We start from the raw sequence: 72,089 nt of genomic DNA, 5'->3' as shown, positions 1-72,089 counted from the left end.
CAAATTAAAAATAGTGAATATAAGCTTTAATTTACATTTATATCCAAATCAGTTAAACAGTGTAGGAATCAAAAGCATTTTCAAACATAACCCCCTCTTCATTTTTAGTTGCTCAAAAGAAATTGGACAATTAGCTGCCCAACTGTTCCATGGCCAGGTGTATGTTATTCCCTCATTATTTCACTTACAATTAAGCAGGTCGAGAGTTGATATCAAGTGTGGCATTTGCATTTGGACTCTGCGGCTGTTAAAGCTGCAGTAGGTAACCTGTATAAAAATAACTTTTGGTCATATTTGCTAAAACTGTCACTATGTCCTGACATGAGACACAATCTGTGAAGAAAAGATCACGCTTCTCTGGCTCCACCTAGTGCTGCTAATGCCATGTGCAAGAATCCACCATGGCCGAATCAAAACAACCAGTCAGAGCCAGGAGGAGTGTCTGACGTGGTGTCAATCACTGCTCATGCACAGGCTGCGGGTGCACCCTCCTCTCCACATTGGCCATCACCTGACCTCAACCCAATCACGTATGCATTTCGCTTACTAAAGGCAAAACTGAAGGTAAAACTCCCCAAGAACAAACAGGAACTGAAGATACAAGATGTGTGTCCAGTACTTTTGAGTGTCTAAAAATGGAGGGCTATGTATGAACATGGTTGCAATTCCTACACTGTTCATCAGATTTTGACATAAATACCCTCAAATCAAAGTTGAAAGGCTGCTCATATTTACTATATAATTGTCAATATGTTATGGTAGACAGCTAAAATAACAGGAACTTCCTCAATGTCCAAATAATTAGGACCTGACTGTATATGCTGCATTGATATCAAAAGTAGACACTTTTAGGTGGCATAGCCTAAGTAGTGCGGATACAGATGAAGCATTTGAGATTAAGCACAGTTCAAAATGCTTCAAAGTGTAGATAATCCTGTAAGAGGTAATCTCAGCCCTACTTTGGTATGAACTTACCATGTATGACTCCTGGGAAGCCAGTTCTCTTTCCCCACTTTTTCAATGCAGAACTTCTGTGGCCCATTGCTCCCTATTGAACGTCAAAGATTTATTTGTTTAGTTTCCCTGTCTCTTATTCTACAGATACTCTGTTCTCAAGCTGCGGTGCTGGATTGTATAATAATCACATTAATAATATTATTATAATTCTAATATCATTGATAGTATTATTATTAATAATAAATTATATTTGTATAACATTTTTCAGTAACCCAAAACCCACTTTAATCTTGCATTCTTCTTGCAATCCCCTATTTCATGTTCTAAATCTACATTACTTCCCTGCATTCGGAGAGAGAATCTGCAAATGCTTTATATATTTGTTGTGCAATTTCAGTGTAAAATAGTGTAAAATAACTGATCAACTAAACCAAATTTACCCATGAGATCAGCAAACCCGCCAACAGGAAGTCTGCAGGTTCCGGTAACAAACTGCAATAGACGCATCCTCTTTTCATTGTCCATCTCTTTCACAAACTATATGAAGAAAGTGAAAGAGCAAGACAAGAACGGTGAAAATAAACAGAGTAAGAGGCAACAGGCAGCCCAGAAATAAATCAACATGCAGGATCAGCATTAATGTTAGAGATGCCAATGAAGGCAGCTCAACAGCCCAAGACTAGAAGGATAAAACTCCTTCAAATCATACAAACCTTAATTCCAAAAAAGTTGGGACAGTATGTGAGATGGTAATAAAAACAGAAAGCAGAGATTAGTAAATTCTGTTTGGCCTATATTAAAACAGAAAAAAGTACAAAACCACAATATTTGATGATCATGGCCTTATTATTCTTTTGTGCATTTCATAATGCGCCACATATTTTCAGTGGGAGACAGGTCTGGGCTGCGGACAGGCTGTCTAACACGCATATTCTCTGATTACACAGCCATTCTGTTGTAACACAATTAGCATTTCAGCATTAATGACTCAATTCAGACTGCAATACTTGTTCCCACTGTGCAACAGTTCATTTCAAAGGTGCTCAAGCCCAGACAACAGTTTGTCAATGTGGTGATATTCACCACAAAGGCATGGCGGTGTTTAACCTAGTGGCGTCTGAGGGATCAAGGGTCACGGCTGTAGGTTTCAGCCTCAGTTGTGGTTTTCAGCCTTGCCCTTTACACGCAGAGATTTCTTTGGATTTCAGAATCTTTTGATATCATGCACTGCTGAGAGTGAAATACCTAAAATCCTTGCAAATGCTTGTTGATGAACACTGTTCTTAAACTGCTTGATTATTTGCTGGTGCATTTTTTGGCAAAGCGGTGAGCTTTCACCTATCATTGCTCATAAAGGACTAGGCATTTCTTGGATGCTTCTTTCAAAACCAAGTATGACTGTATCACTTGTTTAAGATATTTCTAAAAAAAAACACACATTGGTCCTAGTGTTAAATTGTCCCTGTCCCAGTGCTTTTCTTGTAGCCAACAATTTCAGAATGAACTCATGTTTGCAAAAACTATGAAGTTGATAAGGTAAAACAATAAATACCTCGTCTGAACAGCTTTCATTAAATACAGGTCAAAATGGACTGCTTTTTAATTTGCATTTCACATACTGTCGCAACTTTGTATATTTGGATGTGGCATTTTAAATTCTATATATATAATAAGTTTTATGGATGGGTGAGTTAGATGAAGAGTCGTACTTACAGATGACTCAGACTTACCTGCCAGAACCAGATAATCTGCTTACTGCTGCGAGCATAATGTCTGTAGATGGTGTTCCTCTGCCAGTCTGCAAGATCTATCTCCTGCATCCCACACAGCATCACCTACAGAACACACACAGAGTCCACTCACTATTTCAGAAAAATCCTGGAGGAAAAACGCAGACACTGTGTATATATACAGTGTCACTGCTAGTCCAGGCAATGATAAAGAGTGGTTTTAAAATAAACCTTTCAATAAAGTCCTGAGTTACAAGTTCATAAATAAGCACTGAGCCACGGTGTAATGGCCTGTACCTCCAGCTCTTTGGCATCAAAGTACTGCAGGTATTGCTGGGGCAAAACTTCATTAAAGCCTTCAAAGAAAGCCTGAGTCTGTTCCTCAACTCTCCTGGATAATCTCCACTCTGCCACTAGCCTGGGGAAACACAAAACCAATTTTCTCCCGTTTGTCAAGTCACATTCTGCAGTCAACACTGTCAGGTATATATGAAACAATTAATATTAAAGCAAGTTTACAATTATTCATATGTCTCTACCAAAGAATAGTACAGTATGTCTCATCTTACATGTGAGCCCTTACCTAATATATTCCTCTTTGTTTTCCTCTGTTACAAGAATGTTTCCTCCATCTGGCTTCAGCTCATGTGTGGTGACCTCACCTAAGATCTCTTTATCCACAGAGAAATACATCTCCAGCCCACACTCCTCCAAATTATTCTCCCTGTGGGTAAACATCAACAGTCTCAAAATCAGCAGAAAAAAAACTAAAATCTCCAGCCCACACTGTTATTCTCTCTGTTAGTAAACGTCATCATAAACATCATCAGCAACATTCAATTAGCTGTGAGTAAACGCAATCATCCTCTCTGTGTTCCTATAATCATGTTCATGATTGTGACATCCCCAAACCACATTTCTCCTAATCTATCACCTAGTGAGTAAATGCCATTTTCAATAAAATACTATGTGTCTGGTTCTACATGAGGAGCAATCACTTTCTCAAACCTTTAGTTTATAGATAACTCTTCAACCGTATAATTTGCAACCATCTCTGACAACAACAAGCACATAGGGTAATTATTGTGTATACAGTCTTGTTTTGGGAAAAGAAAACATTTTCTACATTGTCATTCCTGAAAAAAAGTAAGTCCGTCCATACAGAATGTAAAAAGAATGTAAAAGCAATAAAGTACATAGCTATGTGACAGAATGTATTATGTTTAGGCAATGGAACATGAGAGGGAGTGTGTTAACGCGAAATAACATCACAGCTGTGATTTGGTCGTGGATCATCACAGCCGTGATGTTATAGCGATAACAGACGACCTTGAGTGTTCTATCGCTTTTATACAACAGTTAAATAAATAAAGTAAGAAATAAATAAATTGGACCGTGAACGCAGCATTTAATATGTTTTAATGTCAGCAGTTCCTTCCGCCAAATTATAGTTCCTTAAGAAGCAGCTTGTTGCTACGTCACAGTAACAAGCTCCGCTCACTCGCTGCACAGCTGGCACTTCGTTCTCCAGCTCCTTACACCGACTAACTAACAGTTTCAGAATTTAGTGTAGTCTCATCTTCAGAGTCTGACCAAATCGGCTGTCGGTCAAATGTGATCTTAAAAGTTTCCATTTTCTGTTTGTGGCAAAGTAAGAAGTAAAAACGTTCAAATGTCTTGAGCGTCTCCTACAGCTGTCAAACTCAACAGCAATGGCGTCTCAGCGGAGTGATACAGTGTTTGTGAAAAAAACGTGATGTTATGGCGAAATAACAGCACGGTTAGAACGCTTCTCAACCATCAGCTTGCGTGGCCGGAACTAACTGTTGTATAAGTATTGGTACGTAATGCATGTAATTACACTGGAACAGTGCAACAACAAAAATAAGAGTAAAAAAAGAGTAAAAAGAGTAAAAATATCACTGCGTATTCCCTATTCTTATTCCCCCCATGAGTACAACTGGGCATCTTTAGCCATCACATCATGCTAACCATACATTATTACAATGCTGATTGTTGATAGTTATCACTCACTTGATCCAGATGAGGGAGTTATAATACTCTGGGTCAATGGACTCCAGGTCTTTCAGAGCCAACGGCTTGTTAAGGATCCGCTTGTAGAATGGCAGAGAGAAGCCAGTGTCTATGAACTTCCCATGAAACAGAGCCTGAGGTAACATAGACAAACAAAAAGTTATTTCAAATTAAATGAAGCTCATGTAGTATGATAAAACGAGGTTACATTGAATTAACTGTTTTTCTTTTCCACTTTTCACCATTATGATCAGTGTGATGCTAGCCAACAGTGTGAGATGTGGTGAATGGCTACATCCTTCCAGGTGAGCAGGTAAAGTACAACATAATAATAATTAAAGTAAATGAGTGGGGGAAAAAAGGCAAGCCCCAGTCGTGGTCATATATGGAGACATGTTCTATCAATTGGATGCACTGCAACAAAACGTCTGAGCTCTCTTGCTAAATAGCAGCTGTTTGTTACCAGTTAGCTGAATGTGACTGTATATAATGAAGTTGAGTGTGTACCATAGCGATGAACCGTCCAATGAACTTGAAGTACTTAAGGTGGTCCGGGTTGATGGAGGAGGCCGGATTGATCTGCAGACAGTAGTTGTCTTTGCCTGCATACTCGAATAGACAGTACATGGGGTTCAAAACCTCATGAGACAACAGGAAAAACCACTCCCTGTAACACACACACACAAACACAGGCACACATTATTTTTCTCAGCACAACCTAAGTATTGTTCATTTCCTTTCTGCTTATCTTTGCAGATGACCCAGTTATTACAGTAGACCACAACTGGTGCAGCAGCTCCAAGTAGGCCATTGTGCTTCAATATTAAATACAGTAACAGTGCATCTCTGGCTAAATGTTACGCAACTAGGACTCAGACTGAGAAATTTACAGATTTATGACCCAATTAAGAAGGTAAAAGCCACATGAATCTGAATAGAATTTGCATTTTAACGTGTGCATCTGCATTCATTTTCTAAAATCAAGCTTGTATCAGGAAACAGAACACAGACGTTGATAAAGGCAGTTAAAAATGTCAAAATACAAATATTACAAACATCTCAAATTTAATCAAGTTTTTTTAGCTGAATAATAAACATACCTGGCAACACCTCCATAATCTAACCCTTCCTCTCCTGGGAAGATGATCCACAGTCTCCGTCTCAGATCTTGTGGGTGGAAGCTCATGATCTATGAAATAAATGTGTAAGCTTTGAATTAGTAACTGCACTAGCTTTTTAATTAAGAACCCAGAAGCAGAAGGAATCACTAGTCTAATTTTACACCTTATTAAACATTAAAAGCCTCCATACTGACCTGCTGAAAGGAATCCTCAAACAAGGTCTTACGATTGACATGGATCTTGATGTGCTGAGGCATTGATAGTTGCTATGTTGATGAAACAAAAATAAATAACCCATGTGACTACAAAATAATGAATCAGGAATGTCACTTTAATATTATACATAATTTGAACTTCAAGGACATCCATCATCACAATTTCACAGCATACCTGACACCAGAAGCGGAAATAGTGCACCTTGGCTTTGAAGTCTCGGACATAGGTAATCTGAGGGCCATTCTCACTGTGTGTGAAAGAGAAAAACTAAGTTAGAATGAAAGAAATGCACCTAATAGACTAAAGAAATGGAATTGGTTGCTTATTACTGAGTGAAACAATTTTGACACAACTGCTTTAATTAGACATGACAATATACATTCTCACAATAATGAAAAATTATGGAAAAATAAAACACTGTAGAGCTCACAGTGAAGATTTGCCTGTGCGAGGGTCAATGTAGGTGGTCCTTCTCCTATTGTGGTCAACAAAATATGGAATCCCATCCACGGTGAACCTCATCTCCCATCCTTCTGGCAAGGGCTTCTCATTTAACAACCTAAAAATCACACAATGGATTAAAAAGAGCACAAAATGCATTTTAAAATATCTGTAATATGCCATATATACACATACACACACACATGTATAAAACTATAATTATATTATCATATAACATTCTCTGTCCTACTAATAAGGAGAGAAATTCATTTTCTGCCATATGATCCAAATGATCCACTGGTGATTCAGCAGGCTACAGTTAACAGTTTGCAGAAGTTGGAGGGCGTAATGGTATGTTAGTCAGGCCATTCATAGAAGGTTATATGTTTGTTCTAGGTATTTATTTTCACAATGTTGATTCTCACCCTTGCGTGCGAGGATCCTCCCATTGTGTTGACCTTGTAGGATGATGAACAAAGTACATTCTTCCATTACTATCAGTCCGTTTCTCTGTAAGAGAAACACACACACACACACACACACACACACACACACACACACTGAATATATATGTATATCAAACAAGTGCAAACAAACATCACTGCCTGCCAGAGCATGAAAATAACCAATTTATCATTCCATGCTTCATATAATTGAGGCAAGTTTGTGATTTGAGTCAGTGGTGACGGTAATTGGGAATGAATCTGTGCATGTCTTACCCCATCCTTGTGGTAAAGGACCCAGTGGATCAAATTCTTTATTAGCAGTCGGTGCTAGCTGATCCTGGAGCTAAAGTGTTAGAGAGACACAGCCAAAAACAAAAGAATTAAAAACTAACATGAAGAAACTGTTTTTTTATAGTAATGAATAAAGATACCTTAATAGTCTAGCTGCCATTTATGAACCAATGCAGGGTCAGATCTATGGGGTGGTACCCCAATTCTGCAGCCTTTAACATATAACGCAAATTGTATTAAGCACAAAGTGCCTATACTCCCAAAGCTTTTGAGATGGACAAAAACATTGGATAGAAATAAAATAAGTCTATTTTATACGAAGAAATCTCACTCCTTATGTTAATTGTCCTGCATGTGAAATTTTTCTTAGACATACAGCTACAGGCACAAATCAACACACATAGCCCTGAGTGCCACCCCTGCCAAAATCTGCTGCCACCCCAGTTAAAACTAAATGGCAGATGGACTGTAAAGGGTTAAAACATGTTTGTGTGTCCTAACCCCATAGATGAATCTCTGGTTGAACTGGTGCATGGCTCCTTGCAGTTGACTACGCTGGTTCTGCCACTCCTCATAGTTCCTTACAGACTCTGCAGTTGGCCTCTGCCACGTCGTGGTCCGACTAATGTGATCTACATAGTACACCCGGCCCATCGGGTCCAACCGGCGCTCCCAGCTAAAACAAAATCAAACAACAACCTCTAAACAACCATTCATTCAACACAGTACAGTTAGGACCATTGCGTACATGTCAATGTTCAACGCATTTTTCCCCAATTCCTTCCAACCATATTTTATCTTTACTTCCATCTGCTTTGTGTTTGTAACTACAAATAACAACATAGCATGGCTACATTCTAATTATAAGTTCTATTAGAGGAATTACACTACCCAGGAGGCAGAGGTTCTGGTCTCTCCCATGTGGTCCTCTTCTCAATGTGATCCACAAAGTAGATACGACCATTCTGATCCACTCTCTGCTCCCAGCTATAATACACATGCATGCGCGCACACACACACACACACACACACACACACACACACACACACAGAAAAATCAAGTCAGACAATACAGTCAGCACATCCATAAAATTGAGAAATAAAAGACTAATTGGAGTTCATTCTTGAAGAACAAATGCATTCAAGGTTTGTTTCCTGAATGTTTGATCATCTACGAATGATCCATCTACAATCTTAGTGCTACCTTCACCAGAGACAGTAAGAAATAACATCACTGTCAGAAACATGAAAGAAATGTGATTGACATTTCTTGTGTGATGAGCATTGTGTTATGAATTAAAAAGAGGAACCCACCCAGGAGGGAGAGGACCATTGTTGATGGGAGACACTCTGGGTGGAGTGGGACTGACCCTGAGTACCTGACTAGACCCAGAACCTGGACCAGAGTTTGACCCCTGGCTTGCTGGCTCACCATTCACACAAACGTGTGGGGATGTTTCTGGACTAGGACCACCGCTGCCGTGGGTGGGAGTAGAGCCTGTTGAAGAGGCTGAAGAGAAAAGTCGGGGATAAAAACACAATCCAAATAAATGATAATGAAGCACTTGACTCAAAATAAGAATAAAAGGTGTGTGTGTGTGTGTAAAAATAAATCTAAAAATGTGATGCTCTAATTTGAATATTTGAACAAACTTCATTCTATTAGCTTTCATTGACATCTAGCTACGTTCCTTTTTCAGGCTAAATACTCCTTTAAAATTAACACAGATTTTCCTATAATTTATTCTGATAATTGTGGAATACAATGCAAGAAAATAATGCCACCATATGATTTGGAAAATAAATTTTAGTGATCATTTACTATAAAGATCTACACTAAATCAAGAGAGTTTCAATTCAACTTCAATAAATGTTCCGAACTGGCAGAGGTTCAGCCTACCCCTGAAAGCAGGTGCTTACCTGTAGAGGAGGGTGGCCTCTGAGGGGAGGGTGGGGGAGGGCGTTGCGGTCTAGGTGGCCGAGGTGGTCTCAGAACTCCTGCAGAAGGAGAAGGAGACCCTGTACTGCCCACAGCATGGCCATTAGGAAGAGAAGGATCATCAGCAATGTCACTGGATGGAGAGGAATCTCGACTTGATCTGACAAAAACAAAATGTGACATGAAGTTTTAAATGGGTTTTATGTCGGTGTACATTCACTAAAATTTGTCTAATACTTTGTCATACATTGGCTTGCTGCAGAATCCAGAGATCAATATTTGGAAACTTGAAGTTATGGATATGAGCCATAAGTTCCTTATGTGGAATCCTGTATTTTATAGTTTGAAATATACGAACAAATACTGAAACACCAAACTGCAGCTTAGGGGATAAGCATCTTAATCGTAACATTGATAAAATGTCAGATAAAAATATTAAGAAGGGCAAAAAATTTAAATAGCAAACATCTGAAGTTCTTAATACAACATTGAGTTAGAAAAAAAATTCCCCTTCCCCTTCAACAGAAACTTTGTTGTATGGAGAAAAAAAAAGTAGCAGAAGGCTGTCATACCTGCCAGCTGCATCCCCATTCAATCTGGACTCTCCATTTGGAAGAGCATCTGGGATTACAGGAAAAAAGGTGCACCATTAATTTATATAGTACATTGCAAAACCTAAAAATATGATCTGATCTCTGTCCAGTTTTGCAGGCTCTTTTATAATGGTTTCAAGTTAGAATGTTGGTTGTGGAAGACAGTCTTAAATCAAAGTGAAAGGGTAAATTTGGAAACAGCTGATGTTTTGTTAGCAAACAGATGTCTCACTGTGCTTCTGTTCCTCTGAGGCGAAGATTTCAGGATCCACCTGCATTCCATCCAAACACACAGACAAATCCCCCACCACATCACTGCTGTCTCTCTCTGCACTCAGCGGCAGAGTCCGCACCACCTCAAAGACTGAGACAAGGGAAGAGCACCATTAGAGAAAGAGTATGAGACAAAGGAAGATGTACGCTAAAGAAGTCCTCCAAAAATCTACCAACCAGTGGTGAAAGAGAATAAGGCTACATAACTGTACTTTATTAAACTGAAAACAGTACAAAACACAATATTTGATGTTTTATATTATTGGGGGTTTTTTTTTGGTAAATAATATTTCACTCATTCCGAATTTAATGCCTGCAACATGTTCCAAAAAAGTTGGGACACAGGAGCATGTTTGCCACCGTGTTACATCACCTTTCCTTTTAATAACGCTTAAGAATAATGAAGACAGCAATCAATAGTTTTGAAAGCAGATTTTTCCACATTTTTCTGTTATACAAATCTGCAGCTGTGCAATCATACAGGGAGTTCGCTGCCATATTTTTCCCTTCAAAATGCGCAACACATCGTCAGTAGGACAGGTCTAGACTGTAGGCAGGCCAGTCTAGCACCTGCACTCTCTGATTATGCAGCCATGCCGATGGCATACGTGCAGAATGTTGTACGTGCCGTTGACATGTTGAAATGAGCATTAGTCGTTGTTTACAGATGTGCTGGTTACCCATGCTTGGAGAACATGATGTCCATTACTTCCATAAACAATCGGGACAGCTGACTTGTCAGACCACAATATACATTTCCACTGTTATTTTTAGATAAGTTCAAGACCAGAGAAATCGGCAGCATGTCTGGACATCGTTGACGGATGGCTGTCAATGTGCACAGTGCTCTCTTAACTTGCATTTGTGGATCCATTGACAAACAGTGTTTGACAATTTACATTAGCACTCAATCTACTGAAAATCCACCCGTCACCCAGCTTGAAAACTGCATAACAGAAATTAAAACATGGATGAAGCACAACTTACTCATGTTAAACAGTGACAAAACAGAACTTATTCTTATCGGATCCAAATCAACTCTCTCTAAAACTTCCTTTCTCTCTTTCCATCGACAATGTAACTCTGTCCCCTTCCCCTCAGGCACAAAATGTGGGCGTTCTCTTTGACTCAACTCTCTCATTCAGTGCACACATCAACTCTGTAGTTAAAACCTCTTTTTTCCATCTCCATAACATTGCAAAAATTCGATCATCACTCTCTCAGTCTGCTGCAGAAACCCTTATTCATGTATTCATTTCTAGTCGCCTGGACTACTGTAACTCTCTACTTGCTGGTATTAACTCCTCCCATTTATGCAAACTCCAGATGGTACAGAGCTCTGCTGCTTGCCCTCTCAGCCGCACCCGTGCACATCAGCATATTACACCCATCCTGCAACATCTCCACTGGCTTCCTGTAAAATACTGCAAACAATTCAAAATTCTTCTCCCTCACATACAAAGCTCTACATAACCTTGTTCCTTCTTACCTCTCTGATCTACTTATTCCCTACAAACCAACTTGCACTCTCAGGTCTTCCTCTGCTGGTTTATTCACTGTCCCACCTTCCAAACTACATGGGTACGGTGATCGTGCTTTCTCTAGGCTGGCTCCCCGACTCTGGAACTCTCTTCCCTCACATATTCAACAGGCCAATTCTGTCTCCCCTTTAAATCTAAAACATCTCTTTTCTATCGCTTATAACTGTTCTCAATACTAAACCAGCCCTTTGCCAAGTCCTGCTATGTTTTGCTTGTGATGTTATGACTGTGCTTCGTGTTCTCATGTTTGTCTTTACTGTTCCGTATTTCGAAAACCTGTAAGCGTCTGAGTTCTTGAAAAGCGCTATATAAGTATAATGTATTATTATTATACTTATATAGCGCTTTTCAAGAACTCAAAGACGCTTACTATGATATTATGCGGATCGGCAAGCCTCAACCCCCAATTTTAATGTTTACCAAAGATAAAAATGATGTGGTTTATTATTATTTCAACCTCAGATTCCTTGGCCTTTGCTCATATTCTGTGAACATATAAAATAACACATTATTATTATTAATGGTTTGTCACAACTACTTCCAAGCCAATGTGGCGGTATCTAACACAGAAGCACACTAGTTTTTATTGCTGTGCTGTCTGAAGGGTCACCGACATTCAGTTCTAGTTTTCAGCCTTGTCCTTTTCACACACAGATTTATCTGGATCTTTTGATGATATTATGCACTTATAATGATGATATTATGATAATATTATTTGGATTGGCAAGCCTCAACCCCCATTTTCAATGTTTACCAAAAATAAAAATTATGTGATTTATTATTATTTCAACCTCAGATTCCTTGGCCTTTGCTCATTTTTTGTGAACATATAAAATAACACATTTTCAATGACTTCATACTGCACAACCCCTACACATGTATATCATACATGTGGGTGTTGGGGTGAACCCGTGGGGAATAAAAGTGTGGAGGTGCTGTGTCCTTCACTCTGTTCTCCTCCTACATGGCCTGCTGTTAGTGTGTGTGTGTGTGTGAGGGTAGACAACATGGACAGGCTGCTGACTGGCTACAGCTGCTAAAGGAGAACCCTACGCTGGACACTTGTGACATTTTAAACATCTGGTATTTTTACATAAATTGTTATGGCTGTATTGATTTAAAAAACAATTATGAGGTGGGTCCGGGCCTTTCCTGGATGCTCATTGTATCTCCAAGCATGACTGCACCCCCTGTTTAAGAAGTTTAAAAAATTATAAGGTTCCTAGATTTAAATTGCCCTGTCACAACTGTATTTGGAAGGTGTTGAAGGAATCAATAACAGAATGAGTATGTATTTACAAAAAACAATGAAGTTGACAAAACATTACATATCTTGTCTTTGTCAGTGTTTTTTTGTCTGAATACAGGTCAAATGGGATAGCTTCCTGTTTTTATTATTACTATTTATTTCATATCCTGTCCCAACCTTGTATATTTGTGTTGAATCCGACACCATGCAGTATATTTAGAATATCTGAGAAGGACGATAACCTGTGGTGAGACCACTATCTTTCACTTATTCAAATAAGTAATGTCCCTGCTGACCTGGTCTAGGGTCTGGCTTGTACTTCAAGGCTATATTTTTCATAGTGGGTGTTTCAAGGTCATGTGGCCAACACGTGTGGTCCTTCTGAAAAGAGCCTTTGTGTTTAATGCAGTAAGCCAGTTCACCTGCCTTTCTCAGTGGCAATGCAGCGAGCATGTCACATACGCACAGCCCACACACACAAAATATTAATCTGTGGTTTAATGTTCAGTGCAAAGGAGTGTAAAACCCACATGTGAAATGAAACAGAACTTACTCTTCATGTCATTGGACTTGAGGGTCTCACTGACTTCTAAAGTTGCCATTCCCAACAAAATGTCCGCTTTGAGAGTCTGATGACTCCAGACACGAAAAATTAATTTGCTAAAGGGGGTAACAATCCTAGGGGGGATAAAAAGAAAAACAAAAACAGCACCTCAGCACTTGAGAAAACCCTTCAAGTCTGCAGTCACTTTGTATTTTTAAATGGTTCTTTGAAACTTACACTGTGAGTGGCTGCTTCCACTTGGGGCTGTGAGTGTTGGTGCATTTCTCTGTTTTTTTAGATTGGCCATCCACGGCCACCTCCACATACGGACTGGGCCCGAACCAGTTCTTCTTGTTCTCCTTCAGCTTCGCTGACAGGACTGATGAGAAAAGACCATAATGTAAACATATAAACAGAGAGAAAAATGACCTTGAACTGAATGTGGACCAACTGTTAAAGATAAAAATTCAGTAGCAGTAGCTGTTGTGCATCTAGAAATGCTCACCTATGATCTGTAATTGGGCCTTCATTGTGTAGCCATTAAAAGCATGTGCTGGGTCTTAGATGAATCTATGGTAAAGAAATGATGAGGAAAAATAAATAAATAAACACATAAATAAATGAATAATAGTAAATGAGGCAAGTAGAATACACAAGAATGAATGAAAACACATACATACTTAAGATATGACATTAGGCAAGAATTCACAGTTGTTCATAAACATGTTATTTTCCATAAGTGCTATTTTTATCACCGTATCTGAGATCGAATGTATGGAAATGCCTCTTTCATCAAACTCAAGACTAAGGACAGATGAACCTGGTCTTAGATCACCAGTAAGAAATCACCTCTCTGAAGAGTTAAGACATTGTCTTTATTGTTACGTGTGATGCCTGTACTTAAGGCACTAAGAGCTAATTTAGAAACAGGAAAAGTCTAGAGTAATCCCTGCCAGATTAGCCATGATGTAATCCAAAGTCAGAGGTACACTATGGTTTCCTGACCGTACTCTCTCAGTATGACAACAGAAATGGAGAGGACAGCAAATCCTATAGAGACATTAATGCTTTGACTGCATAACATACTGGTTACATACTAAAGATAAATCCAGACAGCAGGTCTGCTTTATTTTCCACACTCATGAATAGTGCATGGACTACATGTGTCATACTGATTTTGCTGTAAAAACAGCAGCTTCCTCACAGTTATGATTACATGAAATCTGTACTTTGTGTTTGGCATCAGGTCTTTTGCTGTTGCCTTTCAAGTGGCACATTTCCATAAGCTTCCATTCATTTTCAATTCAATCTACATTGATATAATCCTCAAGAACAGTGCTTTCTTTACACATAATGGCCGGGGCCTAGCTAATATAGTTCTAAATAGAGAGCACAATGCCTTTTAAACTGATCAGAGGCCACTAACAAAGTAATGCAAGTGACCTTTGTTACTATTTCTAGAGCTTGACGCAAATAATTGCCAACATGGGTGGACAAAAACATAACATTATGATACTTCAAGACATTTTCACAATACACCATAATGCATCACTGTTTAAAAATATACTACAAGAACAATGATTTTTGCTGCCTGGTGTCTGACATATTGTTTTATGTTTGTTTTGTGAGAAAGTTTTGGCTTATAATGTATTTTAATCTATTTATGGTAGAGGGGTACACACAGGGAGCTGAAAGGCAAAACAGTCCCTGAAGAAAACAGTTTTTTCCAGATTTACAGATCATTTTACCATTATAAATGTTACATATAAAACTCAGAAGGCACTGGGGGTTTTGAATAGTAAATAAAATGGCTATATTTGTGTTGTAGACACCGCAGCGCCTGGCTCCTATCACCACCACTGTAAAAAAGCAGTAAGTTTCTCTACAGTGAACCAGTCTTACACCAAACCACTCTGAATGATGGTTTACCTCTCAAGAACTGAAAAATTGGTGGGATTCCCCTTTAAGTGCCATGTTATCCACGTTAATCACACGCAATGTATCTTAATTAACGATAAATATCGTCATTTTGCCCGCTCATTGCCAACAACAACAGACTGTAAAGCCAACAGTTAGAGACTAAATAGAAACCAGCATGTATTTTATGCCATTTATGCCAACTAAGTTAAACCCGCTACTGTCAGCGGAAACCGGGAGACACTGTTACGCAGTCAGTGAACTCAAGATGACAACTTAGCTGGCTAACCAAACTAACACTAAAGGCGGCACAGAGAATATTAACGCACTGTAACAAACATTTGATTTCCAAGCCGGTCAGTTTAACTGTGACCAGTATTAACGCTGGATGTTTTACAGTCTGACAAAACAAAACTAACGCTACCTTGCTGTCACCGGGGCTAACTTACAACGCAGGCTACTCGCGTTTGAATGCTAACTAACGAAGCTGGAGTCAGCTTCTTATTCGCCGGCTTCTTTTCACATTTCCCGTTCCACCTTAAATGGTACAGCAGTTACAGCTGGACCATTAAATTACGACTTCAGCCTCGTACTAGGCTAGCTAGCTAGTTAGCGGTGGTACTGATTGACAAGCTAGCTAACAAGCTCGCTGTGATGTACAGCTTAGCTACCTAACACCGGTTCTGCACACCCACATCCCAACAGGTGGTGCATTTTGTCGATAGAATAAGCAATAGCGGCTAAATAAGAGGGCTAACATTACTTGGCATGCTAATTAAGGAGGAAGTAGCTGGCTAGCTAGCTCTTTCCTCACCACCGCCGTCTCAGTCGTCATTTTCAGAGGCGCCGCTGTCAGACCGGGACCCGTTAGCCGACCAGCTAACCATATTAGCAAAACAAGCAGCTTTTCTGTTTATCACTTTTCGCAATCACATAAAATCTTACCAAATGTTGATCAAGGATCTGTGATACTCAATCTCGCCGATTATGAACTGCAAGCGGGGGAAACACCCACGTTTCCGTTTGGCTGATGTATTTTGCCATCTTTACTCCATAGACCAAAGGTCCTCCGCCGCGGCCTCCATCACTCCGTCATGTGACTCAGTAACAGTGAGGTTGGTGACGGCTCCAAACAAACCACACACACACTCAAGAGCCGAGGATCATCACACTCAGCTTACACCCTGCTGCTCAGTGAAACAGCCTGCAGGATAAAACAAACACACACTCACACACAGATACTACTGCTTTTAATGTGTGACACAGGCTCATGTTGGGCCAGACGTCCAACACCCTCACTTTGGCTTGTGTTCCTTAAACACCACCAGATAGCAGTGTTGTCTTTGTGTGTAGCCTTTAGCATTTTCTCCAAACATAAAATTCCAAATTGCACTGAGTTTAAGACTATAAGCACCTGCATTTCCTTCTTTTCATTTCATTTATTTCATTTCCAGTCAGAACTGACATTAAGTTCTAGTAATTCATTTTACAGTGTCTGGAAAGGGCAGAAAGGTCTGTTTAACAGAAGCATCAACAAATAAATATCATTTTTTCTGTGTTTATTGCCTACACCCTTTGCCTTTATTACAGCTTCCATTTTAGGGAGGCTTGCTTTCAGTTTTCCAGGAAAATCTACAGGGATATTTTTCTAAGCTCAGTCTTAGAAGCTGGTAGCAGTTTATGCGTTTCATGGTCCACATAGTCCTAAATATATTCAGTGATTTTGAGGTCTGGACTTTGGGGTGGCCAGTTCATTGTTCTGAGATCACCAGCAGCTCCCTTGTTTGATTTGTAACTTTTCATCTTTTTGTCTTAATTTCCTTTTCTCTGCCTCTTGACAAATACACATCCTTTCAGACTCATAGAGTTGAGCTGTCTCCTCACAGGTGGACAGAAACACTTGTGGATTTTTTCAGATCTGAAGCAAGAGTGGAGCTTGACTTTCTCCTCTCTCTCAAAGACGAAAGTCCTGTTTATCTGATGATGACAGATTCGGTGGTCTACCAGGCCTTGCATGGTCTCTATATCTTTTATGTGTCGCTATGTCTTTTATATCTATTTTTTTTTGTAACTCCTGTTTTTTTCAGTTATATCCCCATCACCCCTTCCTTGTGCAAGTGCAACTTTTTTTCTTTTACAGTGACATTTAGGCCTATGATGGAGCTCAGTTGTTCTCAGTACTGGTGCTGAAGTACCCTTCCCTGCACAGTTAAATGTTTTGCCTCCTCCGACACGTAACTCAGGGATGGCTTATTAATTTATAATGCATTTATAATAAATGATTCGTTAAATCAAGTGTAATGGAACAGGAAAAACCCACTGAAAGGGGCAGGGCAGGGTTTCTCCAGGGCCAGGATTCAGACGCACTCGTGGAGCCTATGCGTTTATGTTTTTTAATTGGACGCTCTAATGTGATTTAGAGACGCTATATGCGTCCTAATGAGGGCGGTTCGCATCACAGCGTGAATTTCTATTAGACGAGCCGAGCTGCTGGGAGGAGATGCGGTCCAATCAGCGACGAGGGGGGCGGAGCTTCAGGCCCAGGAAAGTTCCTCAGTAGCAGCAGCGGTAGCTGAGAGGAGGGAGCTCACAGCAGCACATACAGCGCTGTACCTCAGTACAACCAGGCTAAATCTGTTTCAGGTAGCGCAGGAAAGGGCGTCGATTCTGCCTAATTAAATTAATATCTGCTTTTCAGTCCGTTCAATAGCCTGGTTGAAGATGTTGGCCTGCACGGAGATGATCACAATGTGTCTCCAGTCGGCGAAGCGAGAGCATCTGCGCTCCAAGCAACAACAGCAGCTGCAGCAGAACCACGGACTTTCCATTTTCCACGATGTGAGTAGTACATGCACATTTGTTTTATTCGAGTATTTTTTACTCTGCCTTTTGCTTATCGTCATTTTCAATATCGGTGATATTGTCAAAAATCATCAGACTTCAGAGTCCTCTGAAAAGGTACCTCCTATTCATGGGCAGGTGTAATTATCCCACAGACTCAATGCTTCGTATGGACCGCACGGATTTAAAGCATAAATGGCACATTTGATAATGGCAAAATCCAGCTGCAGGCATATGTGGTTTAACTTGGGGGAGAGAAAACATAATCAATGAGCAATTAATTTTTAAACCACTTAGGGTGCCATTTCTTTTTTATTGCAAACATTTCATAAAGATGCTTCAGGTTTTCTCTTATTTGATGTAACTCCATATAACAAAAGGAAAGTCTGTGGTGTTGTTTGGTTCTCCCGGTGTTGTTTTAGCAGCAGTGAGTTTGCCTTTAAGACACATCATCTGCCAAAGAAACAGTACAAAATGCAATGTAAGTGACACAGAGCAATGCCCAGCACAGCGTAGGAGGTCCTGATGAATGTCAGATGTTTTTTGGGTTGCATTTGTCATATTTAGCCCAGTACAGTTGATGCAAAGTGTGTGTATATGTGCATGCATGATAGAGTGAGATCATTACACAAAGTGGCTGCATTATTACATTAAATATGAAATATGTTTCCGGTTAAACCTCTTTTGGCCTTAGGATGTATTATGGTACATGGTGGCCATAGCACAGAAGCTCCAGCAGCAGATTGGAGAGAGGTGCAGATGTTCTCTCTGCATGGTTAAATAAGCTCCTATGGAGGGGGTCTGACAACTGCACGGCAGTATGTGTCAACCTAACAGATTTGGGCAGAAGGGATATGCAGGATGAGCACATGAACACCACGTTCACGCACACCCATGCACAAACACTGACATATCTGCTGAAATAGAACAGAAATCCCTTTGTCTCTTTCTTTTTCTGCAGTAAAACCCTTTGTCATACTGGGCTATGCTGTCTTCCCCAATAAGGCTTGTTATGGGCTTATAGAGAAGAGATTGCAGTGAAAGTGAGAAAGATGGAAAAGTCAATATTCTCTGCTCTGTCTTCGGCTGCAGGCCAAGATCCTGCTTTAGGGAAGAGTTGAATTTGTTTGATCTTAATAGCAATTAAATGAAACCTATCTGATGAGTCACGGTGGTTCTCCAGCTGCAGTAGCTATATGCTTCATGTGGCTGGGAGCAGTGGACGATACTGTATACATTTAGTGCCTTTAAGACCCTTTAGAATACACTAGAACCACTATACCTATATCTGTATGTATTATACATGTTGATAATTTATATAAAAACAACATATATTCAAAAAGTAATGTATTCAGAATATGTTTGGAATAGATCTTGATAAGGCACATGAGAAAAAAACTCTGCTGCTGTAATGTTTACTTAAATCACACTGTTCCTCACTTTTACTGGTTGGCCATTTTGTTAATATCATTCTTCTCTTAATATGTAGTCCAAAATTACTTGCAAACAAATCTTGTTCCATTAACTTTCATTCATAGATAAGAATGTTTTGTCTTGCCAGTTTGGAGATATAAGGTTTTGTCCCAACAGTGACAATATGTGACGTTGGAATAATACAATTATTGCATTATGTGGTGGCTAAATGTGTGTGGGTGTGTTATCTTAACCATTTTTAAAGCTCTCCAGTATCTACAGCTACTATTCAATATCTAGTTTATCTAATTTATCTAATCATTAAATTAAATCATGTGATGGAATTTAACAAATCAGTACAAAACCCCATACAGAAAGTCCAAACCTGTGTTCTTTTAACTGTATTCTTTTAGTCAGCATAATAATAACCTTTTCAAACCAAAATATATTATGTTTTAAGGTATTTTGGTTTATTTGCCTTTATTCTAATGTTTTGTAGTGTTTTACAGACATCTGTAGTTTTTACTAATCTGTGAGCTCAGTTAAAAAATGCAAAAAGTTATTTGACTGTTTATGAGTTATCTGGGCAGCCTTGTTGTCTCCCCTGCAACAGCACATGCGGACAAGCTCAGATCATAACAACTAATTTCTTATTTATACTACTATCTTCAGTAGATGGAATTATACATGACGATATTTAATAATGCAGAGAGTCTATCTGCCATCCTCCCCTATCATTCGCTGTACCCCATTTCCGTTACGAACCTCACATTTATGCACCTGCTCCCCAGCAAAGCCCAGCCAAATTAAGATTTCACATGGACTGTCTAATCAGAATTATACACGGAAAATCGATTTCATGTTTCTCCCCGAGTGCCGGGCAACCCATTTGGAGAGAAATGAAGAACACGACCTGCTAATAAAAAAAAAAAAGAATTAAATTAGACAAACAGTTGCTTTTTCCTCAGTAACTGCAGGGCTAAAGCTTTAAGAAGGTGGCGGTGAGAGTTGGTGCTTATTGCTTTCTGTGGAGGATGGAGGTTTTGTTTGTGGGAGTTATTACTTTGAGCGCTCCTGCGCTCTGTGAGGCTGGTAATCATCGGCTCCTTCTGGGTCCATATTTTCAAATCTGTAAAGCTGGTTGACAGTAAGAGAGAACTGGAGAGCTGCTTAAGATCTCACGGCCCTTGTTAGAAGAAGTGCTCATTTAATGGTAATGAAATATTGGCAACTTGGGGGGGGAGAGACTTTTGGATTAACTAATGCTCTTTGTCCTAATAAGCCCCAGTTTATCTGATCCTTTGCTACATGAGTCTCTCTCTCTCTCTATCTCTCTCTCTCTCTCTCTCTCTCTCTCTCTCTCTCTGAGGAAAGGAGTCAGTGGGACCTGGGTCTCCCCACTGTCTCAACACCTGCCAGAGAGCTATCAGAGGCAATATCTCTCTCTAGGAAGCTCACAATGACCTTTAAGACAAATTGGTAATGATGTATTATCCTGCACTTAGCTGCTAACATTCGGTTACTGCCAACTAGAGATGGGATGGTATGAAAATGTCCTATTGTGATAAATGAAAACAGTTGTGACAAAATGATAACATTGGTAACAAAATGGTAACAATTATATTAGTAATTGAGTAATCTACACTTTATTTTGCTGATTAATCGGGTAAAAAAAACAAGTTAAAAAATGCAAATATCTGCAATGTTTAGAAGAATTAGCTTAATACACATTGAAATCATTTCACCCTTTGTATAATATCTCTCATATTTCCAAATCAGCTGCAGTTTACATAAACATGAAATTTTCACCAGATAATTCAGCAGGTTATTACTAAACGTGTTTTCCCTATGCATATGTTAAAGTGTGCTGTTTCCTCCTGCTGTAACTTTTTAAAAAGATATTAATCGTGCATGCTTAGTGGAATTATTACAGTTGGGAATGGTATGAATATCATTGAATTTTACATTTGTTTGCAAAACTTTGGGTGCCCCTGGTCAAATGATGTGTTTTGTTGAAACAAGAACACACTTCCGCTCATATATTTAAAATATATACCAAAAACATAAAAAATGGCACATTTTACACAAACGTTGTGACACATTTTATGTTTTATATAAATATATTATATTTATCATGTTAATTGTGGACTGCTGTCCTGTGCTAGAAGGGTCTTACACACTGTTTTGTTCTGTTCTGCTTGCATTAAAATTACACCAAAGTACAGTATTGTGAACGTTAACCAGACAGAAACTAAATTTCTATAAAGGCAAATTACTGTTTACTTAGTTATTCATGTAGTATGTTATGTATATTGTGATGTCTTATGTTTTATGGTATGTATACAGTTCTTTTAAAGTGGTCTATTGCATTCTGTCTCACTCTACTATGACATGAATTGCATTGAAGTTTTTTGTCAACTATTGGTGCTAAAAAACTAAAAATCAATGTTGTTGCATGATCCTAATACTGGTATACTGATGTAGGTGATAGATGATCACCCAGCACTATATTTTGGCATGCACAGAGACCACCCAGAAAAGGAAGTTAATCGACAACAAGCAGGATCTTTTAGCTTTTTTGAGATTATGTGTGTGGGTCAATTTCCTCCTTATTAGTGGGAGGCAGTAACTCAGTTTTAATAGTCCATTTAAGGTGATGTCTGAAGGCCACAGTGATACACACTGAGGGTTTAGCACAGAGTCTATTTGGATGTAAGGATATCTGAATGGTAAATCTGAGTCATTGCTGCTATATCAGTATCAGTAACCTGAGTCATTGTTGTTTTGTCCATTAGCGTTTAACCAAGCTAATGGATAAAATAGCGCAGTTCTTATGTTTCTGAGTCTGTGTAATTTAGTAGGTGTCTGTGCGTGGCTGTTTCTCGCTTTGCTTGGTGTACTCTGTCCTGGGTCTCTGCAGTTGGCCGATATACAGTCACACACGGAGATGTATTAGCAGGGTACATATAGGATAATCACCCGGCAGCTGAGTCCTGGGCTAGAGGCACCGTCTGTCCTTGAGAGTGTGGCTATCGCTTTCCCCAGCCGTGGGGAGCATCAGAATGTGTGATTGCGTAAGAATGTGTGCGCATGTGTGTAAGACCATGTGTCTTTTGTAGATGCTCGTGTGATTTGGGGTCTTTTGATAAAGGACAGCTGCATTGTTTTGTCTCAAACAAAGAGCTCATTCGGCAAAAATAGAAGTACAAGAGATGGAAAATGTTTTGCCACAGGGTTGGATGCTCTATCACAGTTATGTGATGCAACTCCGTGTTAATAAGGGCTGTCAAAGTTAACATGTTGAAGTTAACAAAGCTAACATGTAAAAGGGGAAATCCACCAATTTTTCAAAATGTCTGCATAATTCAATCACAGAAATATAAACAAAGTCGTTTAGAGTGTTTTAATGCCTTATGCTTCGTTCTACAGATACTTACTGACTTGGATTTCTTTACAGTGGTGATGATAGAAACCACGGGCGGTGATGTCTGTATGGCAAATATAGACATTTTGCTTACTGTCCAAAACCACCAGTGAACCTACACACGCCTCTTGAGATTTTGTATGTAATGTTGAAAATGGTAAAATGGTAGTGCTAAATCATAAAAAGTGTTTTCTTTGAGTTCTGTTTGCTTTTCAACGTGCTGCATGTGCCTCTCCACATAAGTAGATGAAAAAAAGGTTTAAGGTCAAAACACGATTTCCAGACTAGTGTAAAACAATGCATCAGACATCAGGGAGCATATTAATTACCATTTTATGTAGTAACCTCTTAGGGAGCTTTTAGAGCCCTTAAGTGCTGCAGACATCTGGTTCCTATCACAACCACTGTAAAGAATTTTGACGTAAATTTCTCTAAAACCACTTTCAATGACTTTGTTTACAGCTCAATGATAGAATTCGGTGCAGACTGAAGCCCAGTTGTTCACACTTTATGTTGCTATGGTATAATCTGCTATTGTTGTTCAAATACAGCCTTTCAATGGCTTTTAAAGCGATACTATCAGCATCTTCAGCAGACTAAGCTGGACAGTGCTCGCCAGCCCTCAACAGCCCTCGAAAGCCTCACCTATAACAAGAATCCACACTTGTATGAACAGCAGCAAGAGGCTGCAATCATGGAGAAGCTGGAACCGTTAAGTGTGTATGATAAATGATGAAAACATTAATTTGTTGGAGCATGCATTGGAATATTGCCCTCACTGGACGTCTGGTAATGAAAATTGGAAAATCCATGTACAGGAATTGCTTAAAATAAAAAATTATTCTGATGAAGCTTGTTTTGTCCACTCATATAGGCACAAAAAACGCTCTGCTTTTTACATCAAAGTTGTCAAAGTTGACAATAAGACAAATGTGATCAAACTCTATTAACTACACAAGATAATCAGGATAAATTATTCTAATCATTTGACAGCACTATTTATCACTTGACATTTATTAAAACATGCTGGAAAATTGTGTTAAAGGTGCAGATTCTAAACTTTCAACATTGTGTTCATGAGTAGAAGTGGAGATATCACGATTTTAAAAAAAATGTCTGTGCAGTCTTCCTTTGCGTCTTCTGCGTTTTTCAACATTATTATCATTTCCTGACAACAAAACAATCAGAAGAGCACCACAAAGCTTAAAGCAGAATGAATATTAAATGTAAACATAATTTCATAGATAAATATGTAATTATGTAATTGTATGTAGACAGGATAGTCCACAAAGCATATGCACAGTGTGGTCATTGTTCAGCATAAATGTTCCAAGCCATGCTCTGAATTGTGTTCAGGTAGGACTTACTGTGAAAAGCTGACTGTCTGCTTTCTCTTTTTCTCTTTTTCCCCAGATTTTCCGGCGTGCAGACAAAAATGGTAGGTCTGATATATATATATTTTTTTTGTAATAAAAAAAAGCTTTTAATTTCTTAGAATGCGACAGAATTACTTGGACTTCCAAACATTTCAGCTGCGTCGCTTTTAAAGTTTGTTTATTTCACTGTCAGTCACACAGCAGTTTGCAAAAGTTCCCCTGTTGGCCTTGTTCAGATTCAAAAGAATGAAAGGAGGAAAGCAAGAGTGTGCCTTTTTAATCCATAATGGATTTTGGTCCCTTTTCATGTTCTCTCTTGTTCTCTTCTGGTTTGCTTAGCCACCATGAGTGAGCGATTTGCATATTATTTTGCATAGACGGGCTGATTCACAGCTTAAAAGCGTCTCATGGGGTGCGCACAAATATCAGTGCCTACGTTAAACAGTTTGATTAATTAACTAAGTCATTAACCAATAAACAACAGTGTTCAGTGCTGTTTACAGGCATTTAAATATTCTTTTTGGGGGAATTTCAGCAAGAATACAGCAAAGCCATCAGAGATTATCATGATCTAGAAACGACCTACTTTGCTAACGTGCTTTACAAAGACAACAAAGGGAAAGCTGTGTCGTGCATGTGCAAATGGCTGCTTGGGTAATTATAGACACGACAGCGTAGACTAATCGTCATGCATGATACAGTAAATGAGCTGGAAAAATGTTTTGAGAAAACATCCTCCTGTGTAGCTCTTCATCACACCCAGAGCGCAAGAACATTAGACAACTTTTGGTTTTAGCCCTTTAAACACATACCACACACTTAAAAAAGATGGTTCTTTAAGGAGAAAAAGAAAATGAACACTTAAAGAACCATTTGCATGATTAAATGGTTCTTTGCATCATGAAATAGTTCTTCAGATTGATGGAGAATATGCTGTAGATGATGAGAAGGGTTCTATATAGCACCAATAAGGGTTCTCCTATTGCTACGATGTCAAGCTTGTAATGATAGAAGAACCCTTTTTGGTGCTACATAGAGCCCTTTTCAAAAAGGTTCTATAAAGTATCATCTACAGCATACTCTTCATCTATGTGTATAGCTATTTCATAGCGACAAATCACAGCCGTGATGTAATTTCACGATAACACCCTCCCTCTCGTGTTCTATTGCTTAATTAACATCATATTAATAATAATAATACAGAGAGGTAAAAACAACTGAAAACATCAGCGCTGTGTCAAGCTTTCGAAGTGCAGATGTTTTGAAGCACCGCTCCAAAGTGTGGTTCAAGTGCAAATGTCACATGATCATAGATAGACGAGGCTTCAGGACGCATCAGTGAGCCACTGGAACCTGGAGCCTCAACCTGTGATTTACACATTGGCCAAGTCAATCATCTGATCCCAGAGCCCAGAGGACATCACCCACAAATTCCCAGATTGCTTAAAAGTGGTTCAAGCGCAGCCCAGTTTGAGTGTTTTTGTGAGAGGAGAGATAGCCACAGTAAACACAGGGCAGCATCAGTTTCCTGTGAAGGCATTGTATCTGTGCTGGGGAGATGATAAGCAATAAAAGCAGTTGTCTCAGCCTTATCATAGCAGGAACGAAAAATGATGAGCAAAAATTAAATAAAATGAGGAAAAATCATGACAGAGTAGTTCTTTCTGTGTCCCCAACCAAACGTCCAGTTACATAAGCGCAAGCAACGTGACTTAACATGTTTAGCTTTTCAATTGCAACCTTACAATCATAAGCGCTGTCCACCACAAATAGCTTACTAATTGATGATTGTTAATAATTATAATTGTTACCTTTAACAGTTATTGTCATACACCTGAAATAAGGACACTCCTGCTTATTAATTTTTATTCACTTTTATAATTTGTAGTAATTATTAGAAAAAGAAGATGGAAAGAAGAACTGAACTCTATAGTCAGAGCAACTAAGATGAAACAGATGGCCAGTAGATGTCAATAGAAAGATTGGTGTCCGATGTTTCGTAACATTGAACCATAATCATCACAATTGATTCAAACACTTCCGTGTTACATGAGGCTTCGTTTCACTCATCACTACAGGAGTCCAGAACATAGGCATGCAACAGAACAATCAGGGCAAAGAGCTGCTTTGGCAAACCTGAGTTCAGAGTAAGAAGACATAAACATAAGGCTCAGAGCACTTTACAGAGTACAAAGACACAGAGTTTACATTAGGTGGGTGATCTAAATATAACAAAAATATAATATCATGATCAAGATACACGATATCACATTTTTTATGAGATCTCATAAGTTGGAACAGACAAAAAAGAACCAGAAGGGCCTGAAAACTGAGAGTACAATGATCTGTAATCAACATTTCACATCCTGCACCGCACAAAATCCAATGAAACAGGACTAATTATGCTCTGTTTGTGGTGAAACATGCAGTTAGTCAGTGTACTAGATGTACTAAAGATATCCACGATATTGCCAGAAGAGCATGTTGTGACATATTGTGATTTAATAGTAGTTATACAACAGTTAGTTCTGGCCACGCAAGCTGATTGGTTGAGAAGCGTTCTAACCGTGCTGTTATTTCGCCATAACAGCACGTTTTTTCACAAACACTGTGTCACTCCACTGAGACGTTGTTGCCAAGCAATGAGTTTGACAGCTGTAGGAGACGCTCAAGCCATTTGAACGTTTTTACTTCTTACTTTGTGCACAAACAGAAAATGGATACTTTTAAGATCACGTTTGACTGACAGCTGATTTGGTCAGACTCTGAAGATGAGACTACACTAAATTCCCAAACTGTCATCACCACTGAGCAGCTTTTCAGTCGGCAGCTGTGACAGGAGAAGGAGCTGGAGAACGAACTGCTGGCTGTGCAGCAAGTGAGCGGAGTTCGTTGCTCTGACATAGCAACAAGCTGCTTGTTAAGGAACTATAATTTGGCTGAAGGAACTGCTAACATTAAAACATATTAAATGACACGTTCACGGCCTGATTGATTTATTTCTTACTTTATTTATTTAACTGTTGTATTACTATTTCGTGATAACGCACTGCCTCTCGTGTTCTGTTGCTTAATAATCACAGTAACAGTAAATATTGCCGTATTGTCCAGCCCTAGTTTATACAGACAAAGTCACAGGTGAGCCAGAGCAGGTTGCCTGGGAAACGGAAGTAGGTGGAGTGGCTTTTGGTGAAGGGTTATGGGAAACGAAGTCCGTAGAGAATGAGCCATGCGTGACAGCAATATTATGTAACAGTTTTGCAAAGTAAAAAAAAAGTGAAGTAAACAATGTTGAGAATTTATTCTACCAAAAAAGTAGTTCTAGTAGTTCTTAGAGTAAAGTCAAAATTGCTGTACATAGCAACCAGTGGTCAGTGGAATGATGCAGGTGCTGTTATCAGACATAACAACACAGGTAGAACACCTTTCAGATCATCAGTGTGGTCATAACTAACCATTGTATATGAAAAGGTAATTCCAAACTTTTGAATGTTAGTGTCTATACAAATCTAAGACAGTGGTCACCAATCCTACCCAGCGGAGTCTAGTTCCAACCACAATCTTCCAAACCTGCTCCAGCTAATTAACTTAGGAAAGTAGATCTCCAGGGGAGAGTTGGGTGACCAGTGATTTAAGCGTTAAAGTGGCGGTGGGTTGGGGGAGCAGTGGGGTTAAGAGAAAGAGAGAGAGAGGAATGGAACACTCCACTGTCCAAACAAATCAGAAATGAGCGACTGTTGCCGGGGCGACGGCGTCTTCACCGAGGTCATAATCACCGCACCAAAAACAACAATTACCTCTCCACTCCAATCATCCCTCCATCGCAGCAGAGGACGGAGGAGTGCTGAGAGAGGGAGAGAGTGTATGAATCACAGAGTGGAAAAAAAGAGAAAGAAAGAGAGGGAGTCTGAATGCTATTTACTTGATGATTTGAACAAAGTCTACCTTAACACCTTTCGTTGGCTGTGGAAAAATAGCAAATTGCAGATCAGTTAGTGTCTAGGCAACGTGGCTGACACATAAGCTCTCTCAAATCTAACTAGAGCATGGTTGCTAAGTAGAACATGGAGTGCAAAAAGAGAGAGTGATATATGAGAGGGTTTGGCCTGCATCCTCCTCCTGAGACTAGGCCTAGGCTTTAGTTGAGTTTTAGCCCCCCATTGAGAGCTGTATGTGTGGCTGACTTGGGACAAGTTTATTTAAAGACATGATGAAACTAGTTACTGGAAAAAGTCACCAAAAGGAATCGATGGTGTTCAAAGTCTGTCCTACTTCACTTCAATTGAGCTGCTGTCAGATCTGTCAGGTTTTCGCTCTGCTCCCATTTCGAGAGTTTTTGGAGTGTGGAACCCCTAAAGAACTATTCCTGTGATTGAGAGGGATATTGGTTAGCTTGTTGAACGTCCATGGCATTTTGTTTCTTGGACTGTGGCAGAATGACTCAATGTAAAAGACTGCTATCACAGTTTCATGCAAGGTTTATGTTCAGGTTTGTTAAAGCATGGGTGTCCAAACTTTCTATTTTCGAGAGCCAAAATGCAGCCATGGGCCAAAAAGGCAAAACTGTACAAATAAGGAAGGTGGGCAGGTTTCAAGTTTGAGTTTTCAAATGTATATTTTATAACTTAACTCTATATTTTGTTACTAAAATGCTTGAAAAATACAAATTAAAAAGGGAAACTAAGAATGTATCAAATTATAGTATAAAATTATGTTCTCTCATTGAGTGAGTGGGTTAGTGAAGCCTTCTGACAGGCCAAATCAAACCTTCCTACTGTAGGCAGCCCTGCTTTAAAGTGGTTTTTCAGTGACAAATCATATTCACACATTTCTTACCTCAAATTCAATCAAGGTTTGTTAGATGTTTTGCATTAGCCACAGGGCTAAACAGCACTCACTCACACTGTGTGATGTGGGGATGTTAGCTGTGTTCTTCTTCTTGTGGAGTATCAGAGTGATTTAGTAGTTTGAGCATGATAGCCTGCTTTTAGATGCTAGTTGCTAGTCTCTTTTAGATCTTAAGCGAAGTTAAATAAAATAACTAATTTTAGAGCTTAGTGGATTTTAAAGAAGATCGGTATCGGCCGATGCTCGAGGTTTCAGTATTGGAGGCGTTCACAGATGTGTGTCAGCTGAAGTTTTTTAGCCAAAATTATTTAAGTGCCCCTTGAGATTTTGAATGTAACGTATATGGCTGGGACAAATAATTTAAATACTTGAGTGTTTGTTATATTCATTTCTCTATTTAGTATATGGAAGCTTTGTATATGAAACCCTTTGGACCCCACCAGAGCTCTACAACAATCTTGAAGGTTCCTGACAATTTTCAGGGTTAGAGGCTTATTTCACACTGTTTTAATCAGAATATTTTATTACCACCATTAAAACCATGAAAAATGGCAATTATGAAAAAAATTGATATCATATCTTACTTAAAGGCTGAATACAGCCACCCTTCTCAAATCTGTATCACATCAGGGCCAAAAAATCTGGTTTGCACCACTTCAGCCTGGTAATGTGAACATATCCTTAGCTCAGGGTGGTCCAACTGTAGTCCTTAAGGGCCCCAGAGCTGGAGAGTTAAGCATTTTCTCTCATTTAACACACCTGCTTCAACTCCTCAGCTAATTAGCAAGGCCTTCATATATTGAATTGAGAGTTTTAGAAGAGGGGGAGTGGCCCTCTAGGAGCCAAGTTAGGTGTCCCTGTCCGAGCCGATTGATTTCATTTGGGGTAAGAGGAAAATTGTGTAGATGACATTTTTAATATATTGCTTCTGAAGCTCTTTCACAGCATGTCCCGTTCTCTTGTTGGAGATGTTCTGTGTCACCCTGTGGTTTCTTCAGTTATATAACTGAACCGTTCTGCCTGAAAGAAGGTCAGCTTCAGCCTCAGCCCAGCACCGCTGGCCAATCAAATGACAAACAGCGCGTCAAGCACGTCCGACAGCGCCCTGTGCATGTCATCCTCTGCTTCTGCTCAAGGGGCCAGAGCCAAAAATACTGGAGCTTTCAGAGCACAGGAGAGAGGAGAGAGAAGGAGAGATCCACAGGGATGCTGTGGTCTGTAGGGATTTGCTGAGGGAGAGTTAAAGCAGCACTCCAGCCCTTTTCGACCTAATCTCTGTTTGCTGCATCTGTAGCACACAGTCGATTACCATGGACAGCAAATTCCTTGCCAACCTTATTGACTCAAATCACATTTATCAGCACTGGTCCATGGGCCTTTATTCTAATTAATTAGTAATATAACTTTATGTTTTATAAATAATAATTTGATGAACATGTTCTTTAAGTTCAGGGAAACACATCGCAGTTATGGTCATAGGCTAAAAAAATTGGTTGAAAAACATGAACAACTGGAGTATTTCTTTAGGACAATAAAGCATAATAAGATGGAATCATGGTGTGACTGTCTCCCTACGGTTCTTTCATTTCTCCCTCTGTTCTTTTGTCTGCTTTCTCCCTCCCTTTGCCAATGTTCTTTCTGTCTGCTCATGTCTGCTTCAGTTTGCTTGCGTGTTTTTTTTTCCCTTCTTCTCTCTTTCTGAGGCGGGCGGGCAGATTGTGAAGAGGCTTGCGAGTGTCTGCTCAGATGGCGTCTGCTGACTTAATCTGACAGCGCTAATGGCCAAGTTTAGACAGACTCCTCAGTAAACCGAGGATTAGGAAGGAAAAATAAGCCAAAAAGAGGAAGCTCGAGAGATGAAGGATGAAGATTTAGAGAAAATAGAGGAGAGTGAGCTGGGAACGAAGATAGATGGATGCCACAAAGGCACAACAGCGAGAAGCTAGAAACAGGAGGAGCGAATAGAACTGCTCCATGGGCAGATGGGACGGTTGGAAAAACCAGATTTGAGATTCGAGTCTCCATATCTTGCTCTCATTAAAGCCACAGATCAGTAATTAATGCTGTTGGCTTGTAGCTGAGTTGTGTTTTATTCTTTTTTCCTCTTTTTCTGTCGAGTGACTTGAATTGTGTTTGTAAGGACAAGCTGAGATAGAAAAATTTAAATGCTGTTTCTTAATGCTGTGACTAATGGAACACATTAGTTTGAAATGTCAGATCTACTAAGAAACTGCTTGGGTCATTCTAATTTCCCTGAAAAACAGAGGCAGTTGTAGAACTGTTTTCTTTTTCAGTGTTAGCCTTAAACAGGTCCTGAAGCAAAAGAGCAAGTAATAAAACCATCCAAGCACAGGCCAGTATAATATATGATGAGGCTTACTGTAATAACCATTGCAATCTTATGGCTCATAAAACACTGAACGAACAAATAAACTTTATTTAACAAGAAGTGGCTAGTGGGGAAGGAGAGTGACAGCTGTGCTGTGGGTGGACATTGCGGTTCATCCTTACAGATGTACAGTACTTTGATAAAGTCAGAGACCACTCATCATTTATTTAATTTCCCGTCAAAATGGTCATACCAGTTGTTCATTTTTCAGGAGATACTAATGAGGAGATTAGATATAAGATAATACACTTGCATAAGGAAAGAGAGAGTCAAGGAAAAGAAAAGTGAAGAAACAGGCATTTCTAGAGTTCAAAAAAGGATTAAAAGATAAAGAGAAAATGGGACTCCTAACAACCATGCAAGACCTGATAAACCACCATAAACTGTCCCTTTAGATACACAATACTGAAAGCTTTCGTCTTTGAGAGATGAAGAGAAAATCAAGCCACGCTCTTGCTTTAGAAAAGAATATTTGCAAATCAAACAGAGAAGCTACTGGTGTTCTCAGAACAATGGACTGACCACCCCAGAGTCCAGACTTCAGCATCACTGAATGTATTTGGGAATACTAGACTCCTAACTCTCCTCTCACCTTGCAGTGTAAAAGTGAATTGTAAGCCGCTCTGATTGAAACTGTCTACCAAATGCCATAAATATGAACATAAATGTACTTGGATTGCGAAAAGCAGAAAATTTAAATGTCTGACCTTATAGGTGTGGAAAATATCCCTGCAGATTTCTTTAAAAGAATGAAAGCAATAAAGCCGAAGGTTAGACACACTACATACTGAAAAAATACAAAAAAGTTGTTACACAGCTTTTTTAGTCATTTTCTGTTAAATATATGTCGTTTGCCGTGATGCTGAAAAATTAATAACTTGTACTTAATGGCTGTTTTGACAGTACTGATCAATAATTAATGCCTCTGGCTTCTGTTTGAGATGTGTTTTGTTCTTTTTCCCCTTTTTCCTGAGTGACCTGATTTGTTGTTACTGCAACTTAAGGCTTCTTTTCTTTTTCACTTCTTTTATACTTTTGGTTTGTTTGATGATATTGTCATTTTTGATACTAACCTCAAAAGAAGCAGCAATGCTCTAAAGTGGAGCTGTACAATATGGACAAAATACCATATTTCAATTATATTGCTGCGTCTTCCAACTGGGGTATGCCTTTCGATAATCAGTAACAGACCCTGGATTTGATGTATTGTTTACAGTGGGCAGTATGCTCACAGAATGCTGTAGACGTTTCTGTGATTGATCTGGCTTATTTGTATATTGCAGCCCTCTGAGATATCAGTATTATGAAAGGTTATAATGATTAGTAGATGACTGTATAACCCTGCACTAAAAACCATTTTGTCGTGTTGGTGGGACGGCCAGTCTGGCCAGGCATTGGAAAAATAGTGCTACTAAGCCTAGCCTTAACCCTTCCTACTTCTTCAGCATTCCCTATCCTACTGAACTGGTGCATGGCTGGGTGACAGTGACAAAAACAAGGGCAGTACAGAGTGAATTGTGGAAGCAGCCAATACATTCTGTCCTTCCAGCCCCCTTTATGATTCATCCTCCTCTTTGAAAAAAGTGAGAGCAATCAAAGGACCATAAATTGTGAAGAAATACGCTGACCAGAGGCGGGGGCTTCACAGTGTTCCGGAGCAATGTACAGTTGCCTTGTGGTTGCACTGACAATAAGACAGAATAGCACATCAGGCTCAGACTCAATAAGACAGAGCGGCAGAGTAGAGGCGGTCCCTGAGGAATTAAATGTCCTCTTAGGGTCTTCATCAAACACTGTCTCCAGGACAGCAGAGTGCAGAGGGGAGCTCTTAGACAAGGACCAGAACTTTCACTTGGCAGCACGCCTCCACTGTGGAGACCTCTTAGCCCTGACCTCACAGTAATAATGAATGAGAATGCATCCTTATGGGTGATTTGTTTTAGGGATTGTGTGCTTACATTTGTCCTGTTTTCTGCACCTCAGTGCAAGATTTTGACTTAGAACTGTCAAAGGGGTGAGAAAACGTGATATATTACTGAGAAATCAAATTTGTACAAATTTCCCCTTACCCCAAATGTAATCAGTCAGCCAAGATATGCAACTAAGAAGTAATTCAAAGGTGCCCACCATTGAACATTTGCCTCAAACCATGTTGAGTTGTCATACAGGCATCAGACAATGTCAGAACCCATAAACACATCTATTTGCGGTTACTTAAAGGGACACTCTGGCCAAAATAAAACATGTAAGCATCTGTTGTAAACATTCCTACACACATCCTTCAGCAGCAGTAGTCTGCAGAGTGACATTTTCTGGTTCAGAGACCTGGAAAACCCTCTTCTGATGATGTACCTTCAAGGTAGAAAGAATTTTTGATGCCATAATAGTCAATAGCATGAAATTGTCTGGTTCAAAGACTAGAAAGGTGGAAAGAACTTTTTAAAGACTGCTTTATGGTGGATTTTCAGGCACACTGTTTGAAATGCTTTGTTTTCATAGCTGATGAGTGAAGAAGCCAAATAGCAAATGTTACTGCTAAGAAGCCAAATATCTTAATACAGTCATATGCCTGTGGCCTTTAAATCATCATTACAATGGAGAGAATGGATTACATGGATTAGCGACGGAAATAACTTGTCAGACAACAAGCTAAAAGCTAAAGTTAGAAAGGTAGCTGGCTATCTAGATACCTTATCTGTCTCTTGTGTGCGGGATGAGAGTATTATCCGGTATGCTTGCCAATTGCTCTGGCTTTTTGCACTCACCTCTTTTTTCCAAATGACTGTATACTGCACTCCGCAAGTATACTTCAGTTGAGTTGTGTCTTTGATAAAGAACGACTGAGGTTTCAGCAATGCTAGCTTGGTGGTGTTTATTAGCCTATCGATCAGGTTAGCAGTCAGGATTGGTTAACACTAAAGGGATTCACCACGGTTGCTTATTGGAGTGAGACTCATCGATATAATCCTGTGCTACAGAATACTGCATAACACAACAAATAACATATTAAAATCTATTTTAGGCCAGAAAGGCTCTTTGGTTTGGTGAGTGGTTTGAAGCAAGTGCAGCTTACTTGATGCTGACCAAACATCCCTTGGCTGATCAGTTTCTTTTAGGGAAAGAGAAAAAGTTTTTGCTGAACTATTGGAGTAAATGCAAACATCCAAGCAGGCTCCTAGAATTCCCAAGACCACACACACTGCAGAAAACTTTTTAAAGCTTTGTGTCAGTGGTCTCTTCAATTTTTCTAATTTCCTCAGCGATAATACAGACACCCCAGGGTTGTTGTTTTGTGTTCCAGATAAGAGGATTTAGGACCAAGACATATCAGAGATGTTTCGTCTTCCTTTTCCCCTATTAAGTGTGAATTGCCTGCTTTTCCAGTCACTAATCTCCTTAAAGATAGAGGCAGAAGGAGTCTGGAAGTTTTAATAGAACTGAGTGTGTGAGTCTGAGAGGAGGCCGATTAAAGATTCTGATCAGTGATATGTTCTGCAGCGAAGCTGCTTGGGACCAGATGGCTGCCAAATTTGCCCTTGAAACAGCCGAAGAGAGGCAGAGTTTTGGATGTTGTCTTGACATGCTACAATATGTCCCTTGTCATCCTCCTGGGTAATTATGTCTCTGATCATTTGGACAGTGTTTTTTGTCTCCTGGATCGTCTCCAGAGGCACACCTTTGTAATTTGTCCAGGCTTTTTAGATTGGAAATGTAGAATCCCTGCTTAGTTAGATCTTCCTTTAGAATTCCTGCTTATTTAGATCTTCCTTTAGAATTCCTGCTTATTTAGATCTTCCTTTAGAATTCCTGCTTAGTTAGATCTTCCTTTAGAATTCCTGCTTAGTTAGATCTTCCTTTAGAATTCCTGCTTAGTTAGATCTTCCTTTAGAAACCCTGCTTAGTTAGATCTTTCCGCTTGTAGAAACAGCTTACATTTACATTTCTGGGCACTGGAATGTCTTAAGATAGAATGCCCACTAAACCCTGGCAAATATTTAAGAAGGTGAATATTATTTGGTGCAGTGGTTTTCGTCCTGGTCCTAGAGGACCACTGCTCTGCATAATTTAGTACTTTCCCTGTTCTACCGGTTCCCAAATGGCTCCTGGCATGAAATTCAGTTTTTAAATTCACTTTAATTGGTGTAGGACCTTTTATGTTATTGTGGGGGTTGCTTAAACTTAAAATAATTTGTCTCATTCGCTCATCTCATTTATATATATTTAAAAAAAACCTTCCCATTGAATTGTTCTTGGACCAAAAGTGGATTTTATACAGATATCTACAGATATATATATACCAAACTGTGGTACATGCACCCCCAGTCAAATGACATTAGGGTATGTCAAAAAAGTCTGGCATTAATCTTTATTTAATTTCTCTTAGTCAGCTGACACAATTACACAGGTACTTTCCCACTTTGTATTAGAGAAGAAAGTGTTTCACTGCAGCCCCTTCTCAGCGCCGTGTGTTCGGGAGAAACTAGAGTTCATTCAGTTTTTCGTGCACTGCTGTGAGAAGTGAGTGTGAAATGAGTGTCCTTTACTGTTGTTAAGGCCTGTATGATGCTTGTTAGTCATGTACCTGAATTGTTTCCAGTTTCACGGATGTGGTTTAGATGGCGGATTTAGCGAGTTATTAGTTTGTAGCTACTGTGATTAGAGCGTAGCTGTTAGTCGCTGTTAATTTTCCGGCTGCAGACACTCTCACAGATATGTATATTGGTCCTGCAGCCTTTATGATTTCAAAGGAAGAAAGTTTGGTTCTCTCCCACCCTGAGCTCTGACAGGAACTCCAGAATGACCCACCCCTAGAATACAGAAATATCCCTAACATTCTGTATTCATTTTTTAAGTATCATTCATTTTAAGGTAAATATTAATACAATTGTCTGTTGTACACTGTCAGACAAAAGGTGCTGTTTAAATCAGGTTTGTTCACCAAGGTACAAACAATGTAAATATACCCTTAAACAGTAAAAGATGAATTAATTGTATATTTTACAGGTCTGAATGTCTTATATATGCATCATGGCAATATACTTGTGTATGTATGTGACAGAGAGTATGCAGCGGGAAGTGTAATGTCTAAATGGGGTCCAGGGCCGTGGAAAATTTGGGAACCACTGTTCTATGTCATCACTTCAAAGAACCCTTTTACTATTAGACTGTATCATTATATTCTTAAAAAAGGTGCTAGAAAGGGTAATGTGAGCGACGCCGTGGAAGAGCCACTTTCAGTTTAGAGGTTCTTTGAACCTTTAAAAGTTTTGTTTACACTACTGTATCTCATTTACAACTCCATTTCCAAAAAAGTTGGGACACTGTGCAGAATGTAAGTAACAATAGGATGCAATGATGTGCAAATCATGTAAACCATATTTTTAAAGGTAAATACTACAAAAACAACATATAAAATGTTGAAACTGAGAAATTTTATTGTTTTAAATATATGCCCATTTTGAATTTGTTGCCAACAATATGTTCCAATAAAGTTAGGACAGGGGCATTTTTACCACTGTGTTTCATCACCTCTTCTTTTAACAACACTCTGTAAGCGTTTGAGACCTTAGGAGACACTGCTGTAGTTTTGAAAGTGAAATGTTTTCCTGTTCTTGCTTAAACATGTTTCAGCTGCTCAACAGTTTGGGGGCTCATATGTCATATTTTTCATTTAATGATGCGCCAAATGTTTTCAGTGGGTGACAGGTTTGGACTGCAGGAAGGTCAGTTTAGCACCCAGATGCTTTTAATGTGGAGCAGTGCTGTTGTAATACATACAGAATGTGCAGTTTGGCTTACCATGAAAAAGACGTCGTCTGGATGGCAGCGTATGTTATATATCATTCAGCATTAATGGCGCCTTCACAGATGTGCATGTCACCCATACCATGTGCACTAATGCACCGTTATACCGTCATGAATACTGGCTTTTGAACTGTGCACTGATAACAAGCTGAGTTGTCTTTAGCTCGGAGGACAGTGTCCATGATTTCCAAAAAGAATTTCAAATGTTGATTCGTCGGACCACAGGACACTTTTCCACTTCTTTGCAGTTCATTTTAAATGAGCTCAGGCCCAGAGAAGGCAGCAACATTTCTGGATCCTGTTTTGGTTTCTTCTTTGCATTTTAGAGTTTTAACTTGCATTTGTGGATGCAGCGCCAAACTGTTTTCACAGACAGTGGTATCCAGAAGTGTTCCTGAGCCCATGCAGTGATTTCCACTACAGAATCATGTCTGTTTTTAATGCAGTGCTGTCTGAGGGCCCAAAGATCACGGCCAGCAACACTGTTTTTCGGCCTTGTCCCTTGCATACAGAGATTTCTCCAGATTCTCTGAATCTTTTAATGATATTATGTACCGTAGATGATGAAAAGCTCTTTTTCTATTTCATGTTGAGAAACGTTATTCTTAAATTGTTACACTATTTGCCTGTGCAGTCTTTCTCAGAGTGATGAATTCCTCCTCATCTTTACTTCCGAAAGACTCAGCCTCGCTGGGATGCCCTTTTTATACCCAGTCATGTTACTGACCTGTTGCCAATTACCCTCCAGTTGTTTTTTTTTTTAGTATTACACAACTTTACCAGCCTTTTGTTGCTCCTGTCTCAACTTTTTTGCAACATGTTGTTGGCATCAAATTCAAAATGGGCAAATCTTTTTCGAAAAACAGTAAAATTTCTCAGTTTCAACATTTGATATGTTGTCTTTGTACTATTTTCAAAGAAATATAGGGTTTAAATGATCTGCATATCATTGCATTTTGCTTTTATTCACATTTTGCACAGCATCCCAACTTTTTTTGGAAATGGGGTTGTACAAAAATGATTCTTCAAAGCACCATCCACTGAAAGGGCACCTAAAGTGGTTCTCCTATGGCTCAAAGAACCCTTTTAAGCACATTTATTTTTAAGTGTGTAGGTGATGATTTTGAAGTAGAGAAACACTGTGAACGGAAGAACGAATGTGCTACAGATCCTAGCCATAGAACATGAAATAGTCCATGAATTGACTTTTGTGCTATATTCAACTTACAAATGAATGAGAAAAATATAAAATATTACTGTATGACTCACCTTTGGCAAAGAGATTATGAGACTATAGGGACAGTGTGTATTATTTCAGACTAGTTCTCTGTAAAGCAGGCAAAACATTTATATCCCCAGTTGACATTCTCCATATTCATTCATTTTGGTATGCTTAACTGCTGTATATATATTTTTTTCCCTTTTTTTTTTTTTAACATCATCCCACTCATTTGTCGAGCGGGGTTACACAGGCAGACTTTGCTGGGATAAATCGGATTGCCTCCAGTCTGGTTCTGCTCGCTGTATCTCTGACTCAATCTCCGTCTCCCTCAGCAGTCTATCTCTCAGCAGTCTCAGCCTGATTTACGGCCAGAACTTTTCTCAGCTCAAATAAGGCAGTCAACAGGGGCGGCCTGGCGAGCCACTTCATATTTCACCACCGATGAGGTAGCTCAGGTTCTGGCCCAGGAGCACTTCTTCCCTTGACGCCTGAACTTCAATTGATTGTTGCTTCAGAGCCAGCTCCCCCCTGATTCTCCTGATGCTAAAGCTGTGACTCTGCATTGAAAATCCATTTCATGAAGGGCAACAAATGGAATCAAGCTCAAGTCTTTCACGTTGGGTCTCAATGATTGGAGAACCAAATGAAGCTCTTTGGGCAACCAAGGGGCATCTTCAGGAGAGCCAGAAAGTACCCAGGGAGAGAGAAACTCAATGATGCTTGGGGCTGCCGTGATTCAGGTCATGTGTCACCACCAATCTGGGCGAGGAGGATTCAGGCTGGTGATTTGATACTCAAGTTCCTCCCCTGTCCGCGCTCTATTAGGCTCTCTGGCTGCGTGATTGATGACAGAAGTTCTAACACCCGCACAATCAGAGATCCAAGGGCACCGAAGCCAGATGGTACTTCATGTATCAGAAATGATCTATGATACTCATCATCTGAGTGATGAGCGCTCATGTGACTGACTAGCTTTTTGTCTCATGGTGATTTGCGCTAATTTAGATGGCGAATTAGACGTCACACTCCAGAGCGAAAATCACAGAACAGGCTAAGAAAACTTGAATTAGAATTTGTCTTTTAAGACTTGTGATATGAAGTGTTGCTCTTTGAAACAGATTAAGTTAGCAGTGTTTAACAAGAGCATGATTCATTTAGATGTTGTATTTGCCTTAATTCTTATGTGCCTGCATGATTCAACTGTGTTAAACTTTAATAAATGCTACAAATGATAGTTACAAATATGCTACAAATGCATGAATCGTACAGATGCTAGTAAGAGTGTAACTGGTGTATGAACAGTGTGAAACAAGTACAGGTTGGGTTTGGATCAGTACTCATTCATTTTTAAACAGCTTTGCTCGTAACATTTGTATCAATTTTAAAGAAATTTTGGACTTCCTTGTAATCTCAGTTAGACCATTTGTGAAAACATATTGCTTTTTTATCAATATGCTTATTAGGTTTTTACTAGTTGTGAACCATGGCTATTACAGCTAGGCATTCAGTTCCGACCATAAATGTCAAAACAGCGTCAAAAATGTGGAAAAAACACCTTTGCAATCATTAAGCTAATTTCTGCCAGTGCTCCTATGGGATACTAGAAGTATGTTAGCGCTAAGTTAACAGCACATGTACATTTTTTGGTCATTCTGGATTAAACACAGACATTCAAAGCCTTTAAAAGACATATCATGTTTTGTTTAACGGTTGTAACAAACATATGAACATATATTTTTCCTTGTAGCAATTTTACATTAGCTGCCTCTGTTTTGCATTTTAAACAGCTGACTAAATGAATTGGCCAGGTTACTACTCGTATTTCTAGTCAGTGATGTGTGTAGGACTTCCAGAAGGTCTAGACTGACAGTTTTCCTCACAAAATTGGTCCCGTCCACTGGAAATCAAAACGTGATTGATTTGATTGATTGACTGATTCCACTGTCAGTATTTATTATGTTGCTGGTTAATTTGACACGTTAGACTTGACTTCAGCTCCTTAAGGCCTAACCAATGGGAGAGTTAGCTTGGCTGTATCCAGGGGTGGAAATGGCCGGGTTTTACTGGTGGAAAACTAGTTTATTTTATTATTAGGGGCAACATGCATTAAAATGTATTAAGAACAGTCTGGAAAATGGAACAAATCTGGCACTTTGATTATTTAAAGACATCACTTGATTTGTTCATAAGCATAGAGATGTAGACCACTGTCTAAAAATTAAACCAACAACACCATAGAAAAACATTTTTGTTGAAACCACCATTAAATAGTTACATAACACACAGAATTCTAAACAAGCTTTCCATCAAGGCAGAGACAACAAAGCATATCATCAAATGCCTGTCAAACCAACCACTATTCCATCAGAAATACTAAACCACCACTTTCATGGTGTGATCTAGACTGTCAAAAACATTCAGTGTCCTGTTACTTTTAAATGAGATACATTTAGATTTAGACACATTGCTTTCAATGAATGGCTGACAGTAGCAGGCTAGTTGAGAATCAATCGTGACGCTACCTTATATTCGAGTTACGTTAACTAACATTAATTACAATGAACATTTTAAACTGAGCCCACTGACTGAAACTTACAGCAATGAACACACAAATCATTGAATAGCATTAATTACATTGAGTAAGGTACATATCCAAATGAATCCTGCCTGATATTGAAGAAAGTTAGAAAGAAAAACACCACATTTATTACAGATTGTGCAGTTTCTTGTCTGCTTTATGTTCCAAATGCGTGACGTACTGACGGTTGTTACAGTGGAGACTGGGTGGGCGGACCCTGCTGCAGCAGCATGACTTTTTATTGGCTGAACTTGATATGTGATAAACAGACACTTCGTTTCATGCACACACTTTAGATCAGAGTGCAAAAACTAAATGCAGTGTTCACATAAAAATTGTGTTTCTGTGTGTTCTGCACCATTTCCACCCCTGCCTGTAACTACCTAAATCAAACAGGAGAAACAAATCCTAGTTGGATCATTTTCTGTTGGATGTTTTAAGAATTTAACCCTTTTGTTTCCAGCCTTTTTTATTTTATAGAAATCATAAGGTCTACAAGGCTCTGAGGGTTCCACATTGTTTTTTAACCACTATCAAGGTTTCATGTAGAGAACTTGTGGATATAGTATAAAAACCCTCCAACCCACCCACACCACCCTTTCATTCTTACTCAGGCAGCTTATACAATAAGACTGAAAACAAACAAGCAGAATGTAGGTTGGTGTACAGATTAAGGCTGACTACAAATACAGTCACTAGTTGTTACTGAGTGTGTCATATAGATATTATGTCCAGAGTGCTGTGGATTTTAAATGTGACAGAAAACCTTTCTGATAGTTCCTAATCCGATTTTGTTGTTTGCTTTAAATTGAAGAGTGTTTTAGGAGGAATGTAGGAGGATTGTCTTAATAAATCTAAAGTTTTCCCCATTTTTGTTTTGTAATACTGATTCATCACCTAACAAGGTAAGTCTTGGTACTAGGAGTCTATCAACACTGGTGACCTGTGTAATAACATCTAAAGCTGCCTTCCGGTTTCAAAGTCGTGGCAAAACCAAAGTGTTTTGTAACATTGTGTCTAGGACAGTACATTGAGCAATCAGTATTCATTCCATGCAGCCTTTCATGAGTGAAGAATACCTGATAAATGATATTAAACCAGCTTGATGCTGCTGTTCATAGAAGGCCCATGACATAGAAAACTGAACTTTCCTCACTGTTTTGAAATAAAGAGTAGATGTTGCACGTAACCATTGTTAAGTTTCAAGATACTGTTAACTCCCCAGTTCATATAGTCCATATAGTCCACTAAGCTGCAAAAAATGGCCCTTTTTGAACAACTTGTAGCTATGATGGCATGAAAACCAGCACACTTACATACAGGCACAAGCAAAAATTTGGGCTCCAGTGTAAAAGTGACAATTACACATCCTGTACAGAGAACAGACTTCTGCACATTTAAAATGTGGCCTGTGCAAAAGTTATGGTGCATTTTACATTTTATGTTTTTTTTTTTCAAATAAATTAAACTTAAGCAAATAAGTTGTGCACTTAAATCAGCATAAAATGCTATATTTTGGTTTGTTCCATGTAGAGGATGGTTTAACTCATTTTCTTACTCAGACAATGAAACGTAATTTGGGTGTTCAAACTTTTGCATATGACAGTACTCATCTTTTCGGCCTACGGCAGGATAGCCCCACACATTAACGAAGTTCACTGAAGTTATAAAGAGTGTCTAAACAGTTCCTGCTGCATTTTAAATGATAACACAGGGGTGCCAAGTTTTTGGTACATAAACCTACAAAAGCATGAAGTGAAATAAAAAGGTAGAAAAATGCAAGATGGTGCTTTTAAATGTGTTGGCTATATTAAACTAATACCAGACTCTTTCCCTTTCCTCTTTTGTTGTAGATGATGGCAAGCTGTCCTTTGAGGAGTTCAAAGCATACTTTGCTGATGGGATTCTCACAACTGATGAGCTTCAGGAGCTGTTTTACTCCATTGACGGCCGACAGGCAAAGTATGTACCCTCTCGCATTGATTTTACATCTCAGGGCTTTCTGTATAGGCTTCAATACCCAGGCTTTTGGAGGCACCCACCTGGTTCCTCTTAATTGCTGTTCGCAGCGACATGCGGCACGGCTTGCCATTAGAAGCGTGTGCAAAAAAAAATAAATAATAATAAATAAATAAATAAACAGTTGAAAGTGAACATGGAAAAAGATCAAGGCAATGGCAGAGATGAGATGCGTGATTCAAGGAAGAGAAATTTCTTTAGCTAGAGGCCTTGGTGTCGACAGAATAAAGGAGCGACTTCATTTCAAGCTTCACAAAAGCGCTGCACTGCAGGACCGTGTCGGCGCACGGGATCGGGTTTGAATTTTAAAATTTTCACTCTGCATCTCAAAACACTTCACGAGCTCTTTCTAAAAGGCAGCACAATCTGCAATCAGGGAGACCAATCTCTTAGTAATTACTGTATTCAAAAGCCTGCAGTAAATTAGAGTTGCATAGTCCGGGAATAGAGACCTGTTCCATGCACAGCAAGCATCTGAGTCTCTCCACAACAGCAGCCCAACTCCCCCATCCTCATTAAAACATTAATCCAGCCTGTAGATGTGCAGAGGTTGGTGCATTATTCAGGCTGGTTAATGTTCCTCCCCTGCACCAGACTTTTGGGCTGGAACAGCTTTATTCCTCCTTTGCTTCCTGAAATAGAAACATTTGATTACAAATCATTGCCTTTACCTTACGGCCTGACCAATATGAATGTTTTGTGGCCAGTATAATTCAGTGCAGTTAAGCAATTAACACCAATACATAGAGGCAGACACTAGTTAAAATAGTTAGACACTAGTAGTTTTAAATAATGCTATATAGACTAATATGATTACTGTGAATTGTCTTATACGAGTCTAATTTCTTAATTAGAGAAAGAGAGTTAGAAACACCATGAGGTAGTTTCCAACACAGAGTTGCATGAGGTAAATTGTCAAAGTTTACTCAAATAAACTCACAAATTATATAAACAATGTTGCACAGGGTGGCGGAGCTTTTCAGACTTCTTAGCTTTTTTCCTTGGTTTCTGTTAATTAACTATTATGTTTATTATCTTTAAAAGTTAGATTTTTTACATGCTTAAAGTTGCATTTTATATACTTTTTCATTTTAACCATGTTTCGTTTTCAAATTTACCACTGCCTTGTCTCACAAAGCACAACTTAGACGAGGTTCCTAAGTTTCAACTTCACAAAATCTATCAAGTGTAACTGTGTTTAACTCATTTTATGATGCCATTTAATAATTTTCTCTATGAATCCAGGTTTAGATATTCATGGCTAATTATTTTACATGCATGTGCGCATGAAAGCGTGACGCTTAGGACAAACAATCACATGAAACATGAGGAAGAGTCGAGCGGCTTAATTTTCCAAGAATGAAAAAAGTCTTTGTACATGTGCAGAAAGTAAAGCATTGTAATGGTAAAAAGCAGTGCTCTCACCACTGCTACTGTATTTCTTTATATCATTGAGATCTATATAGTATGGTTGTTTCCTCTGTTGAAAAACGCTACATGAGTGATGCCACAAACGTCTCAAAGGATCAAAAAGTATGACCCAAAAAGAGCCAGAGGTGTCCACCTGTGTCAGAAGGCTGTCCCTGATTGGCCAGAAGCTCAGTCCTGATTCGTCCAAGAGCTGTTGGGCATGCAGCATAAGTTGTCATGGTGATGTAGCCTCCTAAAAAGTGATCCACTGTCGTGAGACAGAAAATCCAGGGTGAGATTAAACTAAGCCTAAAGTGAGTTGGCTAAGCAAGATATCCTGCTTGGTGAGACAGACCCCATTTCAGCCTGTGTTGCTGTTATAGGAGTGAGCAAGTGATTGCTGTCAGCTGAGATGGCTGTTGCAGTGGCTGTGTATTTGTGCTTTTAGGCAAGATTTAAGGGTTTTTACTGACACAGATAAATCTGAGGGATGTCAATTATGGATGCACCAATATAGCAAATGTGGGCCAGTGCTGACATCATGTGTTTTCATGTAAACATCTGACGATGCCAATACATAAACATTTCTAAAATGTAGAAATTGATTCATCTGGATTAGAATTACAGAGAAATGAAACATTCATTTCAAATGGGTAACAAATAAAATGCAGACTAAACATTTTGTAATCAAATATAATTTTGAAATATTGATTAAATCTAAACATCTGTCCAGTGCTGATACTCTTTTTTAAATCAAATGTCTGTCGATACTGTCATGATTTCAAAATCATCAAGCATCCCTAACCTCAGTATCCACCAACATTACTGGCCAACAGATATACCCTACTTAACATATCCCATGTGACATACATATGTAAATGGACAAAACTGATAAAGATGTTTCATACCTGAACCTGATCTACATGCACATTTGAGCAATTTAAACTGCCATAACCTTAAATTTGTCTTTGTCACATAGTAAAGACTGGATGATGTTACCCTCTCATCCTCTCTTTACCCTTTCATCCAGGTGTTGTACATTATGAATAGAGGAAGCTTACAGTCGTCCCGCAGGAGCTGTCAGTCAGTGACAAATCCCCGTCACCTTGGCTGATCAAGGTCAAACTGAGGCGCCATTTTGCAGCGTGGTCGTATGCTAGTGTGCCTGTTTGGACACAGCTTGTGTGTGTGCTCTTCAATTACTTAAATCATTAACCAGATCCATTTCTGCTTTTAATTTAGCCCTCTGAGTCTCATATCTATTAAAAGTCCATTGATGCCTCCAGGCAAGTCCGTGCAATTATTTAGCCCAAACTCCAATGCTCCAGATGCATTTTGCTTTCAGCTGAGATTTGATGTGACAGTTCACACACATTAGGGGGATTGGCACAGTTTAGATTGCACCAGAGCATGATTAAAAATCTAAGTGCATTTGCATTATTAGCTTTGTGAACTGGGGTCTGTTTAGATATGCAGATAAATGAATGGAAGTTGCTAAGAAGCCCAGCCTCAAAATATATTTATTTTTCAGTTGTCAGTTCTAATGACTGTCTTTAATAAAGAAAAAAGATATCTATTATGTGATCATTTTCTTGATAGGTTATTATGGAGAAAAAAGATATCTATTATGTGATCATTTTCTTGATAGGTTATTATGGAGGTAATTATAGCTCCCCCCAACCAGAAATGCAACTTGAAGGAACGTGAATTGGGAAATACATTCAGGAATTAATTTTTTAAGGTTCTGCTAACATTTCCAGGAGACCATCTCTTCAGCAATAACAGTTCCTTTTCTAATGATTGAATCTGCTACCCTTCTTTCATTTCTGTTTTTCCTTTCCTTTCTAGCAACCTTGATATAGACAAGCTCTCAGGTGGGTGTGAATAATTCCCTTCTGTTTACCTTGTGAAGCATCTAATTCGTGTTATAGATTACTGTTTCTTGTGATGTTTTGCGATTCAAATAGTCAAGTAGTGACAGATCACCAAACATTATAAAAAGGTTAATAAAAGTTTCATCTTTTTAGTGTTAAAAAGAAGAGGAATAAAACAATATGTTGTGGCCTGGTGAAAGAAAACCTCCAGTTTGAAAATAAATTGGCTTAATCGGCTTCATTCAATTCATTTGGCCATTCATCAATATTGACATCAAGCAGGAGAGGAATAGTCTCATTTGTTTAAGTGCGGTTCTCAGTCAGCCTTTTAATTTGGCCACATTTACCTCCAGAGTTGTTTTGAGTGTGTGTGTGTTATAGTGAGATAGACAAACAGAGAGAGAGAAAGAAAGGGAGAAAGATAGATGGAAAGATTTATTGAAAAAAATCAATCACGTAGCGTCTTCATTTCAGATATGTGGTCATTTCCTTTTTTTCTGCCTTAGCTAAAAACTGCACCTTTTCTGTGCTGATGTATCCATTCCATTCTGTCCCACCTCTCGCTCTCTCTCTTTTGTCCTCTCCTCCTCTTCCTTCCCTTCAGATTACTTTTCTCAGCATCTCGGGGAGTATTTGAACGTCCTCTCAGCTCTAGAGAAGCTCAATGTTGCCATCCTGAAAGCAATGGACAAAACTAAAGAGGTAAGATAACAACAGAAGCCCTCAAAACAGGCATTTGTGCGAATGAAGATGGTTCTCGGAGTGTCGTTAGAATTCAGTGCAAAAATATGCAGCCACTACCACAAAACCAAGGAGCTGTGATTCTGTTGTGAAGAAAGGCAGAACCTCCTCCACAGATGGAAACTTCCATTGGGCTAAAGATACCGGCTGTTTTTGAGCAATAAACATCACTCTGTGTAGATTCAGGCCTGCCTGCTTGCATGAATTAGCATGCTGAAGTGCTGGTGTGCTGCTGCGAGCTGGGTTTTGTTGTTGTGGAGAAGTGGAACATCACTCTAGGTGGAACTGTGGCGTTGAGGTGCAGGCCTGTGCATCTGTAGTGCTTTGTCAGCACATTAGGACGGGCCTCAGGAGGAAAGACTGCAGTTCTGTGTGTGAGTGGAATTTTTGAACTGCTTTCGTTCAATGAGTTTGTTGTTGGCTTAGACAAAGTCCATGTCAAACAGCACGCCTGATGTGGCAGGCTGGATGTGAAAGTGCAGTTGGGGTGATTGTGTACGGAAATATTCTTCAGTGCTGTGGAGTTTAGTCTTTGGGGATTGATCTTAGGAAATATAGCATTAAATGTAAATCTGTGTTAGCATCCAGACTTCATCTAATCCTGTACATCCACCTCTCCATCTGTGCATCCATCCATTTATGCATATTCATCAACCATTTACTTATCTACTTATCTACTCATCTGTCCATTCATTCATGCATCCATCGTTCTTTTACCCACCCATCCATCCATCCATCCATCCATCCATCCATTCATTCATCCATCCATCCATCCATCCATCCATCCATTCATTCATGTATTCACGTAGATTACCCATCTGCTTATTCACCCATCATCAATCCATTATCCGTCTGTCTATTCATCTATCAACCCATCTATCTACAAGATATATGAATGAGTAGGAGGCGGATAAACAGGTGGATAAGAAGATGGATGGATGGATGGATGGATGGATTACCCATCTGCCTATTCACCCATATATATATTTACTAATCAATACATCTATCTGTACATCTGTCCATTTATTAATCTGCTTATCCATTCATTTATGCGGGGGTAAATGGATGGATGGATACACGGATGGATGGATGGATGGATGGATGGATGGATGGGTGGATAAGCAGATGGACAGATGGATGGATTATCCATCCACAAGACAGACGAATGGATGGATAGGTGGAAGGATGGATGGATGGATGGAAGGGTTACCCATCTATTCACTAATCAATCTATCCATCTGCTTATCCATCCATCCACCCATCCATCCATCCATCCGTCCATTCATCTGTGTATCCATTTATACATCTACCCACCCATCTATCCACAAGACGGATGAATGAGTGAGTGGTGAATAGATGGATTCACTTGTCAGTCCCACCACCGATTCATCCGTTTGCCTTTCCATTCACACATCTACACATGATGAATAGATGGACAAATGGATGGATGGATAGATCCATCCTTTCATCCGTCCATCCGTCCGTCTAACCATCTACCACCCACGTACATCTGTCTTTGCGCTGCCTTCTCAATAAGAACCACAAAAGAAATTTATTACACGTTTTCATGGTTTCCATCTTTATGATTGCTGGCAGCTCTTTGTGTGTTCTGTAACTGAGTGTGCTAATCATTGTTTTGACAGTTAGACCTTCAGATCGATGCCTCTGTGAAGATCCAGTACTCATCTCAGACAGAAGGACATCTGGCTATATGCCTGCTTATTACTTAAACCGTAATTTGGGAATTTAAAGATATAAAATTCTGCCGAAATGTTCTGTCTCCTAAGCTACGATGGCACCTGCAGTTATTCACTTGTTGTGCTGCTGCTTACCTTATTGGCAGGTGACCCAGCAGAGACTGATTTTAAATTGCTCATAATTACACTCATTTACATTAGAGTCACGCATGGGCGGATTTTTGCAGGAAAACAAATTATGCTGATATTCATCATCCCCTGCTGCAAATATTTTCCTGCTGCAACAAAATGCTCTTACACTGCTAGAATTTGGCAGAGTAGCAAAATGAAATGGACACAATTAGCCAATGACTGCGAGGTAACTGAGGCACTGCCTGACTTGAAAGAATGAAGAACCAGGACCAGGCTCTTTTATGAGTATTAATGATCAGGTCTGTAACAGCACTACATGGGACATCGAGTGACGTTCTATAAAGGTCATGCATATTTGAAAATGTTGTTTTTAACTGACACACTTGCTTCTTTTCTCAAAACCTGAACACCAAAGATGCGGGGCGAACAAATTATTTACAGAGATGGTGCAAATGGAAATGTGGCCCATATTTGCGGCTGAATAACTCCAGCTGAAGGAAGATGGCGTTTCAAACTGACATGCAGTGGAATTGATGAGTCGTGCATCAGATGTCAGTCAATGAAAGACATCTGAACAGTTTTGGAGAAGAGTTTTGCTGTGGTGTTAGAAATACTCAGATAAAACCAACTTTCTTCACTGACTTCCAACTTCTGGGCCCATGCTTCAATTCCTCACTCTTATAACTGTATAACTTTTATATATGAAATATTAGCTTATAGTAGTTATTTAACAATTGATAAGTGTTCCTGACCCAGATTAAGCCTAATCCTAGACTAAACAGAACATTTAAAGGGCATATCCTCCATTTTTCTTGTAATTTGTTTTTGTCCATGAGGTCCACTTATTATATTTATATGGGTTTATGTACCAAAGCAGTCATAATTAATTTTCACATGACCATGACCAACCTCTAATTATCCCGAGGAATTAACCAGGCTGTTTTTGTGAGTGACTGATGTATGTAAATGAGCTCTGTTCTGATTGGCTGCCCTGTATCAAGCCTCATTTAAAAAGCAGTCCTTTCCTTTAAGCTTGGCGGGAATGGGTGGGAGTAAGCTGATGTTGGCTGAATAGGCAAATAAATGTCAGTGCACTGTTTCATGACATAACCAAAGCAGTGCATTTAAAAAGGGCTGTTTTGCAGCTAAGTTTCCATATGTGGAGTGAATTGTGTTTTGAAACTTTGACAGCATTTACATACTATATCAAACTGTTTTATTTCTAAAAAGCAAGAACATTTGGAGTTGCATAATATGGACACTTTAATGGTGAAACACCAATAGTGAACAGCACTTTAGTCCAAGACTAAATTTAATCCTTGTCCAAAGAACCAGACACTGTTCATATATTGATTTATGTCATGCAAACCTACTAAAATTCTCACACAGTGAGCTGAGCTGGTCGAATGGCTCGGATGTCATGCTTAGTAAAAGCCGTTTTTGGTATAATGTAAATTTAAGTGCCTCCTCAGTATCAGGTTTCAGACACCAGACAAAACAGATTAGCCTCTAAGGAAAAACACTGTCATGCATCAGATCTCATTCAATCAGGTTTAGCCAGGCAGTTTTGAATCTATCACAGCACTGAATTGTAAACTTTGTGTAACATTTGCAATTCTGTTTTTTATTACTAGGTTAATTATATATAATATGTGGTATACTCTGACCACAGCCTTTACTGAACTGTATTTTCTTTTATTCGATAAAGATTAAGTTTTGGCTCACGTGCTATCACTGTGCATGCTCCTCCATCTGCTTTGGAGTTAGGTACCGTCTCAAAATTACCTGAAGAAAAAATATTGCTTGCGTTAGTAATAGTTATAGTGCTTATAATAATAGTATCATTGTACGCACATCAGTGATAAAGCAACACTTTTTCTTCAGGTAATTTTAAATGGTTCCTAACTCTAAAGTGGACACTGGAGCAAGCACAGTAGTAGAGTGGGAGTTGGAGCTTCATCAGTGTCAAATAAAAGGTAACCCCATCCATATCACCACCTGGTTTAACTGTTTACTGTGGTTATTTTCCACACAGTTACCCAAATAATGGGATTCTGTTACCAGAACAGGCCTAACTGCCTCACATTTTAGACACATACTTGTGAGCACATATTTTCACTCTCTGTCACACACACACGTACACGCTCACAGGAAATGTCACTTCATATGGTGTGATCTGACAGCAGTGGGACGGCACTGAACTTCAATACTGACTGATCAAGAAACTTGTTCGGTCTCATTTGTCATGCTGAGGTTGTGCGTCTGATAGATGCTGAAGGACTAAATAAGACTTCATTATAAGATTTTTGCTCAGCGAGATAGCTTCCTGAGAGTGCAGTAGGGGAGTGTGATCGTATCATTTATTAGACACAGGCCCCAGAGGTACTAAGCTCTTGATTGATTACAGGACGATTTCGCCTACAAGAATAAAACTGATAAGATAAAAGGAGACAATTTCCTCAACTGCTGACACAAATGCAAGTATGTTCAACAGAGTTTGGCTAGATTTTGTTTAGTATTAAGCTCTTAATCCTCTACAGTCTCAGGGGTGCTGCAATGTGACATGCGTGTCTTCCCTGCCCACAACACTGTGGCACTGGAAAAGAGAAACAGAAATAGTCCTAATGTGGATTAAGGAAAGGATGTTAGATATTTGCCTTTAGCTTTGTGGATAAATTGCATTATACATCATACTTGCTGTTTGCTTGGTTGCATTTGCATGTAAGAAAGTGAAACTGTAGCGTAAGAATGTGATGTACAAATCCGTTAATTGGACAAGAGCCCAATAGTTGTTGTTCTGGCTCTGAAAAGAATCTCAAATGACTATGAGTGTAGCGTAGGGGCGGAGGCAGGTTGCAAATGCGAAGTAGCTTTAATAGGGACTGTCCAGTGCTCTTAGTCATAGCAGGCAGAGGTCAAAACACAGGTAGGCAAAATAAAAGGCAGATCCATACTCAAAAAGAGAATAGCAGGGGTCAAAAACAGGGAAAACCCAAACACAAAAAACAGGCTCAGAAGCAGGTTAGGAACACAGAGACTTCACAAACCCTCAGTGAAAACTAAGGGGTTTAATTGGCAGTCTTAATGTGCTTGGAATGAGCTGCAGGTGTGTGGAAGAGGAGGACAGTGGGCAAAGCCAGGGAGAGTCCAGGTCAAGTCTTCCCAGAGTGGGGAAGACATGACAGTGAGGACGTCGAACGACTATGAGGGTAGTCCCTTTTTGCAGTCCCCCCTAGTGGCCGTTCCACCGGCGGAATGGAAAATTGACTTTTTGATTAATATAATCAAATAAAATATCTTTCCCCATAACTCTTTTATCAGATTAACTAGGACTCTGTGTGTAACTCTGTGCTCAGCAGCAAGTGGGCAAAACTGATAAGAGATAAATCAGACAGCACCACTGCAGTCTTCTTCATATAAAAAAATAAGTACAACTGGCACAATAAAAAGTAGGTTTTAAACACAATAAAACACTTATAAATGTTGACTTGCTTGCTCCCCTTCAAAGCACCTTCTTCCGTTTTTGTAAATCATACACATTACCATTGAAATACCTTCCATCAATGTTATTAAAGAACAAAAATGCATAGTGCAGAAACCGAGGGACTTCCAAAACAGGCAGAAATGGTCCTGGCATTTAATGAAAAAGGGGGAAAATTGCAGAATGGGGATATTTGCATCTATATTGTGTAATCCTTATAGATATTTCTTTAATTCTGGACATTGTCCATCCTTTTCAAGGACAAACGGACGTAATCTTGTAATCTTAAACAACAAATCCTTTGTCATCAATGACTGCCTGAAGTAACCAAAGACCGTACCAAGCTCTGCCAGGCCTGTAATACAGTCATATTCTGTTATAGCTTATTCTGTGGCTTTTTAGCCTGACTCTGTCTTCAGTAAGTGATATGCATGCTCAGTGGAGCTCAGATTGCGTGATAAACAAATCCAGTCAAATTTAGCCTGTATACTTCACATTTCAGAATACTCCATAGTTGCTTTAGTAGCATGTCACTGTCCTGCTGCAAGGTGAAGTGCTTTTCACTTGGTTTTGAGGCATGTGGTCGGGTCAGATGCTGCTGTTTGCTTTAGAATTCACCCTGCTGTTGGCTTTGGCCGTCAAATCATCAAGAAAATCAAGTGAGTCATTTCCTTGGCAGCCATACATGCCTATTCCATCATGCTTCACAGATGAGATTGTTTGCTTTGGATCACGATGTATTTCTCCACACTTCCCTCGTTCCATCACACTGGTGCAGGTTAATCTATGCCTCATCTGTTTACAAAACTTTGTCCCAGACCTTTGCCAGCCTATTAGGCACACTAGGTTCTCAGTATAACTGTAGCATTTTCTGTTTATGAGCCTTGGTTTGCATCTTGAAATCTTAAAACCACTTAGGGCGTGCTGGTGTATTCCTCTTCTTCTGGTCTTCAGCACATCCATGGCTCTGTCCTCAAGAGTGATCCTGATCTGTTCAGCACTCTTTCTTTAAGATTGTGTTCTCATACTCCTGTAATCTTGTGAGATTTGCTAAATTGTTTGCTTTTGTTCACGTCACCACTTTATTCTTGATTCATAACTGTACAAATGTACAAACTAGTTGACCTTGACTCACATAATGTTTTGCCACCGAGTTTGATTGATTTTATTATGATTTGTCAACCATTTTTCTGATTTTTAATGTCAGTAAGGCTGACTCCTGATTATCTGCTTTACTGGCATTAACACAGATTAGATTAGATTAGATTAGATTTGATTTGATTAGATTAGATTCAGCTTTATTGTCATTGTGCAGAATACAGGTACAGAGCCAATGAAATGCAGTTAGCATCTAACAAGAAGTGCAAAATACAGTATTATTTACACATAAAGTGCAGGAAAGTAAGTCCTCATGCTGAAAGACAAGAGCCATGGATTCAGAAATGATGTCAACTGGAATTAAATCTGGACCTTCTGTAGCTCATTTGCATGAACTAATGATGATACGTTATTCATCTGGCCAAGAATCATCTACGCAGCTAATTGTCCAATTATGTTTGGTCCCCTAAAATCCAGAGACTATGTATTAGTTACACTGGTGACTATACAGTTCACCCAGTATAGATTTATATTTAAATTAAAGCTCAAATTTAAGCTGATATTATGCTTTAGCATCTTATTCATTGTCTCATCTCATATTCAGTGTTCTGGAATACAGGGCAAAACAGTATAATTGTGCCCCTTTCCGACTGAACTCTATACAGATTCCCACTACAGTTACAGAGTTACAGAGCATGAGGGGTGGGGAACAAACAAACACAGTTAACTGTATAAGCAGTTGAGAAAAGCTGCTCTGTTACTCTGATGCTCTGTAAATACATTTACTAGGATTTAATGAGGAAATAACAAAAGAGTACTGAAACTTCCAGTTTTCTTCTTCACTGTCCTCATTTTGACTAAATTCTATTCAATTATTAGCATGACTGTACCAAATACATTGTTGCTTATTAGGGTTTATCTGTATATAGCCAGACATATTTAGTAGGTTTACTAGTAGTCTACTATTAATATAAAGAATGAATATAGAGAAGAATAAATTTGTAGACAAATTAATATCAATGATAGAGGTAAGGGGGCTGATGAGGATTATGGGATATTGCTGAGGAGTTTGTGATATGCTCTGGCATATTATAAATCTCTCCCTCTCTCTGTAGGAGTACCAGGGTTCATCCGTGTTGGGGCAGTTTGTGACGCGTTTCATGTTGAGGGAGACATCCAGCCAGCTGCTGTCTCTTCAGATGTCTCTGCAGTGTGCCATGGAGGCCGTGGAGGAGCAGAGCAGCCCTGCACCGTGAGAAACACACACACACACACGCACACTCACTAAAGTCAACACTGGCAGTACTGCTTTCTATTCCTCTAGCCTAACACAGCAATTAGTCTCTTAAAAGGGGATGGGGAGGTCAGCTTTAAGAACTAAAAGCGATAGAAACAGCTTTTCTTTCATGCACTACAAACTCCTGAAATGAGACCCGTTACTCTCCGTGAAAGTCTTAATGAATCTCAGCACCACTTTTGTGTAGGTGTCTGTTTCTTTGCCGCTGACCGTGACGAGTTTCTGCCACATCCTTCTTGCGCCCACCTTGGTCTTAATATCTTCTGCCAATTTATCTTAATTTTGTTTAATTGTTGATTCAGTGTTTCCTCTCTCGCTTTTCGACATGACGTCAGCATCGCCAAAGCAGCTGAATGCAAGCAGCTGACAGTTATAAAGAGTAATATAATGCTGTTAATTATTGTGACAGCTGGAATCCTTTGTTTTTCCACTTTCTGTTTTTCTTCCTCCCTCCCTCTTCTCCTTCCATCCTTCACTCTCTCTCTGTCTTTCTCTCTTTAGGGCTGAGGTGAAGATTCCAGAGCATCTCTCTGTACAGAAGAATAACAGAAGATGCGGACGCAGAGTGCAGAAAAACATGTGCTTGTCTCCGACAGACCCGTACTCTGGCATTCTTACTACAGGTAACAGTGCACACTAGGGGAGGAAATGTCTCACAGGTGTCTGACTTTTGATTGGATTATGATTCTTTAGGAAACGATTTAATGCATCATCATACGTCTCAGATTTCACTATGATTTAGTTAAATTTTTTGGAGACTGTTTTAGAATTATTTTTATTTTTATTATTTATTTTTATTTATTAATTGTATTTTTTATTTATTTGTTTGTTTTTATTTTTACATTTTGTTGGCATATCAAAATCTCATAACTTAATTTTGTTTTTCCTACACCACTTGTGTACTATTTTGCTTCTCTTTGCACTGCATGAATATTTTTTGATGAATGGTCCAATAAGTCCACTTATTAGATTAGTGTGGGTTTATGTACCAAAACCAGTCATAATTTCTTTTTCACTTTTATGACCATTTTCAGACCTCTCTTCATCCCTTAAAATTCAACAAGCTGTTTTTTGTTACTTGGCCAGATATATGTAAACCATCTCTGTTCTGCTGGCTGCTCTATATTTTGCCTCATTCAAAAAGCAGTCAAAAACAACTCCTCAGAATATCAGTTTGAATGGATGGAGCTAAACTTATACAGGCTGAATAGGCGGAAATATGTAAATATGTTGGCATTCGTGTCTCCACAAAAGCATGAATTTAAAACAATATTTTTACAGCTTGGTTTTCATATAAGGACTATATGAACTGGGGAGTGAACAGTATGTTTTGAAACATTATCAAGCTTTAAAAAAATTACTTAAATTACTTTTTCCATTATATGGGCCCTTTAAGAACATTTTGCCTCCTCTTATAAAGTTACCATTTTGGAGATGTGAGGTTTTATTATGATTTGAAGTAATGATTTGAAAATAGCCAGAGAATTTTATTTTGGCCAAAATATGTACACATACTTTTATTAAACATTATAATAATAATGAAAGTTTATAATCTATTTTAACATTCCAAAATCAATACAATTTCAGTCAGCACCTTCAACTCAATGCAATCGATGCACTAATGCGTTTACACCCCTAATGCACACGTTCTTTATCCTGACTGTGAACCTGCGGCCTTGGTCTGGATGTGGTCTCATTCTTAACCACAGTGTCTGATGCCTTCTGAAATTTCAGTAATGTGAAAACCCGTCCACACTTCTAATTAGTGCTGTGCCACTGTTTAAACACTAGCGGAGGCTGAAGTCTCAGCTGCTGATGTGTTTCTGCAGCGATGTCTGCTTCGCCGCCTCGGCCTGACAGTCGTTATCGGTGGCGCAATTACTGTCAAAGAAACATTAGCCTTGTGTTATGAGCCCTGCCATGGTGTCACTTTGACAGCATAAAATTAGCCTGAGTGTTAGAGCTTGTCTTTGAAAGCTCAGGGTCAGGGTCAGGGGCTTGCGGTTGTGGCTGTTGTGGCTGAGTCTTTGTCTCAAGAGCTATGGTCTTGATTGCATCTGTTATGCACATACACTTTATATTCACACTAGCAAAAATTTATAACAGTAAAATTTCATGAAGACTGATATAAAAACACTTGATTCTGTAATGGGTGCTAATATACCACAAATTTAATCAGATCATTTTTCAGACAACCAAAAAATACCGGTGAGCCAAAACAGATGAAGCAAATAATGTTGATTATCTCGTAACAGCAGCCTAGTCAAGGGTCAAGGTCAGGGATATATTAGACAGTATATGAACGTTTGGTTCCTTGTAGTGGACATGTTGGATGTAGGGGAAATGGGCAGGCATGAAGATCTGAGTGACTTTGACAAGCGCCAAATGGTTATGGCCAGACAACTGGGTCATATCTGAAACGGCAAAGCTTGTGGGGTGCTCCCAGTCAGTAGCTGTGGGCTCCTATGGACACTGGTCCACTGAGGCAAAAACCATGAACCGGCGACAGGATGTTGGGTGCCCTCATTGATGCACGAAAGCAATAAGGGCTATTCCATCTGTTCTAAACCAGCAGAAGGTCTACTAGGGCATAGAAATTTTTAATGGTGGCTACAGAAGAAGTCATAACACACATTACACATGTTGCTTACTGCCTCTGCTTTTGTAGCGCCAGACTAGCTTGAGTGCCCACACTAAACCTGTCCATCGAAAACGCCTACAATGAGCACACATGCATCAGGACCTTGGAGCAATGGAAGAAGGTCGCCTGGCCTGATGAGCCCTGATGTCCTTTACATCACATGGATGGCTGGGTACATGTGCAGCATTTCCTTGGGGAAGTGATGGCACCAGGGTGCACTACAGGAAGAAAACAAGCCAGTGGAGAAAGTGTGATGCTCTGGGCTGTGTTCTGCTGATAAAACCTCAGTCCAGGCATTCATGTGGATGTCAATTTGACATGTGCCTCCTACTCTGACCAGGTACATCCCTTCATTGCTATGGTATTCTCCAATGGCGGTGTCCTATTTCACCAGGCTAGTGCACCCAGCCACACTGCGTACGTTGTTCTGGAATGGTCTGAGAAACATGACGAAGAGTTCAGGGTTTGGTCCTGGCCTCCAGATTCCCCAGATCTGTTTGACTGAGCATTCATGGGATGTGCTGGAACAAGAAGTCCAGTCTGCAGCAGCTTCATCTTGCAAATTACAGAACTTAAAGGATCTGCTGCTAGCATCTCGGTGCCAGACATCACAGAGCACCTTCAGATGTCTTGTACAGTCCATCCATGCCCAGGCAAGTCAGAGGTGTTTTGGTTGCACGCAGAGGGCCAACAGCATATTGGGCATAGTAGTCATAATGTTTTTGCTGATCAGTGTACAGTATTTGGTTGAGAAGTCATTCAGGAAATAGTAATGTATAATTGTATTACAGTACAAAGAACACTTGGTCCAACAAAGCATATTCAGAGAAGAAGGCACTTGGATCCTTTGACAGACAATATACAGACAAGTTAATATATCAATAATTTGTGGTCTAATTAAACAATTTAAAAACACATTAGATTTGAGATCCCTTTTTATTTGGATAGTCATCTATATATGATCTAAAAATGCTAAAATTAAGTGGTAAAATTCAGTTGATTCTTATTAGGATCATGAATTAGGATTAGAAATTAGTGTTAGGGTTATGTTAAGGTTAGTGATTTTATTCTAAGGATGAGTAAAAAGTCAAGATGTTGTTAATAGATAATTACTTATGATATGATATATTAACCATCTGCAATGGATCATCCAAATGAAGCTTACTGAGATTAAAGCTGTATAAAGTGAACCTGGAGCTTTGCCAAATGCCTGAAAACAAGAGAACAGCAGAGGGAGGAGAGCTGTCCTTCCCTCCCACTGAGAGGCCTGCAGCAATTTCTCTGTGGACCTGCAGGAGCACAAAAGCTTGTCTGTTTTTTGAGTGCACTGCAAAAAACATCTTGGCAAGTGAATGTCTCTTGAACGGAGGCAATATATTTAATATTACCCAGCATAAGAATATCATAAGATTATAAGCGTATTGTATTATTCTAAGATAATAAGAATGAATTGGTTTAGACGTATATTTGTTTACTGACTTTAAGTAATCTTATAATATGTAATGATTTTACTGCACTGGCAGTGTAGTAAGATCATTACTTTCAAGAAATAATGCTTGACGGAATTCAATTTTCTGCCAGTGCAGTAAGATCATTTCACTTAAAGTAAGTAAACATGTCTAGACGTAGACTGAAGATTCTTATTATAATCTTACAGTGATCTCATTATGGAATTATATGTGTACTATATTGCTTACATTCAAGATGTTTTATTTTGCACTGTGTTGGTGTGAATTATCTCCCAGGTGTTACCGTGGATACAGATGATCACTGGTCCTCTCAGATTAACAGACTGCAACAGCTCATTGACAAATTGGAGTGCCAGGTGACCAACTCTGCATATTCATCCATCCATCCATCCATCCATCCATTACACGATACATACTGAATATAACTCTGCTAATTTGTCTCTACATCAGTCTGTCTGATTCCCTGCCTGTTAATCAGTTTTCATTTTCCTTCCATATATCCATTCATCCATCCCTCCATCCATCCATCCATCAATCCATCCATCCAGTCATGTATCCTGCCTCTCAACCTGTTTGTCCATAATAAGATTAATCTACTGATGAAACATATTGGTATGCAGCAATTCAACAAGCATTCATTCAGTAACACGATAGCTTTTTGGGCTTAAATGGCTTACAGACAATTCATTAGAAGAACTGTGATAGGCTTGTGAGATTGTGTTTAATAAACTATTGTCTGACTATGCACCAATAAGAGTTTTATTACCATAAAACATTTGTTGTTTTCAGATGTACATCTGCTTGCACTTATAAATTAACATCATTAAAACGTTCAAGAACATTAAAACATTTAAATATCCATTTAAAATAAAGTGTAGTAATTTACCTTCCTGTCCTTTAACTGTCCTTAAGTTTTAAAATAATGTACATGAAATAATGTACTGTCACATTAAGTGACATGATAAAGAATAAGGGACATCAGTGAAGTTTTCCAAGGAGCTGAGTTCAACAAGCTTGTAAATTTTGCTTTTGTTCACATTGATAACTTATATTCTTCATCTTTGACAAACAGTGTGTTTCCTGATGTTTAAATCATCTAACTGAATTGGCGATCATGATAGATAAAATCTAGCAGCGATTCATGGTGCTATCATCAGTCAGCTCAAGCCTAGATTTTGATTTCCAAATACTCCTTTTCGTTACCAGAGTCCAAAGCTGGAGCCCCTGAAAGAAGACCCGCTGGCCAGCACATATAAATCAGTGAGTGTCCGTCTCCTGCACAGCTATTGCAACCGTATCACTTATATATAGCTCTAGATTCTGGCCATGCCTGCTGTCTATGCTGACGAGATACGAATGCTGAGAATGCAGGTTCACTCATCTAATCAATAAGCTTTGAGGGAGTCTGGCTTTGTTCTTTAGATGTATTTATCTTCACTCAGACACACACTCTCTCTCTCTCTCTCAATTCTCTCTCTCTTTCTTTTTCATAAGCAGCCCTCACTGTTTCTCTGTGTTTCTTTTCCTCTATCTGTCCTCCATCTAGAACATTCTGTTGGTGCAGAGGCAGATGACGGTGACAGAGGAAAATCTTGAGGAGTTCCAGAAGACCCTGAAAAGCTATGCTGATTCCACGACTAACCAGAACGACAACCTTCAGTGAGAATTAACATGCACATAAGAACTTTCACACACTTGCACTGTATAACTACATGGCCTTGCATGAAGTGGCATAAGCAAAGGCGAACAGACTTGTGCTGCAGCTAATGATTATGTCTCTATTCAGTGGATCTATCAACTATCTTTGTGCTAATTGACTAATCTAGCGGTTCTGTTCCAATTTCAGTGAAAAAAATTATTTAAATAATGGTACAAGAAACCAGAATTTGAAAAATCACAATCGAAATATTAAACTGCATTTGTTTACATTATTGTTCTATTTATTTCTCAACTATTTTTCTTTTCCGATCGATCGACTTATCCAACAGTTACGCTTTCTCAGTTGAAATTGTTGCTGAATCAAAAGTGCAGTTGAGTAAAAGAAATGATGGAGTTAAAAAACAGACCTATTATTAACTAAAGTCTCCAAACAGTTAATAAAATAAAATAAAATAACTTTATATTATTTTCTCAATTATCATTTAGTGTCTGTTTTTATTTTTCACCCTGCCACCTTTCCTGTTTTCTCGATTCTAGCATACATTTAATTATTTATCTGTTTCCTGTTTCATCACAGTTTTTTTTTATCATGTCTTAAAATTGTGGGGGACGTAACTGGCCAAAGGTTTTGCATTAAACATTGCTATGTTTATGGCTGACATGAACACTGTGTTAGCGTATGCAGCTTGTCCCGGAGGCATCCTAAAACAGATTTAACAATGGATTTTGTAACTGAATTGCTCCCTCAGTAGGGCAGTCATTTTACTGTACTGTGCTGTACAGTGTATGTCCTGGTTTCCAGTATGTAGCCTAACATTACATTTGTAGTTTCAGTGACTTAGTAACTATCAGCAGAAGCAGAAAACATGAGGAAACTCATGTTTTTTTGTTTTGTTTCGTTTGTACATTACTGTAATATTGTGTATCCACTTTGCATAGTGTTCACTGCACCACACTGTGACTTTTGTAGGTACATTCATTTTCATTAAAAGTAAAGAACATTTTTGATTTCTTCTGTCAAGTTACAATGTTAGAGAAACTTTGTTTTTTTGGGCAGCAACAATATATATTACACAAGCACCTCAACCTCACACACAGTGGACACATTAATCAAGTATACCTAAAGCTACAAAAGAGATTACTGTCTGCCTTGTTAAAGAACTTAAAGGAATCCCAAATAGTCTTGCTTATTGGCTTTCTGACACTGTTTTCTAAAAATCGACAGAAGTGCATCCTATAGCTAAAAACAATACACAGTCCAACCATTCTGAAGTTTGATTGTGTTCATGTTTACAGAAGAATTGCGGTTAAGTCAAATATGTGATGATTTATGCAGGCTAGGTGGGGTATGAGCTTCCATTATTACATTATCTCCATTGTGTTAACTTAATTATCTACGTTAGTCTTGTGTAAAATTGCTGACACCAAACATGTCATGGCTGATTGACTACATTTGGGGTAAGGAGTAAAACTGCCTAAATGTTTTTTGTTTTTTTTTTCGCTGAACTATCCCTTTAACAACCCACCCACCACTTAAAGTCCCACTTAAAAGCAGTAATATTGAAGACTTTTTAAATATTCAGGTTGATTTCTTAGCTCATTTCCCAAAGGAAATGTAGTCATAAGTGATGATTGGTTTATCTAATGAGCTTTTTGTTCTCCAGAGGGGAATGCTACAAGCTCAAATCATCAGCAGACGCAGTGCATCACCAAGCAGGAAATAAATGCTCGAAGCAAATGAAAGCAAATCTGCTTGTCACAACAGGGGAAAAAGAAGAAATTGAAGAAACTGATGTTTTGGTGTTTGGTGCAGCCGCTTGACACTGATTAGAAACTGATCACCACCATCCCTCCTTTCTTACAGCGTGTCCATCCAGAAGCTGCCTGAGAAGAGCTGCTACATAATATATGAGTTCTGGCAAGATCGCATTTCCTGGATGAGGTATGTGTGTAATTGTGAAAGTGTACTTGTATAACACAGAATGCTTGTGAGTGTCTGTTAGCCTGTTTGGCCCACCCACAGACCTTCTGATGCCTTTTGAACGCTAAGCAGTTATCTTCAAGGATCTGAAAGCTTCACTCTCACTGGCTGTCGGAAGATTGAATCACAGAAGCATGCAAGCTCTTCCAGGCGACCTTAGTTTTTTTCTGCTGAGAAACTTGGATTGGTGAAAGTTTGTGAACTCAATGGCATCTCATGCTTGAAATATATTCAGGGATTTTGTTTGAGGCAATTACTTACCTAATAAATGAGACATTCTCGCAAATCTGCTGAGGGGATATGAGAAATTATATTTCAAGCATGTCTGACTCTCTGCAAACACTTAACAACTCATGTTGTGGGCACTAACATTACATTTCCCAAAGACCTCTAAACTATATACCAGCAGCGTAGGCAAGAATGCATTTTAGGCAGAAATACAGTGGGAAGTGGGTAGGTCAACTTGGGGGATACAGTTTCCAAACACAAAACAATAGCAAGATTGTGAACACATCAAGCAGAATGCTTTATTCACATAACCGTGAGCAACACTGCCGAGATGAGGAACAACAACACAGCAATCTAAAAATCCTAACTCTTATTATTCTAGGCCAAAGCACACTGCCACAGCAGGCATGAACGTGTGCATGTACCATTTATGTCTTACCCTTGATGACTGGATGCATTAAAGCAGATGCTTGCTTTGACATTGTGACACAACCCACCAAAGCTTTTGTAGTGAGAAGGTTGTAACCACCAAATTCACAGATCACTGAAGACAATGATTTTTTTTATCTGTTTTTGGCTTTGGACACAGGTAGAAAATAACATAGTCTGACTCACTTTTACAGATCCCCCCATCTTTTGACCATAGTTGGAGCTTCAAATTCAAACACTGTAGTGCGTATAAGACTTGAGGCAATGGTGGATAGCAGTGGTTGCTAAGCAGTGATTGGAGGGCTGAGAAAATAGATCAGAGTTTGGGATTGGTCAAGTGGACTAAAATAACTGCACTCAGGAAACAAGTCAAATTTTGTTATCTTAAAAAATGCAGCGTAAGAAATATCCTTTCCTCTTTTGATTGGGCCCGTGATCAGTCTGGATCCAGCCTTACCCTACCCTGCTGTAGTCATACACAAAAGTCTGGGCGCCCCTGGTCAAATTATGTGTTTTGCAACACAGAAAATGTCAAAACATTTTAATTTTATTTGTCACAGCCTACATTTCTGAACAGGAAAACACATGAATAGGAATAAAAGTCAGATATTAGTCACCTTTTAGCATTTTATCGAGCCTTTGCTCACTCAGACACTATCACAGTGCATCCAACAATAAAGGCAGCGTGTTCTGTTATACAGTGATAAAAAACACAGGAGCACACAGAAAGCACTAATTCCACATGCTGATCTATTTGACTGTGGCCAGCATGGACAGTGCACATGCTGTAGCTATTCTGGCGAGAGATGAAACAAGCTAAAGGGCACATCGATAAAGTCTGAATGTATCACTGACAAGATGTTCAGTTTGATAAGGTTAACCAGTAGATACACTATAGCCTGGGTTACAAAATATACAGTCATATGCAAAAGTTTGAACACCCCAGTCAAGTGACGTTGGTTTTCTAAGTGAAACTAAGCTGAAGCGCTACATTTTTTTCAATTTTATTTTTCCTCTTGAGGTTTGCTAATAACAGTTTTGTGGTTTTATTCACCAAATTTGTTTGAATTTTTCTTACATCACCATTTTCCAACTTCTCTTTATCCCTCGGAGTTTAACAGGCTGTTTTAGTTACTGTGTCTTAAAATTCACAAAAAATGTACTGTGTCTCATTCAGAAACCACTCAGAGCTGAAACTCTCCTTAGAACTTAGTGTGTGTATGGGTAGAGCTAAACTGCTGTAGGCTAAATAAGTGGATATAAATATATTTCTATTTATTATCTATAATGATCTATATATTACTATAAATAAGTAAAACCTCTAGTATGTATATAAAATGTATTCTCAGTATGTTAAATTCAGCATATGAACAGTAGCTGTGCATTAAAAAGTGTAGAAATGTGTTTCTCTGTAGATGATGTGGTAACGTACTTTCATTTAGAAAATCAACAGAAACATGGTATTCGACCAGGGGCGCCCGAAACTTTGCGTATGACTGTATAGCTGGCATTTGGGTGGATCAATGCTTAGTGGTTGACAGCCGAAAGAGCAGCGGTCAGTGATTGGTTTAACATGTCAGTCAAAGGCCTCTTCCAGTCAAAGCTCTTGAACTACTTAAGAAACAGTGGACTTTGTGGAGATAATCAAAAGCATATGTAGACTGTGTGTCTGTAAATTCAGTATTAGGAAGAAAGCAGGTCAGTGTGTGTGTGTGTGTTTGTGTTCCCTTGTGGTTTTGTGTGCTGCCAGATTCAGTAGTCTTAAGAGACACACTTTGCTGAAGAGCAGATGGCCCATCTCCTAGGAGATACTGCCCCCTCGCCCCCCCCCAACTCACACACAGACCTGTTTTCTTACTCAGGCCCTCGGCTGTTATGTAGGTGTGGCAAGTAATTTTTCTAGACCACTAATTAACAAGTCAGGGTGTAAAAATAATAAGTTCTGTCTGTCTGTCTGTCTGTCTCTCTGCTGTATTAGTTACCTGCAGTCTGAGGCCAGTAAGACTTTCCAGCGCTGTATCATAGACATGCTGGAGGATCCTGAACTCGTCTCTACCATGCTAATGCCTGGTACGTGAGTGTTTGTGTGTGTGTGTGTGTGTGTGTGTGTGCTTTTAATAGACTTTTTTTAGACCTGCTCATAAAAATGCATTTCAGAATCAATTTTCTGGGCCCTGAGGGGAGAAGATGTGTTTACATTAAGGCTGCAGTCACAGCCGTTATGTTAGGAATTTTTAAAAAAGTGGAAATTAATCAATGCTTTCTGTTTTAATATACATTTTTCTTTTCCTTATCTCTCTCTCCCTCTCTCTCTCTCTCTCCTCTCTCCCTCTCTCTCTCTCAGCATCCTGGTGGATCATGACAAACAATTAACTCCCAAAAAAAAATGCAGTATGCAACCTCCCCTAACAAAACAACAACCGAAATCTGAAACCGATCCTGCGTGTGTTCGCCTCAATCCGAGCTAGGCAACAGCATACTGATCTCCTCCTCACGTGACTGTTCCTCATGGCTTCGTTTTTGTGTTCCTTCAACTTTCCATCTGTACGAAAATGTAAAAAAAAAAGAAAAGAAAACAGTAACCAGGCATGGTTCTAATCTCTCTAGCATGTATAGAAAATTGAAGTGACTTTTTCTGCTCCGTGCACAAGCCAGTGGCAAAGCTTTTGAAGCTAACGTGGCTTTGATGTGGCAACAGCTCACAGATTTAGAAAACCGAAGAACTAAAACCGTAATAACACACATATGTGGAAAGAAGGGAATACTCGCTTCAGCGACTTCAGACTTGGTGTTTTCTGCTTTGGGGTACCATTTACAACAAAAAAGATATAACAGAAATAGATATTTAAGACTGCATGCTTGTTAGAACTTTAGTTTCAGACATAGCTGACTTAAGCCATCGTCCATGCTTGCTCAAGGAGACTTTCTGAAGATAAGATCGAACTGTGTGATTCTGTGGATAGAGTAGTCCTTATGTGGAACTTTGCTGTTCTGCCTTGTGGTTCCTCAGTCGATACCTTAATGTTCCCAACAGTTCTGTTCAGTTTAAGCTAAGTATACCAGTTCTCTGAATCACTTCTTTCCTTTCTCTTATTGTTTCCGGATCATGGATATATTGTACATGTTGTGTTAAACTGCTTGACTTAAAGAACTATGCTGAGATTTATTTATGTATTTATTTACTTTAGGTCTTTATCTATTGTATTTAAGCATATAAGATGAAATAAAACTAAAAATATTGTTTGTGTACCGCATAGTTCCCATCACATTCTTTGCGTCATCGTGATAACTGACTTTTTTCCCTTTTTTCAAAGCTTTCAAAGAAGTTTCGGTTTCAAGGGAGTCTGCATCCCTTGACAAATTAGAAAAAGTCTTTTCAGTGTTCTCTTGCTTTATACACCTCAGTGCTGTGAATAGAGAGTTTTAATAAGTTCGTGGCATTGACAAGTAAGAAGATAGTCAGCCGGCAGGAGTATGAAAGTTCTTTGAGAGTCTTATGAAAAGGCCTAGCAGCACTTGACGGAAATGACTGAGCTCTTTTGTCTGTGTGAAGCACTTTTGCCGACGCTCTTTGCCATCAGCAGTCTCATTAGGGTTTTATAGTTGCACATAAATCCCACCATGAGTCTGTAATAGCGATTTCTCAGGCACAGAAACAACAGTAATTAGGTGTCATAGATCTTTAGCTCCATGTCAATAAGGCTAATTGGAGCCCCTCGAGAAACCCTCAGCCGACTAACACACTTCTGTAGCGCAGAAATTTGTGAGAGTCAAACTAAACAGGCTTCTTAGCAAGGTGCTCTTCTTAACTCACAAATGTACAGAACCGGTCCAAAGTTTGGACACATCGGGGAATTGTCATAGGGTTTTTCTTACTATTACAAGTTTCCATGTTTTAGAAGAGCAGTGAAGACATGAAATTAAAAAAATTACAGGTATGAAAGTTTGCAGAGACCAGACAGATCAAAAAAATGCTCTTTTACTTGATGCAGCTTTGCAGCTTCTTCTTGGTCACTCAAGCAGCTTCATGAGGAGCCACCTGGGATACTTTTCCAAAAGTTTTGAAGAAAAAGAAGTTCCCACATAAACTTAAAGCACACATGAGCAGCACACATAACTTTACTGTTTAGATTTTGCTTAGAAATAGATTTAAAGCATTCAAAGGGGAATTCCACCAAGTTTTCTGTATAGTTCAATCACTGAGATGTAAACAAAGTCAGTCAGAGTGGTTTGATGTTCTGGAGAAACTTACACTTAGATATCTTTACAACGGTGGTGATAGAAACCATGAGTCACAATGATGACAGCTCAAACATTCAAACATTGCATTGTAATTTGAATATTGGTAAAATAGCAGTAAATCTTTTTTTTATTATTTATGGGAACTAGTTTGCCTTGTAACACCCTGCAGGTACATCTTCGCCGCAATAATATGTTTAGACCACTAGCTTATCTAAGAACTACCATAAAACGCCTCATCAGGCAACATCCATAATTATGTCATGTTATGTGTCTGTGAAGGAGCTTTTAGCTTTTAGAGGCATTAAGCACTTCAGACTTAAGGTTCCTATGACCACTGCTGTGAACAATTGACTCTAGAATGGTGCACTTCACATCAAGCCACTCTAAATGACTTATGTATATATATATATATATATATATATATATATATATATATATATATATATATATATATATATATATACACACAGTGGTGTGAAAAAGTGTTTGCCCCCTTCCTGATTTCTTATTCTTTTGCATGTTTGTCACACTTAAATGTTTCAGATCACCAAACAAATTTAAATATTAGACAAAGATAACACAAGTAAACACAAAATGCAGTTTATAAATGAAGGTCTTTATTATGAAGGGAAAAAAAAATCCAAACCTACAGGGCCCTGTGTGAAAAAGTGATTGCCCCCCCCGTTAAAACATAAATTAACTGTGGTTTATCACATCTTTGGAAAGCTGAGTTCAATTTCCCTAGCCACACCCAGGCCTGATTACTGCCACACCTGTTCTCAATCAAGAAATCACTTAAACAGGACCTGCCTGACAAAGTGATATATATATTGCTTTTGGAGCAAAACCTTGTATCTCCATTGTTTGTCATTTTTTCAGTTTTTGACATAGTTTGAAAATGCCATGTTCCCCTTTACAATATGTGTAGAAACATCCCAAAATTACTATCCACTGACTTACATTCTCATTTTGGAGATATGAGGTTTTGTAACCATATATATATATATATATATATATATATACACGGTTGAATCCCCCTTTAAACAGAGATCTGTGGATTATAATGCCTTATGGATCATGAAAACCATACATTCCATTCAGTTGAAATTTTTGATCGGTGCTGTATCTACCCATCAAGACATCTTCTGAGTCATATGGAGTAGACTGGACACAATATCAGTATGACCACTGGGAAATGTGAAAGTCTAAAGATCATAGTTTTGTCAGTTATAGAAACAGCTGAAAGGTTTAATGTGTCTTGGTGAAAAGTTTCAAAACCATGACAGGGTGTAATGATGAGGGAGACTCAGATTCAGCAGGAGGGAAACTATGACTAACACTGGGAGATAAATCATGACAGGACATGACAGAGGAAGAGAAACCGCCTCAGTTGAGGTTGGCAGTGGTTAAATTCTCAATGATGGTTAAGAACACAGTCAGTTTTGACAAAACTGAGCACAGCCATCTCAAACTTTACCACCGAATCCACAGTGTCCTTGACCCAGACTGAGCTGATGTTTTTCTACTAAGCAGAGCTAATGAGCACAACTGTGCACTCTGGTCTTATGAGAGTTCGCTTCCTTTTCTGTTCTTCGGAAAGTTTTCGTTTTGGAGAAAGTGCAAAGGAAGCCATCAGCTCGTTTGCCAGTTCCAAACTTTTAAACATTCTCTTGAGCTGCTGGTTCTCTTTCCCTCTAACACAAGTTCAGTGCAGCAATGTTCTGAGAAGAGCTGAAACTTGTGGGCTTGGCATTTACAAAGAAGTAGAAGAGTAGGATAACTTTTAAGCTTGTTAAAACTTCAGTTTCAGACATTGCCGACTTAACCCATTGTTCCTATTTGCTCAAGTATATGATTTCTAAATATTGAACTGTGGGATTCTGTGGACAGACTAGCCTTTATGTGGAGCTCTTCTGCCTTGTTGTAGCTCAGTCTATATGTTAAAGTTCCCAAGTTACAGCAATTCTGTTCAATTTAAGCTACACTAGGTGTCCAAAAGCATCCAGACACCCTTTCTGATTAGTGAATTGTATCACTTTAACCCCTTAAAATTCCAGACTTACTGCATACTAAAGCTTATTATTCAGTAACTACGTGGACTTCAATGCAAACTGGCTGAGCTATTCTTATAGAAGTGTGTAATAGAACTTTGGGCCTGCCGGTGGGCCCTGGCCATTTAAGGGGCTAAATTCTACTTATTGCTGACACTGGCAATGTTTAACTGCATCACACAGCTTGTATGATCTTTATAAAAAAGCACTGCTAATAGTATGGAACACTCTGGGGCATCTGCACAGGAGCCTACGGTCACCTTGCCTTATGCTGAGCATCAGCTAAACAGTATAAAGCCCCCCAGCATTCGGCTGTGGAGCAGTGGAACTGAGTAATTTACCGTCATGGAGCTCCAACCAATAGCTTTGAGGTGAGCTGGGAATCAAGAATCTATCATCCCACATTAGTACCTGACTTTACTAATGCTCTTGCAATCAAATCATCGCAGCAATGTTCTAACAAGCTTTCCCAGAAGAACAGAGGCTGTTATTGCAGCAAGGGAGAACACTGATACCCTTGATTTAACATTTTTGTTGTTTTTCAGTTTTTGACATAATTGTAAAATGCTTGTTGCTCTTTACATTGTGTGTCACTTTTATGAGGAATGGACAAAAAGAAATGACCCAAAATGACTTGGGGAAAAAATCTGGTTCCCTTCACTTACATTAAAAGTAATGTAGGTTTTTTCCTTCTCCTGTAAAGTTGTCACTTTGGAGATACAAGGTTTTCTTCTGACAACAGCGATATGTTCTGTTAAACTGCTTCACCTGCAGAAATGCACTCAAACACACTTAAGCTGAGAAGAACTGAGGCCATTTAGAAAATAGGCCAACTTCTTATTATTAATTCACTCTTTGGATTCATCTGCCTCCCTGTGGTTTGATGAGTAATAGAATGAGTTGAACTGGCCGTTTTCTGTTATACTAATTTGATCAGAATCTTCAGGGAAAAAGATAAGAAAGCTAATTGTTGGCTTATACCCACAAGGTGTGAAGGACTTTTAGAAAGACAATGAATAGAAGATACTGGTGCTGAGCGCACACAGCGAGCGGCATAATTATTGACACCCTTGGTAAATATTGATATAAAAAAGGTCATATTAACTGAACTCAGCCTCACACTGAAAATCTAAAGTCTAACTTTTAGCTGAAGTAAATTAAGTTTAGGAAAACAAAAATGTATTTTAAAAAAATGAACAAAACCAGATGGTATATGTCTGAGTGTCTGCCCTGCAATGGACTGGTGACCTGGCCAGGGTGTTTCCTGCATTCCGCCTGGGGTAGGCCCCAGCACCCCCTGCGACCCAGAAGGATAAGCAGCTTAGATGTGTGTGTGTGTGTGTGTGTGTGTTGGTGTGTGTGTGAACAAAATCACATCATAATTATTGGCATACCTACTTTTACTACTTTGTGCAACCTATCTATGCATCATAAAAACAATTCGTCTTCTCCTGTGATGTTGTGATACAATACAGAGCCAGCAATCTGAGTTCAATCCTCAATACAGAATCTCTCCAGACTCTCCAGGGCCTTAGATTCCTGTAGTGTCTAGTTAACTCCAGGCACTTACATTTATGGTCAGATGAAAGAAAAAGGCTTTCTACTGGCAGGCCTTCTAAATAGTTTGTTGGCTTGGAGGAGGTGTCTACTGGTAGTTTTAGAGACTTGACAGCCACACAATGATCATCTTCTGCAAATCTGCAACTGTGATACTTGGAGTAGTGGCTGCTTCTCTAACCATCATGCTGTGTGTCACTGTGTGTTGCAGCCTCTTCTAGGCTGGGCTGGTTGTTTAAAACGTCTTAATCATTGCCCTGACAGTAGATACGAGCATTTTCAGTCATGTATCTCAGTGAAAAAAGATTTGATGTATGAACACATCCTTGACAGTCAAGTGGAGTTACAAAAAAGTGAAATATATATGGAAGCATGCTTCAGTCACATTTTGTTCAGTATTTTTAGCGGTGCCAATAATGGTAACATAGTTTTGTTTAAAAAAATATTCCTTGATAATGGTTTTTGTTTCTAAATATGGTTTAATTGAAGGTTAGATTTTTCTCATACTTCCAGGGTGAGCTTGAGCTTTTTTTCAGGTGAAAAGTACATATTTGTACCTTTCATAATCTAATGTTTTAAAACAGAACAATAAAATAAACAGCCTGGAGACGAGACGGGGTGTGTGGAGTCAGTACAACTTAGAACATGTAATTTCAACGGTACAATTATGTTCCCTGACTAAAGGTACTGAGATGTACCCTTGAGGGTAGCACCCCAGTGACAAGAGGGGAACTGCCCCAGAGACAGTTTAGTACCTTTTTTTGAGTGTACAAGCACAAGCAAAGCTCAACATGTCTTGATGCAATCACAATGCACCTGGAGTTAATGCTGGATTTGAAGACTGCAGCTTATCAGGCTAACTGCCTGATAGAGTAGCCCCACCTGCTAACTACTC

General features: G+C 39.1%; 2 protein-coding genes across 2 annotated transcripts in view; one reads left to right on the top strand and one right to left on the bottom strand.

Annotated features, from left to right (window-relative positions):
• The window catches only part of itcha (itchy E3 ubiquitin protein ligase a), a 20,078-nt gene extending 3,669 nt beyond the window's left edge, over nt 1-16,409 (bottom strand). Inside the window, exons 1-23 of the mRNA XM_036571218.1 lie at nt 16,238-16,409; nt 13,881-13,945; nt 13,613-13,754; nt 13,385-13,509; nt 10,001-10,132; nt 9,748-9,796; nt 9,157-9,335; nt 8,551-8,746; nt 8,128-8,223; nt 7,738-7,912; nt 7,219-7,288; nt 6,925-7,009; nt 6,489-6,617; nt 6,233-6,305; nt 6,037-6,108; nt 5,822-5,910; nt 5,229-5,388; nt 4,722-4,855; nt 3,271-3,411; nt 2,985-3,105; nt 2,688-2,792; nt 1,398-1,494; nt 976-1,048 (exon numbers count right to left, since the gene is read on the bottom strand). Coding sequence (XP_036427111.1) covers nt 976-1,048; nt 1,398-1,494; nt 2,688-2,792; nt 2,985-3,105; nt 3,271-3,411; nt 4,722-4,855; nt 5,229-5,388; nt 5,822-5,910; nt 6,037-6,108; nt 6,233-6,305; nt 6,489-6,617; nt 6,925-7,009; nt 7,219-7,288; nt 7,738-7,912; nt 8,128-8,223; nt 8,551-8,746; nt 9,157-9,335; nt 9,748-9,796; nt 10,001-10,132; nt 13,385-13,509; nt 13,613-13,754; nt 13,881-13,905 — 2,468 coding nt within the window. The 5' untranslated portion in view covers nt 13,906-13,945; nt 16,238-16,409. The remainder of the gene's footprint in view (nt 1-975; nt 1,049-1,397; nt 1,495-2,687; nt 2,793-2,984; nt 3,106-3,270; nt 3,412-4,721; nt 4,856-5,228; nt 5,389-5,821; nt 5,911-6,036; nt 6,109-6,232; nt 6,306-6,488; nt 6,618-6,924; nt 7,010-7,218; nt 7,289-7,737; nt 7,913-8,127; nt 8,224-8,550; nt 8,747-9,156; nt 9,336-9,747; nt 9,797-10,000; nt 10,133-13,384; nt 13,510-13,612; nt 13,755-13,880; nt 13,946-16,237) is intronic.
• Nucleotides 16,410-17,725: 1,316 nt separating this feature from the next.
• Nucleotides 17,726-66,593, top strand: necab3 (N-terminal EF-hand calcium binding protein 3). Its single transcript, XM_036571217.1, has 13 exons — nt 17,726-18,130; nt 24,384-24,408; nt 43,042-43,150; nt 46,466-46,491; nt 47,096-47,193; nt 54,756-54,892; nt 55,439-55,560; nt 59,324-59,403; nt 60,254-60,307; nt 60,594-60,706; nt 62,571-62,648; nt 65,323-65,414; nt 65,689-66,593. The coding sequence occupies exons 1-13, from the start codon at nt 18,014-18,016 to the stop codon at nt 65,715-65,717; spliced, it is 1,080 nt and encodes a 359-aa protein (XP_036427110.1). The 5' UTR covers nt 17,726-18,013; the 3' UTR covers nt 65,718-66,593.
• Nucleotides 66,594-72,089: the final 5,496 nt, after the last annotated feature.

Source organism: Colossoma macropomum, unplaced genomic scaffold (genome assembly GCF_904425465.1).
Source record: "Colossoma macropomum unplaced genomic scaffold, Colossoma_macropomum, whole genome shotgun sequence".
Classification (NCBI taxonomy): domain Eukaryota; kingdom Metazoa; phylum Chordata; class Actinopteri; order Characiformes; family Serrasalmidae; genus Colossoma; species Colossoma macropomum.
The sequence above is the reverse complement of the archived record's forward strand: the minus strand, read 5'-3'. Positions and strand labels throughout refer to the sequence as shown.

What these genes read in the sequence shown, in the direction of transcription:
- necab3 (XM_036571217.1), top strand. Translation starts at nt 18,014, where the DNA reads ATGTTGGCCTGCACGGAGATGATCACAATGTGTCTCCAGTCGGCGAAG. An exon ending in CAATGGACAAAACTAAAGAG is followed by an intron (nt 47,194 to 54,755) that starts GTAAGATAACAA and finishes CTCTCTCTGTAG; the next exon opens with GAGTACCAGGGTTCATCCGT. An exon ending in GAGCAGAGCAGCCCTGCACC is followed by an intron (nt 54,893 to 55,438) that starts GTGAGAAACACA and finishes TTCTCTCTTTAG; the next exon opens with GGCTGAGGTGAAGATTCCAG.